This window comes from Chionomys nivalis, chromosome 9 (assembly GCF_950005125.1).
Source record: "Chionomys nivalis chromosome 9, mChiNiv1.1, whole genome shotgun sequence".
NCBI lineage: Eukaryota > Metazoa > Chordata > Mammalia > Rodentia > Cricetidae > Chionomys > Chionomys nivalis.
In genome coordinates, this window is record NC_080094.1 from 26,897,458 (window position 1) to 26,969,546 (window position 72,089).

At 45.3% G+C, this 72,089-nt stretch overlaps 1 protein-coding gene, 1 non-coding gene and 1 pseudogene across 2 annotated transcripts; all 3 read right to left on the minus strand.

Annotated features, from left to right (window-relative positions):
* Positions 1 to 21,241: 21,241 nt before the first annotated feature.
* Positions 21,242 to 21,347, minus strand: LOC130882144 (U6 spliceosomal RNA). The gene has a single exon (XR_009057781.1). It is a non-coding gene; the product is annotated as a U6 spliceosomal RNA (small nuclear RNA).
* Positions 21,348 to 21,722: 375 nt separating this feature from the next.
* On the minus strand, positions 21,723 to 38,598 carry LOC130881525 (sperm motility kinase X-like). Its single transcript, XM_057781136.1, is given in 8 exon segments — positions 21,723 to 21,771; positions 24,148 to 24,213; positions 25,765 to 26,020; positions 26,405 to 26,504; positions 26,794 to 27,285; positions 27,287 to 27,352; positions 27,354 to 27,776; positions 38,311 to 38,598. Coding segments are annotated over 8 exon segments (1,740 nt in total).
* A 424-nt stretch (positions 38,599 to 39,022) lies between these two features.
* Positions 39,023 to 39,837, minus strand: LOC130881528 (sperm motility kinase-like; annotated as a pseudogene).
* Between the last annotated feature and the right edge of the window lie 32,252 nt (positions 39,838 to 72,089).

A 72,089-nucleotide genomic window follows, 5' to 3' on the forward strand; every position in this document is an offset into this window, starting at 1 on the left:
GTCCTTCCTAGGATATTCTCTCCTCACAGTAGAGACAAGCTGGTTTGCAATTGGCTTGTAAGAAGAAATGACCAAACTCATGAGCTCTGGAGGGTCACGGACTCTGGTGCATGAGCGTAATGTAGATCACAGGGAAATTTTTAATGGGATTTTTGGTTCTTCAAAAATTCCATGCATACACACCATGCATCTTCAGCATATGCACCTCGACAGCTTCCCTTCCCCCCGGTGTTCCCAACACATCCCTTCTCCTCCCGTGTCCCCTCCTTTTCTGCTTGACAACGCAGTCTGATTAGTGCTGCCTATTGCTGTGCTGACAGACCTTGTTGACTTAGCTTGTGCAAGTGAGTTCACTAGTTGAGTGGTAGAGTGCCCTAAAGACACAGCATTTCCCAGCACTCTGGGGACAGCCTATGGCTCTTACAATTTCCCTCTCTCCTTTTGTGATCCTCCCGGAGCCTTGCAGCTGGGGGAGGAGTTGATATAAATGTCTCCTTTGGAGCTGAGGACTCAATTGACACTTATTCTCGGCATTTTGACCAGTTAGGAGTTTCTGCACTAACTGCTGAGCACTGCAGAGGAGCTTCTCTGGCTGAGGGAAGGCAGCCCTAACTTTTGGGTGTAAGCATAACTATTTAGACAGCAGTTTGATAATACATTGTTTAGTAAAACAACAGAAGTAGGCTCAGCCATTATCTTATATACTCACAAGCCACGGGCTTTTGACAAAGTTATAGCACTGAGCCTGAATTCCTGCCTGTGGAGCAGACGTCAAATCCAAGCTAAAAGTCTTTGGTTAACCTGTAAAACCTTTATGTCACTATTGAACCAGTGGGCCCATCTTGCCTGGCAGATTGGTATTGTAGCCATTCAGGGATGCCGTTGTTTTTTTCCGCTCTTTGGCCTTCATTGCACTTCTGGCACCGTGAGAACTGGTCTGCCATGAGGAAGTTTTTGGGTCAGTTTCAGCTTTATTTCTGTATGCATGATAAGGACATTTGAGGACGAGATGCTGTATAGACTTCTCTCAGTGGCAAATGATATAAAATTACTTGTGTTCCCTATGACTGGTTCCCAAAAGGTGTCCTTAGTAAAGAGAAGAGGAATTTAATAATTGAGTGAATAGAATGATTTTATTTGTGGCTGCTAGTCAGCTTTCTATCCCTGCCACCCCGTCATTACACAAATGAGTTTGTGAGGTGATGCTGGGCTCTGCATCAAGAATATTTTTTTTTTTAAATATTTATTTATTTATTTATTTATTTATTTATTTATTTATTTATTTATTATGTATACAATATTCTGTCTGTGTGTATGTCTGCAGGCCAGAAGAGGGCACCAGACCTCATTACAGATGGTTGTGACCCACCATGTGGTTGCTGGGAATTGAACTCAGGACCTTTGGAAGAGCAAGCAATGCTCTTAACCTCTGAGCCATCTCTCCAGCCCCGTGCATCAAGAATCTTGCAAGAGGTGTTCAGTACCAGGGTCGTGTACTCTAGTCATTTTCTAATAGAGGGGTTGATGGGGTCATAGGGCCCTCACTTGAGATTCCAGCTACAACATCCCACAGCTCCCAGGCATTTGGATGTAATTCTTCCCTAATGGCCAGTGTTGTTCAGTATGCTGTGTTGTTTTGTTTTGTAGCAGGGTCTTACCCTGTTGCCCAGCTTGGCTCAAACTCCTGGCCAACAGTGATCGCTCTGCTGCAGCCTCCTGACTGGCTGGACTGTAGGCCACACTACTGTGTCTAGCTGTATGTCCCATCTTTCTGTTCAAGGTGCCTGAGACTTCAGACAGCTTCCTGTTAAGGGCATTAAGATTGGGTTTGCATTTTTATTTTGTTTTTCTGCATACAAGGATCCAGCTGATAGAAGTTTTATAAAGGTCAGCATTGGGAATAGGAGTTGTCATGCCTTGGGGATTGTTGCTTTGGGGGTCTTCATTCAAGTTCTGGCATTAATTTCTTGCCCAGTAGCTTACCCATCAAAAATAACAGACCCAGTATCACAGAGATGGCTCTCTATATACTGAGTCTCCTTGGCCACAGCTTCTTTCATAGTCTAGAACCTCCGAAGTAGTAGAAGCTCAAAGAATTTTGGTTCTTACACCCTGCTGGGTAATAGATCCACTAAAGCCCAAGGCTTTCCCCATGGGTTTTGGATACCCACATTCACAAACACCAGACCTGACTTTTAGAATCCCTAGACCCCCACCGGGCAATGGCGGTACACACCTTTAATCCCAGCACTTGGGAGGCAGAGGCAGGCGGATCTCTGTGATTCAAGGCCAGCCTGGTCAGTTCCAGGATAGACCCCTGTCTTGAACCCCCCCCACAAAAAAAAACCCAAAAAAGGGCTGCTTTGGGGATGGCACATGTGTGTGGAGTGGGCCTTAGGCCTTGTCAGACCCTGAATCCGGCTGTCTCATTACCAGACTCAAGCTATGCCCCCTTACCCCAAAACTGCTGCCTGTAATCCTTATCTGAAAACTAATGAAACCAGGCCAGAACTTCCAGGACAATCCTCCCTGGTCCTGAGCCCCTGTGCTTCACCTATGGCCAAGGCCAGAACCTGGACTACACTTGGTTACCTTGAGCCTTACTGGAGTTGGATTCCCTGTAATACTTCCCCCTCCCTAGCTAGCCAGACCCATAGTGGCACCAAAATCTGACTATCATTCTGCCTTATGCTTCAGCCACAAGCCAATAGGACACTTTGTGTCACACACCACTTAGCTATTGCTCCCATGTTGTTCATGCTCATGCTGCCACTCAGAAAGGTTACCAAATAGCCCACCCAGAGCCCCACCTAATATCATGGCTTTACTGGAAGCTATCAGACTTCTAGAGTAGGTGGTGATCATTGCTTGCTAGGCTCCCGCAAAAGAAAATGACCAGTTGTCACTCACAGATCATGACACTGACAAGACAGCAGCCAAGGCAGCAACTGCACGGCCACCTCAGTTATCATCATCCACCTCCTGTCTTATCAGCACAACACCCAGGAGGAGGCTGGCGTCAGTAGCCGCAAGTGTCATTCATCTCCCTGCCCTGAGCATGGAGAAAAGGGACCAAGTTATCAGCTCTTATTGCCCTGTCTTCCCTTTTTGAGAGTCTACCCAACCTCCATAGGAGATACTCCTACTCCACACACACACACACACACACACACACACGCGCGCGCGCGCTCCATTCCCATAACAGCCCTATCTTTGAGGGAAATGTATTGCAAAAGCTACCCAGCAGCCTTATAGAAGCAGCAGCCAGATGTGTGCAGCGCATGCTCTGACCTCATCCCTGTCGTTCTGCCAACTCATAGTATGACCCCAGGTAGAGCCTGACCGCAGCTCTGGCCTGAGGACTGCAATCTATTACAACCCTTTCTCAGCCAGTCTTACAGGTCAAGTGTTCACAGCTGCTGTACTTTAACTGGTGAATGATTTGTAATTTGATTGTGGATATCCTAATCCTAGGACACCCGTCTTCTCATAGGTCTTAACATACTCATTCTTTATATTGTCTGTGTACTGACTGCTAGTCGGTGTGGCAGAATGACACACCACCTCCATAAGACTCACTCCTGTACTGGGGCAGCAGCCATATGTGTTTTTCTTGCAACTGGGAACCTTAAATGCACCAAAGGTTTTCTAGACTGAAAGACTAAGCAAAGCATTGTGTCATGAGGTTACAAGTGCTTATTTTTTCAATAGAGACCACAGGAATGACAACTAGAGAGAACTAAGTACAGAAGGAATGGGCACACCTAACTTGTCAATGGCTACAATTACTGCTTGGCCTGAAAAGACAGAACCCTGCTGTAACTACAAAGAAAGCCATCAGTGGACACCACCTGTTCTTCCAGTTGCTCCCACAATTCTTCGTCTTGCTAGTTTAGTGCCCTTTACTCACATGCGCTCTCCCACTCCTGAGTTCCGCAGTCGGCCATGTCTTTATGTCCAGGAAAATGTCTTTAAGCATAGTTGTCCACCCAGGCCGTGAGACCATTGTTTCTCATTACCTGGGATGAGCTCTGATCAGCCAGGCTGTGGGTAGTGGGCACGTGGAAGTACTCCTTCCTGCTTTGTCATCAGGAAGAAGGACCTCATTTCAGAGTTCTTATTCCCATAGATTTTCAAAGTACCCTGAGCGATTTTCCTGGATTCTCATGAGAAAGGTTTGGGAAGGGAGTGGGTGTCTGGTGAGGGGGTGATAGTACCAGACTTCTCAGACAATTGTCCCCCATGTTCCAGTTATCTACCCATCCGTTCCCAAACCAAAACCCCTCTTCTACTTCCAAATTCTTCAGGCAGTCTCAAGACCCTAGGGAAGTCCCAGATTCTTGGGAAGGAAGGTTCTGGAATGCCTCTCCATCAGATTAGGTTGCTAACTTTCAAACTTATCAGGAGTCAGGAGTCTGGAACCTGGCTAAGGACTGACAGGCAGACAAATGCTGCCTCGAAGGGTTCTGTCCATCGCCAGGCCTGCTGTCAAGGCAGCTCTAGGAGGCTTTGAATGGCTTCCTCACAGAGATACCCAGAGGCCATTCAAGTTCTGTGAACCTGGAGACTAACCCATGGTCAGAGTCTCTGGTTCACACACATCGCCTAATTCCCTCTGTGTGCTGGTGGGCCAGGCCAACAGCACCTCTCTGAAGCATCCAGATTCCTAAGAAAATCACACAGCTCAGCACTAGTTTGACTTCTGCTCTCCCTGATTGCCTTCATAGCAACTCAACTCATAGTATAAGATATCCTTTTTCAAGCCCTACTGATTTCTACCAGGAGTCCGAAAACACTATGAGGCAACAAGACTCATCCACCCAAACCAGGATTCATCTTTCCTATGTTATTCTCTGCAATAGCTTAAAAATAAAAGAAACAGAAAAGTTGGACATGGCTTCCCAGAGAAGAAAGCTTTCAAGGTGCCAGGAGCTATGTGGGCACACGTGGTTCATTTTTTTCAGGCCACAGTGAAATTGTCTTTTGATGAACCTGTCTGCCTATCCTTAGTGCTGTGGGGCTTCCTCAGAGGCATCTGAAGCATGGTGGGGCTTCCAGCATCCTTGCTATTTAAGGTTGCCAGCGTGTGACTTTACTGTAGACTAGAAATCTCCCCCTCTACAATGTGTTCAGCAGGAAAGCTAAATGACTGTCTTCTAAATCTGGCAAATGTGAGCTTGGGTGGCCTGGAGAAGCAGAGTAGGACAGAGTGAGGTCTAAGAACTCCCTGATCAGAGCCCTGGTCAATCAAGCTGACCACACAGCAAGTGCTGCTCTGCCCTGGTCATTGGACAGGGGCCACACCTGTGTGGTTCTTGGCTCATCTCACCTTTCACAATTTGTGACTTTCAAACCTATTCAGGGTCCCTGGTGTCATGGTTTCCTGCCTAAAGACATGATTCTGGGCTGGACATGTAGCCATAGAGGTTCTGCTCTGTCTTCTTAGAGTCATCCGGGACCAGCTATCTTGAGTTTCTGATGTATCATTCCAACCTTGTTCTTTGAGAGACCGGGAAGGACACAGCAGCCTCTCACCAGTCTAAAGGTGGAAAAGGAGGCAGTATCTCTATTGACAGTCTCTCTGTGCCTTCCCTGAGCGGGAACCCAAAGTCCGTTCAAGATTCCCAAGGCTCAGCCAGAAGTGCCACTCATAGGTCACCAGGAGAACTGCTCTTGCCTAGGCTAATTGGCATCATTGGCATTAATTCTGCTAACTCCTTACTGGAAACTTGGCACTTGAAGGAATCTTCTAGCCATAAGAGAGCTAGCTGACTCACGATTATAGGCTTTCTTGAGCAGCTGACTACCTGCTCATGGCAGAACATCTCTGTAGGCACAGGGGAGCCTCAGAGTTTCTGTAACTCCTTCCGTTCAGATTCCTGTTCTCAGGATGCCATTGTGGCCTTTACTGGGGTGCAGTATCCTAGAGGATATGTTTGTGTGGTTTTGAGAAATATTAGAAAAGCGTTTTCCAGGAAGGCAGGGAGATGGGGCACAGGCAGACAAAACAGCATGAGCAAAGGCTGTACATGTGAGTGCCAGGGTGCTGTTGTTAGAGTGCCGGGGCTGCTTTATAATACGGCTGGATCTGGCAGTGGAGCCATTAGGTCCCAGGTTGTTGCCCTGGATCTGTGGGTCAGTGGTCAAGCTGGAAGACTCACTCCAAGGTGGAACAAATGATGGTTTTGGGAAGACCATTCTGCAGTTCCCTTCAGGGTTAGTAGTTGTATCGTATCTACCCCTGTAAGCAGAGGGGCCAGTGTCGCAAAGGAACCTCCAGCAACAAGTGCTGGACCCCATGCAGACACTGGGTGTGGAAGATCAGGAGCAGTGCCTGTGCCTTTGCCAATGGCCTTCCTTATGCCCATACTGGCTCTCTGGGAAAATTCAGGCCCCCAGGTGCCATGATCCCAGGAACAGCAGTTGTGGTGAAGACCTGGGAATTAAGCCTTTGTTCATTGCTTACCTCCCTGTCCTCTGCCGCTGGCAGCTGTGTCTTCCATCTTCTTTTCATCGTGGCTTTCTCATTCTCAGAGACTCTTCATTTATGGAGGTGGCATTTCCACTTCAGTGCCCTTCTGTCTCAGGACCCTAGTGTTAGGAAGGCTAAGATTAGGATGACTTTTAGCCGGGAGCAACTGCAACTCTGGGTGTTGTTGATTTGGCTTCGTGCTGTCACTAATCACAAATGGCTTCCTCCTTCCTTTCCATCATCAGCTTCTGCAGTCTTTGAACGAAGTTTCTAGACTGTAGCTTGATGGCCTCACTGGTCCTTCTATTTTTTCTTACTCGAAACCTGGTCAACAGGTTAATCTGAAGTATACCAAACCCACATCGGTTAAAATCTTAAAAGTGAACCTTACAGATTTTGAGCCTAGGTTAGTTTTTTTAATTAGTGGCACATTCCCGGCATTGAGGAGGTTTCATGCCCTGAACATTTTGTTGAATCGTCTTTTCCTGACACAACGTCTGAGTGAGATGTGTTACCCGCAGCTTGCACTGCTTGTCAGCTTTCACAGGGACAAGATTTCAGAACCATAAATGATGCCCTAAAAATGTGGTTAAGGCATCCCGATCTCCCATGCCCCACAAAGCTGACTCAAATTGGGCCTTCGGTCTTGATGCAAAATAGACTTGACGACTTGTCTGCTCTTGATCACCAGGAAGCTTCTCGTGACCCAGATGCAATCAGGATAGGATGGTAATTGAGATTTGGCTAACTCCTGGACTAAAGCAGCAGCAAGCGTTATTGCAGCCTGCAAAGATGTGTCATCGAATGAAGGGAAATTCATGAGGCTTACCATAGTAGCTAATGGACCAAATGCGGCAATGCAAGAAAATTGAGCTGCATCACTTCTGCTTGCATTTATTAACCCATAGGGCAGAGATTCATTCTATGGCATTGAAGCTGAAGTAAGATCATCTTGAGCGGCTTCACTTTGCCATGCTATCAATAAAAGCAAAGTACAATCAGATAGGTTTTTCTAATTTATGGTCTTCATTACAAAAGTCATTCCTGTCTGGATTCCCAAGTTAGTGTGGGGCAAATGTCTTTAGGCAGGGGAGGGAGAGAGACTGGGCACTTGTTGTCACAGTGCCTGGTCAATAATTGCTGTGTTGTTTGGGAGCAACAAACTGATAGGTGAAGTTGATGTTGAGCCAGGGGCAGGGTTGGCCAAGGCTCTGCGCTTGCCTGGGCTCTTTGTCGATTCTGGTCACGTTGACAATGATCAACACTCATTTCAGTTTACATAACCCAATCTATTGCCCAACCTGGGGGAATTTGAAATATCATTTAATTTTCCTCCCTCACTGGTCCTTCTGTGAAGTTTCTATCCAGACTGCAGCCTGAAGGCCTTACTGGGTCCTTCTGTGAAGTCTCTAGACTGTAGCTTGAGAGCCTCACTGGTCCTTGAACAGCGGTTTCTATGAGGCTCAGGCATGGATTCTACCTTCCCTTGCTGGACCACACCTGAGCCACTTTCTCTGGTTTCAAAATTATCCATTTTAAGCGTTTGCTCAACCACAAGGGCGGGCTGGATGGCTGGGCTCTCAGTTGTCATTCGATATCCCTGGACCCTCCTGTTTCCAGCTGGAAGGAAGCTCCCCTGACTCAGTTCTTCACTGAACTCTTACCATATTTCTTTTTATAGAAAGGGTTAAGCCTTTTTTCAGAGAAGTTGGATATGCTGTTCAGTGATTTTTCACATACCCATGTGTACACCTACAGTTAGCTTCTGCATTTGTTTAGTTATGTTTCCATCCCCTGAACCTTTTCTCTCATTTGCCTTGTCTCAAAAACGAGCTCCTTCAGTTGTTACTAAATTTCCACCACTCACCTCCGCTTCTGACACCTGAGACTCTGTTCCCATTCCTGCGGACACTGGAAGCTCATAGCACGTTCCCCTCCCAGTTGCATCTACTGTTCTTGGTTCCCCTGTGTGCCAGGGATTCAACAAAGGGTTCATTTCTTGAAGCTTTGATTTCAGGAAGTTGTGTGAGAGCCAGTGTTTTTAATGCAACAGGCCCGTCCAGAAGTCTCTTTAACTTCTAAAGGGACCCTCATCTCCAGGGCTCTGAGCCTAGGATTTTTAGTTCCAGTAGATGCCTTTCAGTGATTAGAGGCACTGTTACTAACCGCCCATCTCCACCCTAGTGCACTGTGAACACTGCTGAAATAGGCGGATAGTTTCTTGGGGTTACAATTGTCCCTCAGCTGACTGGATAACTCAAAGTGGTAGCCAGAATCCTGAGTGTCCTTTTGGGTTAGCTCTGACATAGTCTGTTGGCATGAGTATGTACAGTGATGATTCTGTGAGGGGCCATGCCAGCCCTTACGGTTGTTTAGGCACCTCGTGGACAGCTGCAGGCCAGGTGTCTCTCAGGACAAGTCGCTTGTACCCTCTGCTTCCCTCAGATACTGAGGGCTCTTCAGACATTGGCTCAGGACTTGCAGCAGCATCTCTGGATTTCCTCTCCAGTGTGCCAGAGTCTCTACTGACTGTCAGGGAATTGGTTCCTAGTCAAGTTTCTGCAGACAGGCATCGCCACTAGGATGTGCCCAGGTGCTGTTCATACCAGAGATGCGTGGAGAAAGACACCCACTACAAATTATGGCCAAATCAAAGCAAACTTTATTTGGCGTGTGCCTGAGCTAGGTTGGCAGCTCAGGCTCTGCCTAGGATGGGGTTCTAGAGAACAACTCTGAGCCAGTTTCCCACATCTCTTTTATATGGTAAAATCAGAGGGTGGGGGAAAGCATGATTATAGAAGTGAGACCAGGAAGTTAAGGAATTTTTACTGGAACATCTGCTATAGAACATTCTGTGGTCATGGGGTTGGGGCACAGTCTAATTCTGAGAAACAGAAACTTAAGTTGTACAGTAAACAGAAACCTAGCTGAACTAGAACATCATAATCTAATCTTGTCTATCTATCTATCTATCTATCTATCTATCTATCTATCTATCTATCTATCTATCTATCTATCTATCATCTATCTCTATCATCTATCTATCTATCTATCTATCTATCTATCTATCTATCTATCTATCAATCATCTATCTATCTATCTATCTATCTATCTATCTATCTATCATCTATCTCTATCATCTATCTATCTATCTATCTATCTATCTATCATCTATCTATCTATCTATCTATCTATCTATCTATCTATCTATCTATCTATCTATCATCTATCTCTATCATCTATCTATCTATCTATCTATCTATCTATCTATCTATCTATCTATCTATCTATCTATCTATCTATCATCTATCTCTATCATCTATCTATCTATCTATCTATCTATCTATCTATCTATCTATCTATCTATCTCTATCATCTATCTATCTATCTATCTATCTATCTATCTATCTATCTATCTATCTATCTATCATCTATCTCTATCATCTATCTATCTATCTATCTATCTATCTATCTATCTATCTATCTATCTATCTATCTATCTATCTATCTATCTATCTATCTCTATCATCTATCTATCTATCTATCTATCTATCTATCTATCTATCTATCTATCTATCCATCTATCTAGCATCTATCTGCCTGACCCAGCAATGCTTAAGCATGCATGGGCAGCCTGGTGTGGCAGTTCTCCACTTGTCCCTATCCTGGGCAGTGCTAGTTGCTTGTGTTACTATCATACCCAGGCTCCACAGTCTTCCTTTATGCTGTCTTCCAGGGTTTTTGGGCCTTCCTCTTCATCTTGTCCCATGCACTCTTCCAAGCCATGCTATCTTCAGTTATCTGCCATCATTTATTCTCATAACATGGCCAAAGTATCTCAAGTGCCATTGCTGTATCCTGTAGTCTGCTTCCTTCTGTAGGTGGAGATGTTTCTTATGTCATCGCTGCACAGTCTGTCTCTTTGTGTGATGCCTAGAATCCTCCTGAGACATGCCACCTCGAACACATTCAGCTACTGTGTTTCATTGTGCAGGTTTCAGAGGTATGGAGAAGGCAACTCAAGCAAGTGCCTCATAGACTTGTAATTGTGTTGTCGTTATGTCTCCTGATGACCAAACATTTCTTGGTGCCTGGAATGCAGCCCTCGCTATCCCTGTCCACCTCTTGACATCTGAAATAGTTCCCTCCTTTGAACTGAGGAAGTTTCTTCCCGGATAGACAAAGCTGACTGTTTGCTTGAGGTTCTGATTTTTTATTAGTCTTAAACTCCTTGTGCGCCCTTCCCATGTGTTGTATCTTAGTCTTCTCAATGTTTACAGCATACCAAGGTTTTCACTCACCATTCACTATTACTATTTCACTGTTACCATTCACTATTCACTATTACTATTTCACTGTTACCATTCACTATTCACTATTACTATTTCACTGTTACCATTCACTATTACTATTATTGTTCACTATTACTATTACTGTTCACTATTACTAATACTATTACTATCACCACCATTACTATTACCATTTCACTTGCTCTATTTTCCATGGCCTGCAGCTCGTTTGGACTCTCAGCAAGTAGTGCTGTGTCATTGGGGAAACACAGCTATTGATTCCCACACCGCCTGTCTGCACAGCTGTCTCCTCACCTCCAGGGCTGTTGCTGCTGTTAATTTCACTGTACTATGGAGCAGTGGTGAGAGGACACACCCCTGCTGCACAGTTGTCTTCCACTGATCACTTAGTTCTCCACAGACTGTGACTGATGCTAAGGTATCTTTATAAGCATTTTCTAGTATTCTTATGATTTTCTCTGGGTACCTGTAGACCCTCATTGTTTTTCAAAGTCCTTTCCTCCAAATGCTTTAAATACCCTCCTGAAGTCAATGAGATGGACATATAAGTCTCCAAATTCTTCACATTTTTCTGTCAGTTGCCTCAAACTGAAGAACTGATCAATTGTTCTGTTAGCTCTGAATCCACACTGGGCCTCTACTAGGATTGCCTCCGTTCTGCCCTTGATCCTTTGCAGGACAATGGAGGAGAAGATCTTGCTGCTGTGGCACAACGAACTAATGCTCCTGTAATTTGAGCAGTCCAGCTTGTCCTTCTTCTTGTGTTCCGGAATTATGGCTGAGTGCTTCCATTCCGTGGGAATCACTTTGTGTTCCCATAGCTCTGAAGAGCCTGAGACGCCTCCACCCCTGAGCCTATAGTAGCTTCCTCCATCTCCTCCACCGTGATGTCATCCACTCCTGGGGCTTTCCTGGAGATCGCTCTCTTTTTATTTCCCTCTATCTCGCTCCTGTCAGTATTTAATATTTCCCCATCGTCTCTGGTGTTGGGGTGGCTGCCAGGTCTTTCTCATTGCAGTCTACATTGGCAGGATTAGTGTCATTGTACTGGGTGTCACAGTATTGCCTCCATCTTTGCTTTACTTCCCCTGGTTCTGTTAATAAATGACCTTGCCCATCTATAATCACCCAAATCTGACGAACATATCTGGCAGTTGTCCATCTGATAGCTTCATAGACGAGATGTGGTTTGTTATGGAGTCTAGCCTCTTCGACCTCCTTGCATATGGCTTGTACGTACAGCTCTTCATCCATCTTCGCTCTTCTTTCACTGCCCTGCACAGATAGTTGTGGTGTTTTGCTGCCTGCAGATTGCCTCTTCATTTGCTCTTTAGCTTCCTTCTTTCTTCTGCCAGGTTGATCATCTATCTCTGCAGTAAGCATTCTACTGGTGTTGCCCTTATTGCATAACCAAGCATCTCCTTTGAAGCCTCCTGTACAGCTCTTTTGATTTTCTCCCATTTGCTTTCTATATTTGTAAAGGGTTCTTTAATGATTTCACTCATTTTTTTTCCCCCCAGCAGCTCTCTTATACTCTGTCCCTACAGCTGGGCTCATCAGTTGTTAAGGATCGATCTTCTGGTTCATCTTGCCTGGTGTTCCTCTCCTAAGTTTCAGTTGAATGTTGGCCACAACAAAGTTGGTGATCTGACCCTAAGTCAGCACTATGAAATGATTGGCTGTTTTGGATACTAGCTAAGAGTTTCCTGCTGACCCGAATGTAGTCATGCAGTCAGTTTGATCATGTGTGCATTTGTCAGGGGATTCCCACATCAGCATCTTGATGGTTTGTCCTGCTTGAATTTTGCATTGGATCTGTGCAAATCGTTTGCATAGCAGAGGTCAAGCTGTTGTTTCCCACTATCGTTCCTTTGTCCTTTCTCTGGATCACACTCTCGCATAACGATTAGTATGTCATTCTTTTGCTCCCTGCTAACCTTATTCTGTAGATGTATGTAGAAACTGTTGATGGCATCCTCTTCTGCTTCTGCTGTTGGCGTGTATACCTGTATGATAGTTACTGGATGTGTCGTTGTCTGAAATCTGGCTGATATAATTCGGCCATTTGCAGGTCTGTACCAGAGCAGGCCATTTTTGGGTCAAACTGGATAGCACTAAAGCTACACCTGCTGTGTGTTTTGTCTCTCAACCTGAGTTTATATCGTGCATCCATTTACTACAATTTCTTGTTAAGAAGTAGAGTATCGCCGGGTGATAATGGCGCACGTCTTTAATACCAGCAATCAGGAGGCAGAGGCAGGCTGATATTTGTGAGTTCAAGGCCAGCCTGGTCTACAAGAGCTAGTTCCAGGACAGGCTCCAAAGCTACAGAGAAACCCGGTCTCAAAAAACAAAAAACAAACAAACAAACAAACAAAAAAAACAAAAAAAAAAGAAGTAGAGTATCAAATGATTCTTCCTAATCTCCCCGACCAAGTTTGTTTGGATTGTGTGTGTGTGTGTGTGTGTGTGTGTGTTGGCTGTCCTGGAACTCACTCTGTAGACCAGCTGGCCTTGAACTCAGAGATCAGCCTGCCTCTGTGTCCTGAGTGCTGGAATTAAAGACATGCACTACCACTGCCCAGAATTCTTCTCTTCTCTTATGTGTCCTTTTCAAATCCTTGATAGGGGACTTCCATTTCTAGTTGTTGTTAGTATAGGACAGAGGACAAGCATTTTAACAGTTTCTTTCTGGTGGGAAACAAAATTTATATGACACGGAAAGATACATGGGGCGATTGTGAGGACAGCGCCAGGAGGACTCGGGCACCTGCGGTGGCTGAAGCAAGCAGTAACTGGATGGTCAGGAGAACAGTGATTGATAACAGTTGTTTCACTCCTGTTGGTCTAAGTATTTAAATTTTGTTTGTTTGTTTTTCAGGTTTCTCTGTGTAACAGTCCTGGCTGTCCTGGAATTAGCTTTTATAGACCAGGCTGCTCTTGAACTCACAAGAGATCTGCGTGCCTCTGCCTCCCAAGTGCTGGGATTAAAGGCACTGCCAGCTAGTATTTAAGTTTTAATATTGTTTCTTACCATGGCCAAGGTGGCCCTGCTTATTATTCCTGACTGGTTGGTATCAAACAGCTGGTTTCTCCTAAGGCTACACATAGTCCTCCCTGTTTCATAGAGAGCAAGTTGAGACCTCTCCAATTCTGCAAGACTACTTCTATCAAGGGGTCTACTTGGTTTTCCAGCCTGGATATCGAGTCTTCTAAGAACTCTAAATCTTCCTTAGCCTGGGCATTCAAGATTCTGAACCCTTGTTTGATCTTACAGTATCAGGGCTGACGTTCCTAGTGCAGCAGATCCTCCAATCCCTGAACTCACTAAGAAAGGAATTAGTATGGGGATTGCTTGTTTTGGTTGAGAGTGGTCTGGAATCTTGGCTATATATAACTGTGTCCTCATCATAGTTATAAAGTTGTGGAAGGATGTAAGGACACAAAAGAGAGGATGTGTCCCATGAACATTGTGGGACACCAATAGGCATTGCCTGATACTTTTGATACAAGCCCATCAGGTGTCAGAGAGGGCAAGAAGGAACAGCTGTTGACTGTTGGTACTTGTGGCAGTTAGGTTCCAGGTAATAGTTGCACAATTATCCAAATAGGGAGAAGCCAAGTAACCTGATACCTTTAACATGACACATAGTCCTTGTCCTTATAAGTCACATAGGGTTATTTGGGGCTGGGACCAGGAATCAGGGATCAGCAGTGCTTGTGGCAGTTGCGCAAGTGACAGGTAGACCATTCCTAAATAATAAGGGGGTTTGGGTCAAGTCAGAGCCAACAGTCCTGTGTCAGGTTAGGTGTAGAGTGGTTGAGGAAAGAAAAGGTTGCTGTTAGCCTAGTTGGGAGAGGGACTTCCATTGGAGAAGTGGGTGGAGGGGGCTCTAACAGAGGTTAGAAGAGGTGAGATAGTTAGTTAGTGGACTCTTAGGATGTGGGTATACTGGGAAAACCTGAGGCACCAGGGGGAGGTCTCTGTTGGGGCCTATGGCTTCCACAGTATCAAATGAACAAGGCTACTAATAAAATATTAAACCTTGAGGGGACTTTGTTCAGTCACTTTCCATCTCTGGTGGCCCGTTTCTCTGTCTAAGGGATCCTCAGGTACTTTCTTGAGATGAAAGTGATGGATGCAGGCAGGAATACCAGAGACCTTAACAGTGCTGGGCATCCTTCCTTGGCTTGAGGCATAAGTTTTACAGTGATGTTGGGGTTATACTTATGGAAGTGGAGTGGGGTGTCAGGGACACCTGACAGCTCCAAGATGGTTTGGGGACAAAGGTCCCCAAGAGCTGCCTCTTTTGCTGCTTTACTGTAAAATTGTTTCCCTGGGTCTGAAGGCTATACTATCCATCTGATGTCCCAGCCAGTGTATAATAAGCCAGTTTAGGGGGCAATGAGATGGCCCCCAACAGTTAGATGATTTCCTGTTTGTTTTTAATGGTTTTTCTTTCTGAGTTTAGCAGTCCCCTTTGTTTATTTGTCCATGAACACGAGCCATGGAAAAAGGTATTGGCTATCTGTGTAAGTGTTTACTTCCTATCTCTTGGCCCATTTCAGTGCCTAAGTTAAGGCTATTATTTCTGCGTTTTGGGACGATGTGTCTCTGGGTAGGGCTTGTGCCCAAATTATTTCTTTTTAGCTTGTAAATATCACTGCTCCCATGGACCTTATTCCTTCACAGATAAAGCTGCTTTAAGTGAAGGGGTCAGGGTCTCTGATGGAGAAGGGAGTTTCCATCAGGTCCGGTCAGGTCTCTTGGATGACATCCAGCATCTTCAGGCATCTCTAGTTATGGATGTGTTTCTTGGGGTAGTTGTCCAGGAACAGGGTGGCGGGATTGATGGTCATGCATTCGTCAAAAGTCAATCTGTCTTTATCCAAGTGAAGGGCCTGGTATTGGGTTAGGTGGGCATTAGACATCCAACAGTTGGTGGCATCTCTTAATAGGGTCTTTGTAGGATGCGGGACCATTGCGGTTAGAGTCTGTTCCAGGATGTGTGTCTGCCTCTTTCAGCAGGATTATAGTTGTTGCTATGGCTTGTAAACAAGGAGGCCATGCTGAGGTCACAGGATCTGTCTTTTTGAGATAGATCTACTGGTCCTTTTCAGGGACCCAAGGTTTGGGTCAGGACTCCCTTAGCAATGCCTTTTCTTCCATGTACGTAAAGATGGAGGGGCTTTGTGATGTCAGGGAGGATAAGGCAGAGGTTCTCTACAAGAGCCTCTTTCAAGTTCTTAAAAGGCCTGTTCGTGTTCCTCAGTCCATTTCAAGTGGGTGTTGCCTTTGTACTCAGGTGTAGACTTGGCGATTTCAGCAAAACTGGGGATCTAGAAGTGACAATATCCAGCAGCCCCCAGGAATTCCTTTCTTAGTGGTTGGGATTGAGATTTTCATTATGGCTTCTAGGCATGTTTTAGACTAAAGCCTTTTTCCTTCTCTAAGATTATAGGCCAAATAGAGAATCTGGAATGAACAAATCTGAGCTTTGTTTGTGGACGCTCTGTAATTGAGCCAGAGTTTCTAAGAGACCCTGAGTAGCTCTTAAATTGTCTTCCTTGTCCTTGGCTACTAACAGGAAATCATCCACACATTGAAGTAGGGTAACTTCTGGGAACTTAGGTACTTACTGTGAAAATGGATGAATTCCTTGTTGAGAGCTTTATCCAAGATGGTAGAGGAATTCTTGAACCTCTGAGATAATCAGATCTAGGTTAGTTGCCTCGATATCCCCATTTCAGGATCAACCCATTCAAATACAAAGATGGGCCGACTTAATTTTGATAAAAAGGAGGGAGAAAACGTGTCCTTCAAGTCCAGTACTATGTAAACCTTACATCCTGGTGGTAAAGACTGAGTATGATATAGGGAGTTGGGAAATGGGGGGGGGGGATGCTTTCTACCCATTTATTCACCTCCCTTAAAGCTTGGACCACTCTATGATCTTGAGTCCCAGGTTTCTGGACTGGTAATAAGGGAGTATTCCAGGCAGAGTGACATATGTTTCTTTCCACAGGGATTGTTTGACATGAGAGAGGATAGAGCTAGGACTCTCTAGAACATCAGGAGATCAAGACCACTTAACCTCAGACCCCACTGTGTCCTTGAAGGAAGGTGTGATGGTTGTTTTTAGTTGTCAACTCGACAACATCTGGAATTAGCTAAAAACTCAAATCACTGGGCATATCTGTGAGGGATTTTTAGTTAATTTGATCATTTGAGGTATGAAGACTCACCTTAAATTCAGATCACTAGAGGTGGGAAGACCCACTATAAATCTGGTTCATTTGAAGTCAGAAGACCCACCTTGTATTTGAATCATATGTCCTGGTGGCAGCCCGTGTTTAAATAAAATGAAGAAGGGTTTGTGCTCCCTGCCTACTTGCCCTCATTCTCATTTCACTGATATTTAAAACCTACTTCTTTGGGATCTGGATGTACAGAAGACCAGCTGAGTCATCCAGCCTCATGGACTGATCAACTGCTTGGATTCTTAAACGTTCAGCCTTTGTTGAATCAGTTGACCTACAGTCAGTAAGCCACTCTAATAGATTGAGTCTTTGTATTCAGTCTATTCATTCTGCCCCCCTACAGAGAGCCCCAACTAATACAGAAGGGCCAGAAGGGCCAGAAGGGCTGCTTCCACAGGATTGCATGACTACCCAGGCCTCCTCTTCGAGAGGGAGACCTGCCAACCAGGGGAAAGCAAGGTTATATTTCAGGGACAGTGCCCTGGGGACAGAAGCCTAGGCCCTTGTGAGAATCTTCAAAAGATGAACACTGAAGCAGTTAAAGATAATGAGTCTGGAGAAAAACAGAAATGCTCTCACCAAGTCAAAGCCCACTCAAGCAGGATTTGAATCTTTAGAATATTTGCCTATGGCATCCACATGTTTAGCAAATAGGGTCATTATTGAGACAAAAGGAGGGGAAGTCCCCCTGTAAGCTCAGCACTCTGGAGGTAGAGGCAGAAAGAGCTCTCATTCCCGGCCAGCCTGAACCACACTGCAGGAACATGTGTTAGAAAACCCAAGGGAGGGTTCTGCCATTTATCGCAAAATCAGTAAACCTTGAACGCATTTTGCTAAGTAAAATAAGCGTATAAGATATTACAATTTTACAAACCTTCTTAATATTAGATACACATGTAAAAATGAACATAGGATGGGGAGATGTAGATAAGCAAGTAGGAGAAAGAAGTCTGAGATCAAATATTCATAATGAAGACTAGTAAATTATAGTGAGTTACCAATGCTTTTGTCCCCTAGGGCAAATGGCACATTGAGATTATGGGCATATTCTGGCATCAAACATTTTGCCATGTATTTTATCACACATCAGCACACCATCGTGTGAGTGTGTAGTTAAATACATACAAGAAAATTAAAGAAAAAAATAATCTTTTTAAAATTTATTTTTAAAACAATCTTTTCTCATTTTACATACCAATCCCAGTTCCCCCCCTTCCCTCTTCCTGCTCCCCACTTTCCACCCATCCCACCTCTTGTTCCCCACCTTCCACCCACCCCACCTCCCCATCCATCCCTCAGAGAAGATAAGGCTTCCCGTGGGGGGTCAACAAAATCTGGCACATCACTTTGATGCAGGACCAAGGCCCTCCCCGCTATATCTAGGCTGAGCAAGGGATCCCTCCAAAGAGAATGGCTCCGCAAAGTCAGCTCAAGCACTAGGTTAAATCCTGGCCCCACAGACTGCCCCAGCCATACAACTGTCACCCACATTCAGCGGGCCTAGTTTAGGCCTTTGCTTGTTCCCTTGCTGTCAGTCCGGAATCAGTGAGTTCCCGCTAGTTCAGGTCAGCTTTCTATGGGTGACCCCATCATGGTCTTGACCCCTTTGCTCATATTATCACTCCTGTCTCTCTTCAACTGGACTCTGGGAGCTCAGTGCAGTGCTAGCTGTAGATCTCTGCACCTGCTTCCATCAGCTGTTGAATGAAGTTTCTATGATGACAATTAAGGTAGTCATCAATCTGATTACAGGGGAAGGCCAGTTCAGGCGTCCTCTCCATTATTGCTTAGAGTCTTAGTTGGGGTCATTCTTGTGGATTCCTGGGAATTTCCCTTGCAGAAAAAATGGTTTCTTTGTCACAGAGGCATGTATAGTTTAGAATGTTCTCGTCAGGCCCTATGTGTGATTCCATGATGGTAACAATTCTTCAGACCGTGTTGTTGTACATAAAGGGCCAATGCAAGGCGATGAGGGTCTCAGGATCGATGGTCATTTTTCTTCCATCTCCCTGCCTGTCCACCTTCTCTCTCCCTAGTTCCAATCCTCTTTCTCTTTTAGTAAAGTGACGCTTTACTGCTCATGAGAATCTGAAGATGGAGATTTGCACAAAGAGATGAAATCTGTGCAATTGTCTATCACTCTGTAACCAACAACTACAAGCTCCATGGCCCAAGCCAACCAGCTTCACCTGTAGCCTCTCTTGTCCATGGTGGGATAGTCTGACTGGGAAGGATAATTTCATGCAGAAACTAGCTCCCTTTATCCAGAAACATAAAGAATGGACAGAGGAGCATTGGGTGGACATGTTTCAGCACGAGTGTGTTCTATTCTCTGTTCAGGAATTCACAGGGGCTCTTCTGACCAGATGTCTGTGGACATCCCTTTGACTTAACCTCTACTCTCAAGAGGACACATTTGAGGTCCAGCATTGAGGCAATGATTTTGTGAGTGGGATTCTGTGCGGACAAGCATATGGTAGTTTGTATCCCTTTCGTGCTAGATGGGATCCTCTTGACCAGGGTGCAGGCACACAGCTGCCTGGACATAAGCTGGGTTCTCTGCTGTGGCTATTGGTATCCATACCAGATGTCAGCCACCAGGGGGCCCAGCCAATCCATCAACACTTAAAAGCAAAGAGAGATGGGAAAAGGACTTTGGGTGACATTGAAATACATGGACTTTCTCTTTGACTGTGCAGGCCCTGCAGTAGGATGGTTTCCTTGGCTGACTCTTGCTGGGTGACCTTTTCTTTTCTCTCACCAGCCCTTCTCTGCCATTCTTGCTTAGCCTCCAATCACCATTTTCTGTTGTCTAGTCTACTTCGCGGTCCTCAGAAGGGAGATGCTGTAAGAAATGCCTTCTTAGGTGACAGGTATGTTAAGTGAACCATTCCCAAAATATGCATATTTGAAAAGGATATTAAAAGTGTCCAGAGAAAATGCAGACATTCATGTGGCCACTTTACCTATTTGTTCCCACCTCCGCCTCTGTTTTTCTGACTCACTGACAGGTGTCTCTTCCTGGTCAGCGCTGCCTCTTTGGGGTCAGAGGGCAGTGACATAATCTGTGCAAGCAATTTGCAGTTTGATTCTTTAGGCCTTCTGCCTTTTTAGAGAGACTCTGTCACTCCTTGGGGTTTTGCCTGAGGTGATATCTGCAGAGGGTTGTGAGGAGAACTGCTGTCTGTGTCTTGTGTGCTCATGTTCTATTCTGGGCTTCCTTCCTGGAGATGGGAGGTGTTGTATCCTAGGAGTTTGTGTTACTCTTTGGGTGTTAAGCCCCAGCTCTGGTCACTTTCTGGGGTGGCTTGATGAAGGAGGTTTCTGATAATGAACTCTCTGAAGATGGGCAGGTCCATAGTACATCCTTAAGCATGATGGTGCTGTCCATCTTTCTCCAGCTGCTGCTCACACCGCGAGGCCTCCTGGCTAGCCTAGGGTATGTTCTGCTAGAGTATGATGCCGGCTGGCTCCTCTCTGGCAGCACAGAGTTGCAGATATGCTGTGCACTGTTTCACCCTTCCCGTCATGATGGAAGCTTACTTGCCTTTAGTGGGCAAGGTGGGAGTGAGGTGGCAGGGAAACTGGGTCCCCTCAGCAGAGAAGGAAGGTGGGAGGATGTGCAGGGGTGATGGTGCTACCCTGCTTCCAAGTCTTAAAATGCTTGTCAGTTTGTCCTCTCCATGGAGACAACTGCTGCACAGTTAAGTGCTATCTCCTCCTGCTTTTCTGTCTTAAAGAGGTTGGGTCTTTTGAAGGCTGCACCACAAACCTATTTGTAAATTCATGTAGGGTTCTAGTTGGTTGGGAATTTGTTAAAGAACCCAGGGAAAGTTGATCACCATGGTTCATACACAGGTGTCTTATTATGTGGCCTAGTTGGGACTCTGCCCAGGGTCAGTGGCCAGCCATGGACTGATCATGTCATAAAGTTCTAGAGAAAGTTAAGAAGGGATAATATAATGTTTTATAATATTTTCTACCTACACATGCATTTCCTTTATTTTTAAGTAAGAAAGACAAGACATAGTAACCACAAAGCAGAATATTTCTCTCATATCCCAGGTGTCTACAGCAAGCCTATCATACACCGTTCCTAAAGAATTCAGGTGCACAACATGCAATGGTACCTCAGAAGGTCATCAACTTCTCCCCAGTGCTCAGTTTGTTATTCAGATCAAAATCACTTACTTTTAAAAAAAATATGGAACACTTGGCGAATTTGAGCATCATCCTTCCATGGGGCCATGCTAAGCTTCTCTGTATCGTTCCAGATTTGGTATATATGCTGCTGAAGCGAGCACCAAAATTACTTATTTCATGCCCCCTGGTTGTCCACCATGATGTTTTCTGTTGTTAATTACCCGTGTCTTATTTCCTTTTTTCGTGACAATACTGGAGAACGCATACTACCTGCTTGAATAGTTTATGAGCATCCTTCTGCAGAATCCAAACGATGACATAGTTCATCCGCTGTGGCACTCTGCACTGACGCCATGATTCTCTGTAACCTGGCTCACCTACGTGGCATGCGCCATGACGATACAGGTGTTGTGTAAGGTCAGTGGTGTGGTAGAGTGTGATAACATTGGGATGGTCTAAAGCTTTCGTTATCTCAACCTCAGACATGGGAAAGCAGGCTTTCTTCTTTCCCACTTCAGGGTTTTACTGCTGTCAACTTATGTTGGCCTGCGCAGATCTTGTCTGCTGAACCTGGGGCCTGAGGACCTGAAAGAATAGGGCAGACCTTACTTCATTTCCAGTGTACTTTTATACACAAATATAGCAAAGAATGCAATGATCCAGGGAAGGTCGTTTGATTTAAAAGACATGCAAAGATGCCAGGAAGCACATACTAAATATTAATAGAGCAGCCCTTTCCCAGAACTTTCCCAGGACAGACCAATTTAAACACAATTTGCCTGGCGTGTACTATAGATTATATCTGGGACAGCATAAAAGAAAGACTGAAGGTTGTATCCAGATTCAGGGTATCCTGAGGACGACACCCAGCATATCCTTTCACCAGATTGGGTTCCATAGCTATGTTCCGACATCCAACAAGAATAAACTTGTCTTGTAAATTGGATGTAAATGTTTAACACAGGAGGAACAAAATCAGATCCAAGAACAAAATGTATCTGAGGTAATAATGCCCTCTGCCTTTTCCTGGAACCTCTCTAGCAGTTCCCAAAGTCATTGTTCACTATGGGTCATTCCTTTGGCCATGTTTCAACACACTACTACCCATGTATCTATGAGGAGGATCAGGCCAACTTCACCCCATCAAAGGCACCTGGGCCAAGCAAATTTTGTAATAACAGTGTTGGTTTTTTTTTTTTTTTTTTTTTTTTTTTTTTAAGACAGGGTTTCTCTGTAGCTTTGGAGCCTGTCCTGGAACTCCCTTTGTAGACAAGTTGGCCTCAAACTCACAGAGGTCTGCCTGCCTCTTCTTCCCAAGTGCTGGGATTAAAGGTGTATACCTCCACTGCCCAGAAAGTAATCTGCACATATCAAACTAGCCAGGAATCAAACCTAGAATCTTCTGATCCATAGTCAGACGAGTTATCCATTGCTCCCAGGCACAGTGAAGATGATATTTTTCAAGGGTGTGGTCATTAGAGACGTTGGCCTTAAGGTCCTCCTCCATCACCACCCCTCCCCTTGGCAGAAATATTTAGTAGCAGCAACAGCTAAAAAAGGCAGATGAAGAAAATTAAACTCAGATCTAGGAGAGTCTATATCTGTAAATCCTTACATTAAAAATCAGAGATATCTCAAACAGCATAACAATGTACTTGATGCTCATATAAAAACAAGGACAAGTCAAACCCAGAGACTGTAGAGAGAAGTAATAAGGATCAGAATTGAAAGTAATGAAATGCCATCCACAAGAGCACAATGATCAATAGAAAAAGGAGTTTGCTAACTAAAGGATAAGAAGTACTGACATATTTGTGACAAAAAATAATTTTGAAAACAAGAGAAGACATAAGTTTACTAGCCTCAGACACAGAAGACGGTGATAGGACAGGGGTGTCAGTGAAGTCCAGACATGAGTAGGGAATAGTTTGAAAATTTATACTCCACTATCTGGAAGGTTTTAAACAACAGATGGCTCTAAACATAAGAGCCAGTCCAAAGTTAAACCTTAGGATATGGAATACCGAAGCAGATAAGTGACAACAAACAAGATTGAAATAACAAAATAAAGAACAGAAACCACACAAAAAAGAAAAGCCTAGTTCAGACAGGGTCACTGATGGGCTTTGGCACTGCCTGGAAGAGTTCACATGAGTGCATCTAAAACATAGAAATGACAGGGACTTCCAGACTCATCATGTGAGGCCAGGGTTGCCCCAGAGTAGAAATGAATGAAGACACAAAAATGGCAACAACACCAAAAAGCTGGTCTCCTTGAGGAACATATGTGGGAAATTAGAAGGAGCCTCATCCATCTAGGAGACCTGAAAACAAGGCATTTTGGTAAGATTACCAAATGTTCAGTTGTCCATCACCCTGGGACCAATGATGGCTTCCCCATGGAAGGGAACATCACCTGTGTGTCCCTCTTCCATCCAATGTGTTAGGGCTTGAGTGGCATCTCCTGCCCCAAGGACCATGCAGGCGAAGCTGGACTCAGGCTTTGTCCTTTGCTGAGTGTAGTCCCAAGCGTCTCTTTGGTACCCAGCATAGGGTCCTATAGGCAGCAAAGGCAGCAGACTTGGCCAGCCTGCTGCCTGAGGGCATAAAGCATCACCAGCATCAATGTCCTAACAGAGTGTCAGAAGGAAAACACCTTGGATCTTTGTGTGAGATACTGTTGAAAATAGTATCTTGGGATGTACTAGAGTATGGGTCTAAGGAGGGGTATGAATCTGACCCCTTAAGTGTCTCTGACTTTTTCCAGAAGGTAAGAATGTGACGGGAGACTGTGGATCACCCAAATGAACACCCTTGCTGTCGGAAAGGGGGTCTCCATTGTTTTCCCATCAACAGATTCTTATCCATGACCATTCTTGGAACCACCTCCATCTGAGTTCAACCGTCACATATTCCAGTCTTCACCTTGCTTCCACTCAACACACAGCTGCTGGGCCTCACCTTGCACAGGACCGGATGCCCTGGGGCAACGTGCACACCATGGCATATGCTGGCTGCACATGGCTCCTGTGAAGCAGTAAAACAGGGTGGTGAGTCTTTGGGGTTGTGATGGAGACAGGCACAAGGTGAGTTAGAGGAATTTTGAGGTGTTTCCATTAGTATGAAAACTACCTTGTTTGGAATGGAAGTCATCTCTAGTTCAAGCAAACTTCACTAGTGTCAACTGTGCACGAGGTACATTGGAGAAGTGTGTGTGTGTGTGTGTGTGTATGTGTGTGTCCCTGTCTGTCCAGATACATAGTACGGAAGAATGCATCCATATGACTAAGGCTGCAAAGCAACAGCCCCAATAATAGTGCCGGGTGAGTTGTGGAGGTTTCTGATCTTGGTGGGTGTAGGAAGCAAGCTGTCTAATGAGTCAGGGTGGGGCTGAGAGCTGCGCCATAACCAATGGACCCACCTGTTCCCGTGCACTCTACCTTCAGGTAGATGGACACTTCCTGTAATCTCATTCTTCTGTTTCTGCCTCCAAGCTGGTCAGCATTATTCATCTTGAACACATACAAACTGGTCATGACCTCTGGGGTCCTCTGCTTCCATGCCACTGCCTCTTCTAATGACTGACAGGTTCCCTGGAGACAGGAAACTGGGCTGACCATGTATGCATGGAAGGTCTTCTGAGGCTTGTCTTCCTGATGGTCACCAGCACTCCGTGGATCCCTGTTTACAGGATTTCTGAGTTCCACGGAGCACTTGACTTTGTTGGCACAACTGTGGCACCACTGGTCATCATGAATCTACTTAGACGGGACAGTCAGGATGGTCATGAGCTCAGACCTGCCTCCCAGAACCCTTTCTCAGTCCTCAGCATCCCAGGGGATCTGAGAAGGACATGACATGCCCTGTCCTCCCCCGACTGCATCTGCAGACACAGGAATGCTTTGCCCCTAGTTTCAGCCTTGCTATGGACCCAGCTTCCCCCTGGCACACACCATCTGAACTTCCTAGCTGGCTCTCTCCTGCGCCTGCAAGCATCCTCAGCACGCTGCTCTCCACTCCCCGGTATCAGCTTCCAGGGAGCACAGTGCCTCCAACAGCACTTGAAAAAGACACAAGAAAGTGGCCTCTTAGGAGAAACATGCAGGACTTCCCTTTGACTGTGTTGGCTCTGGGCTGTGTTGGGCCCTGAGTCTGATTCTTCCTGAGAGCCTGCCCCCATTGTTCCCTCCACCAACCCTTCTCCCACATCCTTGCCCAGCCTTGGGCCACTATCCTCTGCTGTCTGTCTACATCTAGGGTAAGCTTTTTAGGAAGGATACCATGGGATTTGTGTGATAATATATTATCGACAACCCCCTAAAATGGGTATGTTTATAACCTGCTTATTTAAAAGCATATTTAGTCCAGGAAACAGCTTAGTGAGTAAAGGCACTTGACACCAAGCCTGGGGACATCAATCCATTCCCCAGGACCCACATGGTATAAAGACAGAACTGACTCCTGCAAGTTAACTTCCATACATATACAGTAAATATTTTTTCTTTAAAGAAAAAGACATCATTTTAAAAAAAGGCAGGGGGGCTAGATGCAGAAGTGCATTGTAGCCTCTCCACCTACCTGTTACCATGGCCGCCTCCACAGCGCTTATAGCTCACAGGCAGGATTTTATTGTTGCCTAGGTGCTCCCTCTTTTCAGTTGGCAGGCAACAACATAAACTTCTCAGTCCTTTAATAATCCTACTCTGTGTGCTCTTCCAAACCCGCCTTTTAAAGGGGACTCTGGGTGCAATTTGTCGCTGACTATTGATGTGTCCCTGGGGTGTTTCTGGGGAGGGTGGGCTGAGGCCTTTTTCTTGTTCAGTAGGACCCTCACCTGTAGAGGGAGCTGTGGGCCGCTTCCTGCCACCCAGCTCCCAGCTGCCTGGCTAGCTTATACCCCGAAATAACAACACACAAATTGTATTCATTTAAACACTGCTTGACCCATTAGCTCTAGCCTCTTACTGGCTAACTCTCATATCTTGCTTTAACCCATTTCTAATAATCTGTGTAGCACCATGAGGTACACTTACTGGGAAGATTCTAACCTATGTCCATCCTGGGTTGGAGCTTCATCGTGTCTGCCCTGGAGAGGAGAGGCATGGTGATTGCCTCACTTCCTCTTCCTCCCAGCATTCTGTTCTGTCTACTCTGCCTATCTAAATTCTGCCCTATCAGGCCAAGCAGTTTCTTTATTAGACCCACCTACATCACTCACCCTGGGCCTCCTTGCTGGAGAATGGAGGTGGTCTGTCCCATGAGGTCATGTTCTTTGAACCAGCTGCAGCCATACTGTGGGGCTGTCCCCTGAGCTCCTCCTGAGGTGAGATTTGTGGGAGAGATGGGCTCGCCTTTTCACTTGCCATGTTGGTGTTCTCACACTGGACTTTCTCCGGAAAGGCGTGATGAGATAAAACATCCCGTTAGGACACCTTGATCTCTGGATTGTTGGTGTCAGCTTTGGACTCATCCAGGGATGACTGACTGCAGTGAGTTCCTGGTGGTGTGTACACTGAAGACATTCGGGTACATATTCCATCTGAGGTGCTGCTGCTCTCTGTATCCCCTCAGGGCTGCTCATGAAGTGAGCCTCAAGGACATGGTAGCCATCACCTGATCAAACTTCTTCTCCTGTAAAGCTTCCTTTATCTCCCGTTGCTTATATCCCGTTACACCCGTGATGACCATTACAGTGGGGTCTGGGTGGCTGTCGGGGCTCTCTCTGAAGGAATTGGGAGAACCTTCACTGCCATGCTTTAGCCTTGGAAAGCTCACAACGTCATCTATTCTTGGTCTTTGTCCTGGGTTTACAGTTAATAACTTGGCAATCATGTCCCAAAGCTCTGGTGACAGCTTGAATTGAAGAGAATGCTTCCCTGTCGTGATCTTCTGCTTCAGTCTGGTATAAGTATTTCCCTGGAAAGGCAGGCACCCTGTGGACATATAGTAGAGCACAACACCTAGACTCCTGATGTCAATTGCAAGGCCATTGTAGCCTTGACCTTCAAATAGTTCTGGGGCACAATAAGGGAGGGTCCCACAGAAAACTGCCAACCTCTGTCCCATGAGAAGTTTGGGGCCTAAACCAAAATCACTTAAGTTTTATATTTCCTTTGTGGTCCACCAGAATATTTTGTGGTTTTAAATCCCTGTGGGCGATCCCTTTTTTGGTGACAGTACTTGAGGGCAGATACCCTCTGTTTAAATAGCCTCCAGAACTCCTCTTCTGGTAGGTAGCCGAATTCCACAATCCTGTGCATTAGCTCTCCACCCGTGGCATGTTCCATAACTATGTAAATGTTATTTGTGGTGTTGATTATGTGCAAAAGTTTAATAATGTTCGGGTGGTCAAGGTTTTTCATAATTTTAATTTCTGATTTGATGAAGGTGTTCCTTATGCCTTTTGGAAGAATTTTTACTGCTACCCTTGTCTGGGTGAGTAGATGGCTAGCCAGTTTTACTTCCCCGAGTCCTCCACGGCCAAGTGTGGTCAGTATTTCATAGTGTTCTGTTAAAGCCTTTTCACCAAACGGGTGGGACTTTAGCTTTTGAGTTCTTTGCCACCTTGTTGATGGTAGTATCAACGCCAACTAGTGATGCAAGATAAAACTTAATTAAAAGTGGGTCAACCCTGTCTCGAAAAAACAAAAAAACAAAAAAAAACAAAAAAAAAACAAAACAAAAAAAAAAAGTGGGTCTAGGAGAAACATTTATAGCTATAAATTCCTGCAGTAAAAAATTGTTTATTAGCAATTTTAGTAAGAGGATTGGAAACCAGGCATATAAGGCATATCAACAGAGTCCATCAGTGGCTTCATCTCAGAACTGTATAAGCTTATCCAACTGGATAAGCAAGCTTATCCAGTTAAGAATTGTAGTGAAGGCCTTTTGACAAAGCCTCTTTCCATGGTGGCACAGAATCAAACCCTACAATGGTAGTTTGCTTATTTACAATAATGTGGTGTCTGGAAGCCCTGTCACTCTGTAGGTTGCCCCGGCAGTAGTATCCATCCAAGCCACTGAGACACTCCAATCAGCTGAATCAGCAACTATGGCAGCTAATGCATTAGAAGGGGCACCCCCCTTGCTGTGAATACCTGGCTCTGTATGGTATGGGTAGAAGCATCAGTAGAAACAGGTAGCGGTGGCACAGAAATGAATATAAACCTCGTGTGGCTGGAGAAAGAAGGAAAGTGTAGCCCGTGGGTCTATTAAGAACAGTATGTTTAGTAGTCACTCATGAGACATGGCCTGTGTCAGTCTGTCCTGACAGATGAGCTGTATTTAGAGGCCCCAAGTGCTGGGTTAGCCACAGCGAGGACAAGAGATGTGGGAGGAGAAGAATATAACAGAGCTCAAGAGGAATCTGAACTTCTAGTAGTTTTCCATGGGTCAGCTCACAGCCTAAGGAGACATCCTGAGAATCAGGAAGCAGATGACCTTACCCAAGTACAGGCCGTCTGCTCTCAGGTGCCACTAGAGGCTGCTCATTGGGTTTGTGTAAAGTCTGGTCACAGAGGGAGTCAACATGGAATCAAAAATAGCTAAAGCTACTGGCATTTTTATAAAATAGCATAATGATACTGTGCACCATCCTGTCATGTGAATCCTGTTCCCAGCTGTGGGCTCAGCACATGTATGCTATGGTGGGGCACATGTTTATGTAAATTTGCCCAGTCAGGAAGTGGCAAATAGCCTCTACAGGGCCTAAGCTTGCCAGTGAGGGATGCAAATCTACCCTCACCTGTATGGATATAATCACAGGTTTATTTCATGCATTTTTATGCAAGCAAGCAACAGGTGAAGTCACCATCAGTGTCTCTCCAACTCAGCATGGCTTGCATACCCACAGAGAATTGACAGTGACAGAAATAGTTATTTCTTAAAATCTGATACATGGAACTGGGATGAAGACAACCAGGTTATAATGATACCCCCACCAACTTTGATTCTCCTGGGGTTGGGGTAACTGAATGAAAGAATGGGTTATTAAAACAGCAGCTAAATGGTTTAAGTACAGGAAGTACCTTTCATGGGTCAAAAATGGCACTCCCAGCTGTTACAGGATTTTGAATGAATTCTAGTGCCAGGAGTAGACTACCTCTTTCTGGGTTGTTGACCTGGAGGTTGCTGTGGCACACAAATTACAAAGGATTCTGGCACTGTTATTGAGTACATGCCAGAACTATTTGATAAGGCCCCGTTCTTGAAGACACCATATGTTTTGGTTCATAGAGAAAGAAAGCTGAGACTGACCTGGAAGTTCCCTCCTCACTGGCTGGCCTTCATAGTGTTGAGAGGTGCTTGGGGGAGAAGTGTCTGTTCGTTTATGGACCCTGTATGCTACAATACCAGTATCTACCTTCTGGCACAATTTGGCATGACTATTTATGGATACAACCACAGCTTTCTGATTAAATTTAAGACTTGCTTGACCAGAAGGAATTAATGTCTGGTACTGTAAGCCAAAGCAGAACCCTGTGGCTGCAAAGTAAAAGCCCCAATAGGGAAGTGACCCTTATTGTTTGGTTAAGTGGACGATCATGATAAGTCTGTCTCCTAAACTACCTTCTAAATACTTGTGCTTCCTTACCCCATAGACCACTGTTGCTGTCAGCTGCAATCAATCACAGAAGGAAACTTCCATTTTGGAAATGATGGTGTATGGCAGAGACTCATAACCACTGGTGAAGATCCTGAGAAAGAGTGACTATTACTGTGTCATAGGGACTGAATACGTAATCAAAGGCACGCATGTGCATCACCCTCTCCAATGCTCAGGGAACATTGCGGAAGAGGGGACGGGAAGATTGTAAGAGCCAGAGGAGGGGGTAGAATATTGTGTACCATTTGTTTGTTTTTCCCAGAATGGAAGTGTTACCTCTATGAGGGAGCTGGGAGGCTCACCAAACTCAAGAAATAAAATTCACAAATCCGAGGAAGTCCCTGAAGCTAAAAGGATTCACAAGACCCCTCCCCAAGATTACAAATATAAGACACAACTGCTGGGGGAGAGATCCTCCTACCTATGGAGCTGTTTGCAAACCCTGTAGAAAGCTCCAGGTTTGTGGCTCTTGTGAGTTATCACCTTTGAAGCATGGGCATTTCAGTGTTGTAGTTTCTTATGAGTCACTCATGCGCTTGCAATTAGCTTCGGATTCTTGTAAATAAACCCAATAAACACATTGGTTTATCATGATGGACTTTGGTAGAATTGTTACTTTGATCTGTTATTGGTTCTGTATCTGAATAGACATTTGCTTGTGATTCCCCAGGAAAAGTCACATAACACCACTTATGCCCTCATTGACCCTGTTTGTATATCTGGGCCACACTTCCTGAGGGTCCCACAACTCCTGAAAAGAGCAACTCCTGGTGGGAACCTAGTAGCCAAACACATGAACTTGTCCTTGACGTTCCACATCCAACCCATAACAAGGACTTAAGATAATAATGACAGTAATGAGGATGATGATTACACTTCATTGTGTTATATTCTAGTTAGGTAGTAGACATGTATGATGCTGTAGTGAACTTTTCAAACTTTCTACTATTCTCTAGTAATTTTTTGGTTTTTACAATTCTTATCATATCACTAAGCTATGCAGTTACCTTTTCTAAACTTTTATTGATTGATAGTTAAGAAAAAGTATGGTATCAGAGTGTTTTATTAACATTAACGGGGCTGAGATGGACAAGCTTCACCATAGATTCCAAAGAAGAGCCTCTGTAACTTTCTTTTAATTTATGTGTGTGTGTGTGTGTGTGTCTATGCATGAGAATGTGCAAATGTATATGGGTGCCCAGGAAGGACAGATGAGAACGTTAGATTCCTTGGAACTAGAGTTATAGGCTATTGGGACACTAGACATAGGTGCTGTGGAATCAAACTCTGGTTCTCTGCAAGACCAAACAAGTGCTCTTAACTGCTGAGCCCCCTTTCTAGCTTTCTCCATTATGTTTCTCACCAGAACTCCAGGGTTCCAGCAGGCTGCCACATTTTAAATGATGAAGAAAGAACTGAGTCCAGAATCCCACAGAGAGCAAAAGTATCCTTCCCATGGATGTTGGTGATGGGCCCATGTTTTAGTTATGGTTTCTAGTGCTGCAATAAAACACCTTGACTAAAAAGAAAGTGAGGTAGAAAAGGATTTGTTTGGTTCACACTTCTTTCTATATCACTGTTACTGTTCTTCATTAAAGGAAGTCAGGAAAGAAACTCAACCAAGGGCAAGAATCTAGAGGCAAGACCTGATGAAGAGGCCATTTAGGGAGGCTGTTTACTTACTTGCTCTCCATGGCTTACTCAGCCTGATTTCTTGTAGAACCTAGAACCACCAGGCCAGAGATAGCAGCACCCAAAGCACCAACCTAATGGCCTTGGCCCTCCCCCCTAAATCACTAATTTAGAGAACGCCTTGTAGCCAGACCTTTTTGTTGGTCTTTTTGTCACTCCAAAGTAATTTGGTTTTGACATCTCTGACTATGGAGGCCCAGGTAGCCTTCAGATACTTTGTTTACAGCTCAAGACCATCTGCCTAGGAGAGACGCTGCCCAGAGTAAGCTGGTCCTTCCCACTACATACATGAATCGAGACTGTGCCCCACAGATGTTCCCATGGACCAGACTGATGGATGCAACTCTTTAATAGATGTTCCCTCTCTATTACTACGTAATGCCAGTCTGTGTCAACTGACAAAAACTAACCCACACAGTCAGTATATGAGGAGACCACCACTCCCTGACTTCTGGGCAGGCCCATAGCCCAGACAGTCACTACTAGGGTGTAACCAGGCCGAGACTAAGACTCAGAAGGTTGTGTAGATGCTGACCTCCTCGAAGTCTGTTGACCCTGAGGTGTGTCTAATTCTAGGGGGAATGCCCATAGGTTTCTGTGAAAGCCTATGCATACCCATGCCCTCTTGCTTCTATGCAGTTCAAACCCAGTACCCACTTCCTTGCTTCTTCCAGTTTAAACTCTGTACCCAGAGGAATGCCCACACTACTTCACAATGTAGGGATGGTACCCAGGAAATCATTTAAACATTGCTCACAAGGCAAGACTGCTTGCCCAGGAGTTTGTCCCTTTGTTGACTTCAAACAAGGCATAGAACAAGTGTTTCAACTCAGTTCATACATAGTAACCAGGGACCCAACTATACTTTACTCCTATGCCAAATATCAAGTGGGCATTTGTACTGCATCTCCATATCAGGTCTGTAGCACCCAAGGGGCCATCATGCACACAGGCCCAAGGGTAAGCCAAGTGGCCATGGGCTGATCATGTGCTGATTTTGACAAGGCCCAGATCTGAGAGCCCCATCAGGCACCGGGGCAGTCACAGTACCCAGGAGATTTTCTGCACACTGCTACCAGGACAAGCCTAGTATCTAGGAGGTCGCTGAAAGCAGACCACAGGACTGACCCTACATCCTGGGGCTGAGTAAAGGACACACACACAACTGCTTAGTATCCTAAAGGTTGAATGCATACTGGATCTCAGGGCAGGTCAAGGTCCTAGAGGTCTGCTCACATACCACCCTCCTGTGTGGACCCACTACACATGGGGCAGAAGCCATACACTGTCCCCAGGGCAGACTACTGACCACTTAGTAAGCTCAATAGCCAAGAAGCCACACAAACAGAGACCTCTAAGAGGGCCCAGAACATTTCATTACAAGGCTGGGCTGTTACTCAGCCAGCAACACTTATTCCCAAGGTATGAACAATGAATGCCCAGGGTTGGAGCTGTAGGTTCATGCCATGATGGGCCAGTACCCAGGTAGGCCACAGAAATGGCAGTTTCCAGGAAAGAATAGCCAGGAACCAATTGCATTGTACCACTCTGTTGGGAAAAGTATTCAGGGCCTTTCCCTGACTGACCTTAGGAAAGGCACAATGCCAGGGTCTGGACCTTGGGCTTGTGCCCAAGACAGATCAGTGCTTATTGGGTACTATCACATTTATGGCTGTTTAGGCTCAGTAACCACAGGCCCTGCAAAATTGGTCTAGTATCCTGGGCACCAACTACATGAAGACCTTAGGTCAGGCCTTGTGTCAAGAGGGCCCCACCAATGATGGCACATGGCAGTGTAGTACAGGGAACCCTTTAGGGAAGGTTCAGTCCCCAGGGGCCATTGTCATCTTTGGCATGAACAGAGGCCCTCTAAGATTTGATGGCAGAGGGATGGGACTCCCACTTCTGTCCAAGGCCCCTCCCATGACTCCAATTGAGAGGATTGTTTTTCTGTTCAAATGAAGTTTGAGATTATTATTGTATCGTATATTCCTCACAGCAGGGGCCTATCTCTGCCTGCCTGCCACTTTTCTGCCTGGACCTTCTGTTAGGATGAACAATTATTTGTCCATCCATGGAATGAACTCCATAGTTTGCCTAGGTGAACACCCAAGACCCCCATGACAATTGTCCTCTCGGGAATGCACATACTATTTTATGACCCCCTCACTGCACCCATGTAACCAGAGTGCAGAGAGTGGCCCCTGAATAAAAAAGAGCTCTCCTTTGCTCAGATCACTCTGGAGGATGTGCAAGACAGGGCCTCTGTCTCCTGTTCCAGAGGGAGACTCATAAACTGAGTGTGAGCCAGACACTGGAAGAAAGGGCCTTGGCATCCAAGTCTGGGCTCTTATGAGCATCTTTAAACCATCAACTCTTTAAGGTGGTGAAGGCAACAGGTGTGTAAAGCAAACAAGAAACACAGAGAACATTCCAGTTACAGTGAATATTTGTCAAGGAGTCAACACCTCCTGTGTGGTGGTAAGGGTTGGAATCCATGATGTGCCTGCCCAAGACACCCACATGTCTAGGAAGAGGAATGGGGTTAGGCCTAAAATTGCAGGATGAGAAAACCTGTCACCATGGCACCCAGGATTCTGAGAGGGATGGTGAGTTACCGGCCAGCCTGCTCTTCACAGCAGCAGTCTGCTTCAGAGAAAGAAAGATCCTGCATTTATGTCAATATGGGTGAAACAGGAGGGTAACATGCTGAACAAACGCAGAAGAGGAGGAAAATACTGCATAGAGGAAGCTAAAGCAAGATGCTAAAATGATAGGAAGACATTGGTCTAGGATGGAAACGAGCCAGTTTGTAGCGGGAACAAGCCAGAGATCTACTGTACAAAGTGACTGTGGTGGATTATTGTGGATCACAGTGGTTCTCATCACTGTGATCCACAATAATGGAAATTGTATGATGAGAAAATATATCATGAAATGGTGGCACCTGGTGGCTTAAATATACAATACGATTTATTTTGAAAAGAAAATAATAATCTTAGTATTGCAATACAGCTATTTTGTCCCAGTCCCTGTGTGCGACACTCTTGGGCACACTTCTGCAGGCACCGTGTGGTGCCCAGCTCTCTGCACACATCCTGCCTGGCTGATCTTCATCCAGAAGCACAAGGCACCAAGTCAGCAGTCACGTGGCTTTCACTCTCTGGGTGCTTTGGCAATGGTTCAGTTCTGCAGTTATTGGCCGATGTCACTGCTGTAGTCATGCAAACAGAGAGAGCCCCTAAAGTGACGGTCAGTGTTCTGTATGCCTGACCCTCACAGCTGGCAGTCTTTCTGAGTCCTCTTAATGGAGAAGTGGTGTCTGTGCCTAGGTGACCACAGGGACAGTAAGACCAGCTGACTCTCCATGCCCCACGCATACAGCAATAGAGCTGGTAGATGGAGGGGATTTGGGAAGCACCTTCCCCTCCCTTGGCTCCTGCCAAGACAGAGAGGAATTGCCCTCATTGAGGAAGTTCTCCAAGCTGCCTCAGACACAAGCGGTCAGGGTGAGGTGCTGGGTGCTCCCGAGATTGGAACACATTGTTTTTGTTCTCCTCAGCCCATCCACTTGTGAGTCTGGCTCTGGCCTTACTTCTCTGTCAGTCAGCAGGACCTTCGTCCATCAAGGAGACAGGAATAAGGAGGAGTTTGGTAAGAATCACAGAGTTCATTTGTGACTATCAGTCACTCCCTGATGGCCTGAGCCAGGGAATGTCACCTGTGAGCCTCTCTTCCATTCAGGGTATCTTGCTCCGAAAGCAGGCTCTTTCCCAGGTCCCTGTAGATGAGGCTTGTTCCACGTTGAGTGATGTTCCTAGTGGTCGTCTGCAGTTTCCACAGCATGGGGCTTTGGACGTTCACATATTGGCACCCGAAGCGCCTGGCCTTTCCCAGCCTGCAATGGAGATAACGATGCAGCAGCAGCAGCAGCAGCAGCAGCAGCAGCAGCAGCAGCAGCAGCAGCAGCAGAGGCAGAGGTGGCAAGGACCTGTGCATGCCAGGTGCCCACTGTGTGGTAAAATGGATGAGAATGACCCAAACAGTTTGCACTAGAGAGTGGGGTCAGGAGCTGGAGGAATCCAGTTCCTCCTTAACCACATTTGAGGGTCTCTGGGTCTTTCTACTTGGTGGGAGTATGGCAAGACACTAAGGGCCTCCCAGAGGAGAGTCCACACCGTCAGAGCAGGGGATCTCATGGGTTTTCCCATCAACATTCCCCTGGCCTCTGCAATACTTGTTACTGGCTCCTTCTCTGGACTCAAGTGGCAAACCCTTCAGACCTCACCTTGGGTCTTCTCAAAGGACAGTCAGTAGGTCAGCCTCTCCTTGCACGTGGCTGGATGCCTGGGGCAAAGTGGGGAACAAGGAGCATACTGGCTTCACGTGGCTCCCATGAAGCCCGCAGGCAGGATGATTAATGCTGCAGGTGGGGGTGGAGAGAAGAGCAAGCTGATTTGAAGGGACATCTAGGTGTTTACAGAAGGGGAAGTCACACGGAATATAAAATTATCTCCATTTCAAGCAAACTTCTCTAGTATCAGCTGTGCACAAGGCAGGTTAGGAGGAGTGTGCGCGCATGCGTGTGTGTTTCTGACCAGTTATAAAGAGTAGAGATCAGATGACTCGTTTCAGAGCACCATGCACAATCAGACATTAGAGCTGGGGTGATGTGGGAAGGTTCCTGTGCAGTAGCCAGGATGCTGTTAAAGCCTGCACCCGATTATTATATGGCGAGGGGACGTTTTTTTTTTGATCCAGTCTGTTTGGTGTTTTGTATGCTTCTTGAAGAGATGCCCTAACATACAACAAAAGTATATGCTCAACTATGTTCATAGCAGCATTGTTTGTAATAGCCAGAACCTGGAAACAACCTAGATGCCCTTCAATGGAAGAATGGATGAAGAAAGTATGGAATATATACATATTAGAGTACTACTCAGCAGTAAAAAACAATGACTTCTTGAATTTTGCATACAAATGGACGGAAATAGAAAACACTATCCTGAGTGAGTTAAGCCAGACCCAAAAAGAGGAACATGGGATGTACTCACTCATATTTGGTTTCTAGCCATAAATAAAGGACATTGAGACTATAATTCGTGATTCTAGAGAAGCTAAATAAGAAGGTGAACCCAAAGAAAAACATATAAGCATCCTCCTCAATATTAACCTTCATCAGGCGATGAAAGAAGACAGAGACAGAGACCAACATTGGAGCACTGGACTGAAGTCTCACGATCCAAAGGAGGAGCAGAAGGAGAGAGAGCACGAGCAAGGAACTCAGGACCGCCAGGGGTGCACCCACACACTGAGACAATGGGGATGTTCTATCGGGAACTCACCAAGGCCAGCTGGCCGGGGTCTGAAAAAGCATGGGACAAAACCGGTTTCGCTGAACATAATGGACAATGAGGACTACTGAGAACTGAAGAACAATGGCAATGGGTTCTTGATCCTATTGCACGTAATGGCTTTGTGGGAGCCCAGGTAATTTGGATGCTCACCTTAATAGATCTGGATGGAGGTGGGTGGTCCTTGGACCTCCCACAGGGCAGGGAAACCTGCTTGCTCTTTGGGCTGAGGAGGGAGGAAGACTTGATTGGGGGAGGGGGGGAATGGGAGGTGGTGGAGGGGAAGAGGCAGAAATCTTCAATAATTAAATTAATTAATTAAAAAAAAAAAGCCTGCACCCGAGCCATGGGGCTGAGCTGTCCCTGCCACTGTGTCTACATTTCTGAACTCCTCTCTGTTGCTTCTCTGTCTTCTGTTGCTTGCTCTGACCTGATCAACAGCTTATCTCCTAGACACACTCACCAGGTCAGGACCTCTGGGTCCTCTGCTTCCAGAGCCACTGTCACCTCAGCTCATAGGTACACCCACACCTGGAGACAGGTAGCTTGGGTAACATTCCCACTATGCATGGAAGGTTCTCTGAAGTCTGGTGCTTCTTCTCCGTTTCTACAAGAATTGCCAGCACTCCATGGATCTCCTTTCTCAGGGTTTCTGGGTCCTGCTCAGAACAATGCACTGGGCCATGACTCTTCTGGGATTGTTGCCCAGCATGGAGCTCCCTACAGAGGAGAGGCAGAAGGACCATTAGTACAGATGATCTTCCTAGAATCTTTCCTCAGTCCTGATAGAAAAACAATGCTTTGCCCCTAGTTTCAGCCTGTGCTATGGACCCAGCTTCCCCCTGGCACACACCATCTGAACTTCTTACCTGGCTCTCTCCTGCGCCTGCTAGCATCCTCAGCACGCTGCTCTCCACTCCCTGGTATCAGCTTCCAGGGAGCACAGTGCTTCCAACAGCACTTGAAACAGACACAAGAAAGGGAGGGGTCTCTTTGGGAAAACATGCAGGACTTCCCTTTGACTGTGCTGACTCTGGGCTGGGCCCTCACTCTGATTCCTCCTGCCAGCCTGCCCCATTGCTCTCTTCATCAACCCTTCTCCCACATCCTCCAGCCACTGTCCTTTGCTGTCTGTCGACATCCAGGTCAGGTTTTGGAGGACTCCTAGTAGGAGGGAGGGCAGGATAGGATTTTCTTTCTGGGGTGATAGACACAGTGTCACCAACCTGCTAAACATGTATGCGAAGACTATGTTAAGGAAAGAGGAATGAACTGGAGAAGTGTGCCATTTCGATCTCACCTACTTTTAGCCTGTACCTCTGTCTCCGTGACCCTCCTCATTGGCTGCCATGATTTTCATCTTGCCAAGGTGTTTTCTGTCATTTTGGGGCAACAACACAGGCTGTATAAGGCTTGGGAAATCCTCTTCTTCAGGCCCCTCCTACCCTGCTGTCTCTGTGGGACTCTCGGTACACCCTGGCATTGGTCTCCAAGGTGCTCCTGAGGTTCTGTTTCCCTGGAGCATGGGCTGCTGTCTTGTAAGGATTTGCTGTCTGTGCTGTCTCCCTGGACTTGCTCACTGGATATGTACTCCTGGAAGGAGATGCTTGTATCTGTGCCTATCATCTTAGAGGTCTCAATGCTTGCATCTCGAGTGTTTTCATAGCTTGAGACTTCTGAGGATACAAACACTGAGGATGTTGTTGTTGTTGATGAAGATGTGGACTCCGTGGTCCACTGAATCTCTCTGAATGTTGCCATCTTAAGGTGAGGTATAGGTTCATGCTGGGGGGAGTTTTTTTCTGGGAGAGCCCTCTTCGGGGAGGAAAGGGTAGGAGGCTCACTATGTGCCTGGCATCCTTTCTTTTTGTCTCCAGACAGCCCAGGGAGAATGGGCAAAGTGAAGGTGGGAAGGGTAGGGACACTGGACCCCCTCCTTAGAGGCAGAGGGAAGTTGGGAGATTTTTCAGGTGCCATTGTACCATCCTGCTCTCCATTTTGGTCATTTTTGTGCTGCCTCTGCTTCTTTTGAAGAATTAAATATGTTGCCATGGCACGAGTATATTCTTTTTGGTTCAAGGCATCTTTGATGTCTTGAATTTTGTACCCCATTGAAAACATTTGGAAAGCAATGTCCGGGTCTGGTTCTTTTGGGATTTCTGTCAAGGAAATCAACGAGTCTTTCTCATGGCACAGCCACGGGTGTGCCATGACTTCCCCGATGAGGGGCCTCTGTGTGGGGTCCACTGTCATTAATTGGTTTAGTAGGTCTTGAAGCTCTGGGGAGAGGTGATGTGGGATCCAACAGTTTCGGGATAGAATCTGTGCCTTTATCTTGGAGAGCTCCGTGTCTCGGAATGGGAGGTATCCGGTCACTAGGAGGTAGAGGACCACTCCAAGGCTCCAGATGTCAGTGGGAAGCCCTTCATATTCTGTGAGACCAAACACTTCGGGGGCACAATATTCAGTCGTGCCCCAGAAGCCCTTGACCTTTTCCCTAGAGGCGAATCTTTTTCCCAGACCAAAGTCACTGAGTTTGATGTGCCCCTCCCAATCCAGTAGGATGTTCTCAGACTTGATGTCTCTGTGGGCAATATTGTGACTGTGGATATATTCGATGGCCAGAGTCAGCTCCCTAAATAGAGTCCGTGCCTCATCCTCCTCCAGATGTCCGCATTCAGTGACACGTTTCAGCAGGGATCCCCGGGCGGCATATTCCATCACCAGGTAGGTTTTCTGCTTGGTCTCGATGACCTGCAGCAGCTGGATGATGTGAGGGTGCTGTAAGGTTTTCAGGAGCTCAATCTCACAGCTGATCAGGGGTTCGGTACTTGTGCCCTTTTTCAATATTTTGATGGCGACCAGGGTCTGGGTACCAAGGTGGAGAGCCACTTTGACTTTTCCCAAGGATCCTTCACCGAGGGTGCCCATGACATAATAATCCTTGGCCAGGGTGTGCCCTTCGAAGGAACTGGTGGGGAACTTTCTTGTCATCGTCATTGTGCCTCGCTTCTCTTGGTGGAAGGGACGAGTAACAACAGCAAGGAAAGGCGGCAGAGAAATTTAATCCCTTCTCACGACTCTCATCATCACTATAAATTCTAAGATTAGCCATCAAAGACACCCCAAGAAACAGCAAGGATATGCTTCCTGGGAACAGGAAAACAAGATCACAAGGACAAACACCATGGATCGGAAGAATGAAGGATCAGGGCAGATAGGAAAGGAAATGGAAAGACAAGAGAGTCAGGAAAATGATCCCCATTTCAAGGGGCAAAACGTTGAAACTCTTGGCTAAGGAACCCACCAGGAGGGGAAGGCATTGAGTTAAAGGCCACAGTTGAGTGTCAAGATAGGTTTCCCCAGGAATGCATGGGATGCGACATGCCCCAGCTGAAAGACTGACAGTATATAAACAATATTAGGGGCCAGAATCACACAGTGCCTCTGGAGAAGAATGAAAATTTGCCATTTTCTGAAAATGGAGGTAGTTTGAGGCTACTGTATTACATGTAATAACCTAGCCCAACAAAGACAAATATCCCAAGTTATTCTCGTTATATTATGCAGGATCTGGGTAGTTTGGGGCTGGACTGAAAGGAAAGGGAACTGGTAGGGACCTCGATGATAAAAATTGGAATGGGTAGAGAGTAGCAGAAAGGAGCAGGCTCACACAGTCAAAGTGCATGTGTGCAAAATGTCAGTGAAGTGAATTGCAATTAATGCATACTAAGGTCAAGTTGGAAAGAAAAAGCGAGTTACAGTTTTAGCATGACAAAGGAAAGTAGGAAGTTAGGTAAAGAGAAACAGATGTTTGCCAAGCGGTGGTGGCACAGGTCACTCAGCACTCAGGACAGAGGCAGGCCAGTCTCCAAGTTGGAGGCTAGCCTGGTCTACAGAGCGAGTTACAGGATGGCCAGGGCTACAGAGAGAAACCCAGTCTCTAAAAGCCAAAAAAATCAAGAAAACAAACAAACAGCAAACAAAAATGAATGCATATGACGGTTCACTCATGAAGTAAAATAAACAAGTCAAAGGCTGAAATCAAAGCACCCAAATGAAAAAGGTCACATACACAAAAGCCCCAAACTTCTGAGCTTGTGTGAGCAAAACAGCAGGAAAGAATGTCAGTTCAACCAGCCACCAACCTCCAAGTCCTACGGTCACCACCAAACAGCTCTCTGCACAGGAGGACACAAATCAGTCCTAGGTGTTACAGGGACAGCTGTCTGTCATTGCTCACAATGGCTCCTGTGAGGTCAGAGCATTCGTGAACCAATCCCAGCTGGCACAGCCCTCAGTGGCTCTTCTCACATTTTGGTCCCATGGGGCTAGCTCTGCCTGCCGCTTTTCACAAGAAACACCATAAGGGAGGAAGGGCTTTCAACTTGCTCTGTAGAGCACGCTGGGCTGGCCTTGATTCACCTGCCCTCTGTCTACACTACGACACTGCTGCTTCTGCTTTCTCCCAAGAGAGGTCAAGGCAAGACTCGAGGCAGAACCTGAAGCAGAGACCACAGGCTAATGCTCACTTGTTTGCTACTCTTGGATTACCCAGCTGCTTTGTTAGACAACCCAAGACCATCTCATCTACCTAGGGGCAACACTGCCCACCGTTGGCTGGGCCTTCCCACATCATTCATTAGTCAGGAAAATGCCCACAAATGTGCCCACAGGCCAATCTGATGGAGGCAATTCTTTGGTAGATGTTTCCTCTAGGTTATCAGGTTACCAGTTTGCATCAGGTTGACAAAAACTAACTGGCACACTAAGTATATGAGGAGACCACCACTCCCTGACTTCTGGGCAAGCACATAGCTCAGGCAGCCACTACTAGGGTGCAGCCAGGGCAAGACCAAGACTCAGAAGGTTCCTTGGATGCTGACCTTCCGGAAGGCCAGGAGCCAGGGTTGACCCTGAGGCATGTTTAGGACTAAGGGAATGCCCACAGGGTTCTGTGAGGGCAGATGTGTATCCATGTTCCTATCCAGTTCAGACCCAGTACCCAGAGAAATGCCCACACTGCTTCAAAAGGTGCCCAGGAAAACACCTTGCACGTTGCTCACAAGGCAGGACTGCTGCCCAGGAGAGTGAGCCATTGTGGGCCTCAGACCAGGCGCACCAAGTATTTCAGTCCAATTCATGCCCAGCAACTAGGGACCTCTAGGTCAAATATCAAGTGGAGAGATTTTTAAAAATTTTTATTATTTTATTTTACTACTTAAAAAATACCAATCCAAATTCCCACTTCCTCCCCTCCTCCCACTCCCCTCCCACTCCCTCCACACCCCCTCTCCTTCACCCCCTCCAATCTTAAGAGAGGGCCAGGGACCCTGCCCTGTGGAAAGTCCAAGGCCCTCCCTGCTACATCTAGGTTGAGCAAGGTATACATCCAGAGAGAATAGGATCCCAAAAAGCCAGTTCATGCAGTAGAGACAAATCCTAGTGCCATTGTCATTGATCCCTCAGTCTGCCCTAACTGTCAGCCACATTCAGAGGGACTAGTTTGATCCCATGCTCGTTCACTCCCAGTCCAGTTGGAATTGGTGAGTTCCCATTAGCTCAGACAAATTATCTCAATAGGTGAACCTCCCATGGTCTTGACTTCCTTGCTCATATTCTCACTCCTTCCACTCTTCAACTGGACCTTGGGAGCTCAGTCCAGTGCTCCAATGTGGGTCACTGCCTCTGTTTCCATCTGTTGTTAGATGAAGGTTCTATGGTGATATTTAAGATAATCATCAGTCTGACTACAGAGCAAGGCCAGTTCAGACACCCTCTCCTCTATTGCTTAGGGCCTTATCTGGGCTCATCCTGTGGATTTCTGGGAATTTTTCTAGAGACAGGTTTCTTGCTAACCCCAAAATGGCTCCCTTAATCAAGATTATCTCTTTCCTTGCTCTCATATCTGTCCTTCCTCCATCTCGACTATCACATTCTCTCAAGTTCTCCCCAACCCTCACCTTCTCCCCTCCTCTTCCCCTTCTCCCTTTTCTTCTACCCCCCACCCCCATGCTCCCAAATTTTGTCAGGCAATCTTGTCTGCTAAGTGGAGAGATTTATACTGTGGCCCCATATGAGGTCTCCAACACCCAAGAAGCCACCTTTCACACAGGTCCAAGGGCAAGTCCAGTGGTCAGGGGCTGATTACCAGTGGAGAGCATTAATAGCATGCTGGCCTCAGGGCAGTCTCTGGAGCCAGGAGTTTTTCTGAACATTGATTGACTGATTGATCAATAATCCAACTCAGCCAGGGATGGGAATCTTGGATCAGCATCCCAGACCTTGTGAGAAGATGAAGGAGGTTTGTGTGTTTGAAGCAAGCCTGGGCTACTTGCTGAGAACCTGTTCAAACAACAACAATGAAGAAACAAATGGAAAGCTCATCTTGAAGGGGGTTTGCCTGCCTAGAGCCCGACGGGAGAAGAGACTCCTAGGCTTGTTTTAAGCACCCCAAATGCTTCTCCATTTTTCCCTTTCTTGATAAGTAATAAAACTTATTTTCTCCTATTAATCAGTATGTTTCCAATCTATTTATAGAATACAGTTGGCAAAACCTTACTATTAAGTAAAGCTTATGCAGTGTTTGAGGAAGCCACGAGCTCCTGCCTATCCTAAAGCTCTGTTTGCTGCGAGACAGCAGGTGAAGCCTACATCCGAGTCTATCCATATTTCCTGGCAAAGAAAGTTTCTCACTCTGTGGAGAAAGAGCTGTTTCACTTCAGCAACATTGTCCGCTAGGTGTCAGAGCTGGCCTGAAAAATGGCTGTATTGCAGCTTTTAAATGAAGCTTACAGCAGGCAGAGAAGCGGAAAGCCAGACATCCATGAGTGAACACCCTATGTTCTGTCTGTTTGTGAAAGAGAAAAAGCCACTAGGTGTGTGCTGTGTGACACCGCTCCTGGGGAGACCTGAGCAAAGGCTGACTCCTTGCAGAGAGGGAACAGGCAGCAGATCATAGCAAGGAAACCACCAAAGTCCAACGTGTTCAACCCATGACTTCAACTGGGAGGACAGGGAGGTCAGAACCCTCCCATGGAGCACAAGGGAAAAACCTCACTTGATCTTGAATTTCTGTAGGAACAGAAACAGGGAATGTGGGAACCAGCTCTCCTTTGGTGCGGGACTTGCACCTTCAATGGAAGTAAACACAAATGAATGGGGTACACCAAGCACCCTCATCCATATGGGAGTGTTCATTTTCCAGCAATGAGGGATGGACATGTGACACCTGACCAGGCAGAGATACCACAGGGGACTTTCTGATGGCCGCCACCCTAGGGAGCTTATCTGCATAGTGAGATCTTCACTGTCGTGTCTTCTTTCCTTGTCACCGCCTCTTGCCGGCAGCATCAGGTGTCTTTCTGTATGTTTATAACAACACATTTCTCTTTTGAGTTTCATGTCGTAAGTATGTGGCTCTGAGCATCTGCATATCAGCATCGTCAAAAACATTGGAGCTGTAATTAGGGTTTTAACCAGGGAGACAGAGATCCAGGCAGCTCTGAATCGGGTTCTGAAGCTCATAGAACATTTGAGATAGTCCTTGTAATTCTTTTCTTCTTTCGAGAGCTCTCTATTCCCGGTCCATTTTTGAGTGGTTCCTTTATCCTTTTCACTTTGTGTTTTGAGTTCTGTGTATATCCTGTTTATTGAACCTCTGCAATATGTAGTGCTAGCCAAGATTCTCTTACATTCTGCGGGTTTCCTGCTCATCCGGTCGATTGTTTCTTTCTCTGTGCAGAATGGCCTGGCAACTATGGTTTCTGAGACTGGATGGAGTACTCTGGAAGTGTGTGGGTACAGAGGGCGTAGCTCACACTGGTGTGGCATGAAAGTCGAATCTGAAATGAGATTGGAGTTCTACCACAGATGGAGCTGCGGAATGAGTGAGAAGGGAGGCTGAGCGTCAGGCCCAGCTCTCAAGAAACAATGCTGCTGGAGCTATTTCTAGCCCCGAGTTGGCTGGCGAGAACTGCATCCACTCCCAGGACGCCCTTCCTCCACATCCACAGGTCCAAGGCCTGCCCCTGTTTCAGGCCTTCCGTGTCCAGACCTTCCACGTATCCACCCCTGTCCTCTGTACAATCCTTTCCCTGCTTCATCTTATCTTGAAATTTCCATCTGTTATCTTCTTTTGTAGATGTGTAAGGGTTTTTATGCCTGCACATATGTCTCTCTTACCACATGCCTTCCTGATGCCTATAGAGGTCAGACTAGGACATCACATTCCCTGTAACTGGAGTTACAGGCAGTTGTGGGTCACCGTGCAGGGACTGTGAATCAAGCCCGGGTTCTTTGGAAGAGCAGCCAGTGCTTGTAACCATTTAGTTATCTTTGCAGGCTCCTGCCATCTGTTATTCTATTTTTTAAATAGATCATCTGACTTGTGCTTTTGTTTAATTTTAGTTACTTCAATCATATAGGTATGTGGAGCGCAATGTGGCATTTCTGCCCCTGTGCACAACATGGACTGGCTAATGGAGACTGGTCACACTTTCATGTCCTCATCGTTACTGTGTGTGCAGCCTTCAGCCTCCACCCTCTGGTTCTTATGCACTATAAGGCACACATGACACTGTTGAACACTGGTTTATCACTCCCATCTAACTGTGTCTGATACCAGTTACCCTGGCCCCCAGCCTCTGCAGTCACTAGTCTATACTAGTTTAGCCTTTAAAAGAATCTGCATGTGAGATATTTGTCTTTCTGGATCTGAAATTTCCCTCAGTTCAGAGTCCTGCAGTCTTGTTTATTCTGCTATAGGTGGCAGGGAGTCATCTTAATACGTCTGAGAAATTCTCCACCATACACATCCCACATTTTTTGATCATTCATCTGTTAATGGACATATAAATTGATTCTATATCTTCGTTATTGTGAACAGCAAACAATGAACAGAGGTGTGCATCTTCTCTGTTGTTACAGAAGACCGTTGTGTCAGTATTTGAGGAGCAACTGGCTAGGGGACTCTCTCAGTCTCCAGTCCAGTGGCAGTAATGTTATGTTTCTTGGTGGAACGTTTTACACTTGGGAGCTAAGAACACCCAAACAGCTGAGTTCAGAGTCAGGGTTGTAACTTGAGAAACAAAGTTAGCTGTGGGCTGTAACCACTGTGCTGTTCTATGGGCTCGTGCCCAGGTGGGCAGACAAGCACGGTGTTTGTCAGAGCAGTAAGGACACAGAAGTCCACATGGGTGCTTCAACACACTCTGAAGTGAGGCAACAGTTAGGCCCATGCTGGTGACTCAAAAAGCTCAGGTTGTGTGGGCCCTTTGTGGGGACCCAACACTCTTAGTCATCTGGCTGAGGAACAACCCAAGGATCAGAGGTCATTCTTTGATGGTCTCTCTCTCCCTCCCTCCCTCCCTCCCTCCCTCCCTCCCTCCCTCCCTCCCTCCCTCCCTCTCTCTCTCTCTCTCTCTCTCTCTCTCTCTCTCTCACACACACACACACACACACACACACGTATTTTGGTTAGTTTAGCCCTTGTTGCCCTAGTCTAGTTTTAGTAGCTGCTATTATTAGGCTTTAACTCGGGGGACAATTTTGTGTTCCTGCAATTTTGTCAAAAACCTCGGAGAGTAGGCAAGACTGTTTCCATCTAAGGAGGAAGAGGGAAGGAGAGGTAGGTGGTGCCCTCCAGGGGGTTTAGTAAAATCAGTGCCTGGTGGATACACGTGATGGCAGCTCATGGTCCTGCCTGTGCTTGCTAACAGCTGTGTGATCCTATTTCCTGAGCACAGACGTTGCCTTTGCCTAGCCTCTGAGAACTGCACCCTGTGGATTTGACAGAATGTCAGTCTGGTGACAATGTGGCGTTAGTAAGACTGTCTTGCTGGTATGCACTGTTTATCTGTCTCCATCTTTCATTCTGTCTCTGTGTGTCTGTCTCCCTCTCTCTGATCAGTCTGGGGAGAGAATGCTTCTGCTGAGAGCTGCATGGTGAAGAACAGCTGGGGGCAGGGTGAGTTCTGCCAGTCATTTGGGAGGACTCCCAAGTGGACACCTCTTCAGTTGAACCTCTGATATGCCTGGTAATCTGGCAAGCACATGGTGAGACCTTGAGCACGGGGCTGAGCTGAGCTCAGGCCAGGACCCTGAGCCCCAGTGCAATACACAATACCGCCGTTGTTTCTGTGGTTCATAAGTTGGCAGCAGACACAGATGTGAGAGCCACCAATGGCAATGCACAGGGTTAGGCAGGAAATGCAGTGTGGCAAAGCCAAAAGGGCCAGAACAGAAGAGGTTTGGTTTTTTTAAAATTTAGTGAGAGGAATAAAGGAATTTTATTAAGAGGAGGCTTCTGAGGGTGGCACCGAGACAGGGAGTGGGAAAGCTTAGAAGCACAATGGTGCTGGGCCAAAAGAGTCTTAGAGTCTGTCACCAGGTACTTTCTAAGAAATAGTTTACTTGAGTCATGTTCTAGGTATATAAACTTGTAATGAGGGCCTTTGATCTGCAGCTCCTAATATCAAAAGATGCAAGTACACAAGAGAAGTGTGGGGCCCACTGTCACCCTTTCACCAGGAACCTGCTCCCCTGTTCATCCAACGGACTCAGCGGCAACAGTAGTAAGCCATTCCCCGTGGACCGCTCAACTTCTAAATGTTCCACCCACTGATCCTATCACCGCGGCTATTCCATTGCAACTTGACCACAGATAGGTCTACCTAGTAGAGATTTATTTTTGAAGTGAAATGTAGTGTGAATTCTAATTGATCTTAATAATAAAAACCTGGAGTCAGATATTGGGGTAAATGCTGGAAGATTAGAGAAGCAGAACAACCAACCGCCAGTTCTTACCTCTACCTTAGACCGAAAGGGCGTCCTATCTCAATGAATCCAAACTGAACGCCCCAAGATCCTGTCTCCAATTGCTTTATATTCCTGCCTCCACCTCCCTAGTGCTGGGATTAAAGGTGTGAGCCTCCACCATCTGGCTGTTTCTCTTTTAGACTAATTCAATCTCTTGTAGCCCAGGGTGGTCTTGAACTCCTGATCTTTCTGCTTTGTCCTCCCAAGTGCTGGGATTAAAGGTGTGTGCCATCACTGCCTGGTCTCTATTGTTAACTAGTGACTAGCTCCACCCTCTGATCTCTTGGCAAGCTTTATTTGTCAGAAACAAAAAAAAAATATTAGCACAGTGAAATAGATACTAAGTATGGATATAGTATTTTGTGAAGGCTGAGGGGACCATGAGACCAGCTGTTCAGTTATTCTTACTCTCTTGTTGGCTATAGGGTCAGGCAGGAAGGTTGACTCAGACTCCAGCAGCAGGAGAAGCTTGGGTTCCCACATTTCCTGCATATCTAAGATAGCAGGGTACCCTCTCCTGACTAGAAGTTCAAACCCTTACTTTTTGGGCTCAGCCTGGTCATTCATTGTCACCCAGTAAAGGCATCTGCTTTCCTGTAATATGTCCCGTTCTGAACCTCCACTGTGGATCATTTCAGTTGATTGCAGTGGAACTGATATGCAGTTACGGCAAAAGATGGTATCCCCAGGGGCCCAGCGGTGTCAGGATGAGCAGCCAGGCCCTGAGGCCAGCTCAGGAGTTGGAGCTGTCCTTGGCAGAGCTTTCTTCTGGCTTTTCCTCCTTGGAGTGTGATTCTGTGGAACAAAGCAGCTTGTACTGGTTTGCTTCTATTCTTGTAATAAAGACAATGTCCAAAAGCAATTTAGGGATGAAAGGGTTTATTCAGATTACACATTTCAATCATAGTCCATCATGAATGTATGTTGGGGCAGGAACTCAGGGCAGGAACTTTAGCAGAAGGCCACAGAAAAACACTGCTTATTGACTTCTCCCTGGCTTACTTGGCTTGCTTTCTTCTACCACCCAAGACTACCTTGCCAGGAGAGGTACCACCCCCTGTGAGCTGGGCCCTCCTACAGCAAACATTAATCAAGAAAATGCCCTACAGACTTACCTACAGGCCAATTAGATGGAGGTATTTTCTCTGTTGAGGTTCCCCTTCTCAGATTACTCTAGTTTGCGTTTAATTGACAAGAAACTAACCAGACAAGGCTGGCAAGTGATCCTAAGCCCCTTCTCACGAGTCCCACAGCGTAGTCAATCCTTGAATCATTTCATCCATTCACTGAGGATTCATGAACGGTGAGGTTGTGAGTTAGGTGAGAAGAGAGAGAAGAAAGCACGTAAGCAATCTGCGTGAGGCTCACTGGATATTCAGTAAGGTCTTCCTGGTTTTTTGAGCCACTGAGTAATAAGTAAACGGACTGCTGAGATGATGGTGGCGTGACCTTGAAGATGAGGCATGGAAAGATGGACTTAGGAGACTCAAAAGGTGACTCAGTCTCAACTCTTGCCCTCTAGGGACAGCACTGGTTGAGAGGAAGCTGGGAGCTGGCGGGCTCAACAGGTGAGAGGGCTGGAGGGGAGGCACAGGTACAGCTCATCTCTATTCTGAGGCTCCTTTCTGAGGACTGTTGGTCATCTTCTCTGTTAGCGGCAAATCCCTGTGATGTAATTTGTTAAAAGTGGTCAACAATGATAGGTTGGTGATGTGCAGGATATAAGTGCATTTACCAAAGAAATACAAGATGGCAGAAATAGAAAGATTATCAAATATGTTTTGGTAAGGTGGGCGAGTGAGGGAGGAAGAATCCCAGAGGGAGGCTGAAACACTGTGGATGCCTTTTACAGCACTTGAGGTTTGGTTGTTTATCCCATGGGCAGTTTGTTTCAGAGTTTTGAGACTGGCCATTTGGAGTATCTCTAAATATGTGTATGAGCCATCACAATTCACTGGGCGAGACTTGGAGTAGTCAGGATCTGATATACGTGAATTTTTGTTTTGAATTTTGGCCTTTTTGTCTCCACATTAAAGTGCAGAGGCATTAGTGAGACCAGCCACCCCGTGTGGTAGGTGGATCTGCTCTGCCAGGGAGCAACAGGGAACAAGAACATGGAACAAGCTCTTACAGATGGATGTAATGATGCTGCCTCTAACAAGGCATTACTGTGCTGTATCCCAGGAAACCTGGACAGTTAACTTTCCAGGAGTGTACAGGCCGATCTTACATTGGTGTCTATCCGGAAGAGAACTGGCTAAGGTCTGTGGAGAACTCGTTCCCATACATGTCCATCAGTAGAGCCATGGCCAAGACATCACTTTGCTTCTGGAAAAAAAAAAAAGGTGGGAGAGCAGAAAAACATCAACAGAACCTACGGATGCTAGACACACTTCTTATTCCTCACACTTCTTTCAAGGGCTCCTGTCCCAGCCTAGCTTATAAACAGAAGAACCCAGGAGCTGAGGAAGGACAAAAAATCAAATCTAAGTGCTATCTTTTGTTGTTTACTTTTGTAATGATGGTTAAGCACGGACTTCCATTTCCCTTCCTTGGGAAGAGACTGTAGAATTCTTTATTTCTTTCTGCCTCCAGCTCCCCTTTGTGCTGTCCATAGGACCCTTCCTACTTTGGGACAGCTTGTATCACATGCTGTTGTTCTATGTGTACTTTTTTGTAACTTATTTATTGATTCTTTGTGGATTTCATATCATGTATCTCATCCCATTAATCTCCCTGGCCCTTCACATCCACACTCTTCCCTTGAAATCTCCTCCCAAAGATAAAATGATAAAATTTAAAAGAAAAGGGAAAAAGAGAAAAAAAGGAAAACTCTCTTGAAAGCTGCAGTGTGACACAGTGTGATGTACCCTTTGTCCGTACATCTTTACTTGCAAATGTTCATTGCAATGAGCCCTTGGTCCGGTTTGAGGCCCCTGGTTTGTTATACGACTAACCCTGGATCCTCACTGAGCCTCCTCTTGAATATCCTGTTGTTGTTCCGTGTCATGGAGATCCTGCAACTTTGGGACAGCAGGATTGGCTCCTTTAAGTGCTCCAGCAGATCCTCGATGAGGAAGACATTAGGATGGACCAACTCATAGTCCTATAGTCCTAGTTCTGGGACTGGGTGATTGCTGGTTTGATCAGCCTTCAGACTCTCCCTCATCCTCAACACCAGAGTGGGCTCTCAAGCTAGCTCACCCTATACAGTGAGCAGCAAGGAGCGCAGCTCTCCTGCTCTCATGAAGTTATATTGTCTGAAGCGAAGATGTGGGTGAATAATTCAGACAAATGTCTCATCAGCTGGACTGAATGATTACTGCAGAGCTGGCTATTGACTCTAAATATCCACTAGTTCCATGCAACCCCCTTCAAACACTGATACTGTTTGTGGGGAATGGACAGGGACCTCCACAGGAAGGCTAATAAAGAGAAAATAGTTCTATTAAGTATAAGATGTGCTATTCAAGTCCAATAGCTGGGTTTTATTGGTGCTGAGGGTTTTCATGGCGTAGACAGGGCTCTAAAACACATAACAATCACAGTTTGTCTACGTGACGGATAGTATTTTAGATCAGAAGGTCAAAGAAGGATTATTGTTTAGAGACATTACCTGTTCAGAGACGTGCTGAACCCCACCCCGCTGACTCAGCACCCCAGAAGATTCTAAGTGCAGCTGAGACAGGGACAAACAAAAGGGAAACCCGGCATTCTGAGGTGGAAAGGTGAGTTCACTGACCATTGCGCATTCCCATGGCTTTTTTTAAAATTAGGATATGCATTTAGAAACTTGAAGCAAAAGGGTAAGATTCTGTTATTTGTCTGAAAATAAAAAAAAATCAATGAGGGAAAAATATTGCCAAAAAGAGCAAAGTATGAGCTGAAGAAAATGTTTGAAGTCTAAGCGACAAGGAGCTTATGTGCCCCACCGAGCCATAGATTTTAAGAACAGATCTCGTTGTCAAAAAGACAATGTTTGTGAACCTGTATGAAAAGGGAAATGCCCATGGAACTATAATAAAATGGACCAATTCGTTCACTAAAAGGAAGCTTGCCCAGTGTCTCTTGGAATTAAAAATATACAATTTAAAACAAGAAGACAAAAATCCTCCTAGTAGCAAAAGTACCCATCAGGCTGTTCCCACGGCCTAAATTGGCCTCAGATGGAGAGGGAGGGGGAGGAACGGAAGGGAGCTGGAAAGAGAGGGAGAGAGATATTTGTTAGTACTGAGCACCCTCCCAACAGGCCTGAGTGCCCCTGCCTACCAATTCGCCTCATACAAGGCTTGCCCATTGGTGGTCCCATCCCCAGCAGTCTATTGAATGTCCCGAAAAGGGGGCATGGTTTTATGGCTCCCACTAAGGCTGATACGTGCCTGTCAGCCAATATGAGCAGATTCCTGCACAGGGGCAGAGCAGGTTCTGAAGCCTGTGTAAAAGACAGCTTCCTCTCTCTGTTTCTGGTAGAAGGATTTGCTTCTGCCCCATAGGGATCACTCCCCACCCATACATGTTCTTCATCCTCTACCTCTACTGGGAGCTTCCTTCTACTTCGGCCAGGTATCACGTGTGCTGCAGAATAGCAAAGCTCTATTTGCCAAGAACTGGACAGTGGCTGGGAGACAAGAAGGCCGACAGGTCTGGACATGGTACGGTGTCAGGGAGGTGGTCTACAAGAGGTGCAGGGACTGGGAGTGAGGGGCTCAACTAAGGGTTTGAGTCACTGGGGCTCAGTAACAAACACAGTCAATCTACCAGTTCATGAAATAGGCTCTTAGCTGAGAACTCAGAGATTGAACCATTTACCCTCCACTTCCAGTCAACAGTCAGCAAGGGTGTTCTGGCTCTAAGACAGGAGGATAGATATAGGAAGGGTCACCACTCCACAGGAAGTAGGCTGAGGACTGTCAGAGGCTGTGATCTTTGTAGGGTATGAACAGTACCCACAGGGTCAGTTCTGGGAGGGACCCATTGTTATTGACTGATTTGTTGGCTGATCTCTTGGAATTATAGAACAGAATCTATTGAAATAAATAATTAAAGTGTTTTTTTTTTCCTATCTTCTAGCTAGCTGGACTGCTCTGGAACTGTAGAACTGGAATGAAGCCACTGCAACCTGGGTCTCTGTTTAATAAAACAAGCACAAGCACAGCATTATCTAGCCATCGATATTTGTCTTCCAAGTCAGTTGGCAGCACTGGTATCTCTAATTGCTGAATACATGTAGTTAGCAGGAAAATCTAAAATAATACAACACATACTCTCTATTTATTGCAGTCAAAGAATGTATGCTATTTCGAGACCGTGGGAAATTAGACATCTTCGAGCGCCGTGGTAAACCAAGCCTGAGTTGTACTTTCTAATGCAGAGACGGTATGGAGTTCTGCATTCATTGCAGGGATCATCCCACACGCAGCGCTGGCTTATTTCTGCAGACAACCTTACAGGCACGGTGTGGCATCGCTTCTCAGAGAAGGCATGCCATAGTCCTTCCACTAGGGGGCAGTGCTGGGTGGAGAGTTTGGGTCTAGATGTCCCCTGAAGACCTTCTGCTGGGCTGGTGAGATGGCAAGACTAGGTGGGTTGGAAGGACTTACCTGCTGTGGAGTAATCCTTTTGTACAGTGTGAACATGTGTTGCTTCCATTGTTAATAAATAGCTGATTGGCCGAGAGCTAGGCAGGATTTTTGGGGTGGAGAGAATGCTGGGAAGAAGAAGGGCGGAGTATGGGGAGTCTTGAGCCAGGTGCAGAAGAAGCAACTTGGGAAGTTCACAGATGAGGTAAATTAGCCTTGAGGCAGCACATAGATGAATAGAAATGGGTTAATTTAAGTTGTAAGAGCTGCCTGGATACAAGCCTAAGCTCTTGGCTGAGCATTTATAATTAATATTAAGTCTCTGAGTGGTTATTTGAAAAGCGGCGGGTGGAACAAAGCTGGTCTCAGCCTTGACAAAAGCCTCTGCCTACGCTTGCCGCAGATCCTGACAGCTTGAGTCTGACCTCAAACCCACAAGGCAGAAGGAAAGAACCAACTCTTGCAAGTTGTCCTCTGATCACCATCAGCACGTCATGAGATGCCCCCTGTCCCTACAAACAGTCAACAAACAAAACAAAAGTTTGCTGCCAATCTGGGGAGCAATTAGAAGGTAGGGCCAAGTGTAAGCAAGTTAGTCCACTGGGGTAAGTTCTTGAAAGGCATATGGAGTCCCTGGTACCTTCTCTCTATTTCCAGTCCACTATGAGGTGAGCAGCTTTAGCATGAGATTTCCTACCATGAACGTCTGCTTCTGAACAGATCCAAGGTAGTGTGTTCACTGACCGTGAACTGAAACCTCTAAAACTGGGAGCCAGAATAAACTTTCTTCCTAAGAAGTTGATTATCTCAAGTATTTCGTCACAGTATGTGAAAGATGGCTTTCAGAACACCTCGCCTGGTGTAAGAAGTTGGTGTAGTCAGAGAAGCAGAAAATAAAACATGGAAACAGAACTGTCACCATTGCCCTGCTCTGCACATTTGCAACCCATAGGCAGCACCTACATTCCATTCTGCCTGCACCCCGATTTCCTGATAGGGATTAGGTGTTCTCCTCTGGGTTGCTTTGGTGAGACCAGGCCCTCCCTAGCTCAGGGGCATGAATGAGTCACCCCAGACCACTTAGGCCATTCTTTTCCAAGTATATCTAATTATCAATTCATTCAGCAAATGCATCAGCAGAAGCTGTGACGTCCTAAGCATTTTAATGGGGGGGGGGATTGGTGAGAGAAACAAAAGTACTCATTCATAAAGACTCTCGTTCCAGTGAAGGGGAAAACACACAGACAAGATAAAGAGGGGAAAGTGTAAGGCACTAGATGTTGACAGATTCTGTCATGAGAGTGTGTGAGAGATGGGTTTCAAATAGAGGTGTCTCAGGCGTCTCACTGAGAAGGGGTCTTTGAACAAAAAGCCCAAGGAGGTGGTGACAGAAAAGACAACAGAAAGAGGTGTTGAGTTGGGAGGGATGGAGTGGGGAAAGACTGAGGAGGAAGGGCTAGAGGGATAGAGGGACAGAGGAAAGAGACATGGGAGGGGGAGGAATGGAAGAGGGCTGATGGAACAGGGAGAGAGACAGGGGAGGAAGAGATGGAGAGGCAAGGGACTGAGATAGAGGGGTAGAGAAAGGAAAGATGGAGGAGGGAGGGTGAAAATATAAATAACCTGTGCCTGACCCTTGGTGCTGGTTAATTTGGAGGCAGGAGTTCTGTTCAGGCTTCTCACAGGTTCTCCATACCTGCTCACACAGCCCGTGTAGCCATCCGACCTGCCCACACAGCCCGCGTAGCCATCCGACCTGCCCACACAGCCCGCGGAGCCATCCGACCTGCCCACACAGCCCGAGGAGCCATCCGACCTGCCCACACAGCCCGAGGAGCCATCCGACCTGCCCACACAGCCTGTGGAGCCTGCCTCTACCCCATCTCATCTCTATTCCCCCAGTGGCCTATGCTGGTACCCTCCCCAAATCAGCCTGTTGCCCTCAGATCATGGCCTCAACATCTGTTTTTTAAATGTCTGTTTCCTATAATCCCAGTCTAGCATGATTATATTCTGCACGTGTTAAAGGCCAATCCTTCAAAGCCAAAAAACCCATGATGCCCTTGCTCTGTCTGAACACATCAACGACTGCGTCTTGAGGGACATATGTGGGTACTGGCAGTTGTCCTCAGGGTGTAGACTTACTCATTCAGCTTCACAGTATGATACTAAAGAAGGCAGGGCAGACACGCATCGTGGGCCCATCCTGGAGATTAGGGCCTATCCCACCACACCATGTCTATCAAGGGGGCAGGGAATGTATTTAGTTGCCATGAAAAGAGTAATATGCTTTTGTACTTCCGTCACACTTGAACCATAAGTACAGTGATGTAGAAATGAGCCTTCTCCCACCTCCATCTCTCTCTAGGTGTGGCTGACTCTGCCTGGCATCTGAACTTCTACTGCCTTTCCTGGGTGTGTGTGGTGCTGGTGTTGGTTGAGCTTTGTCTATCCAACACTACGTGGTGGCACTGTACATCATGGACTCTAGGGAAATTTCTTGGGCAGTTTGGCTCTAGGATATGGAGCTGACATAGTTGGAGACAGAGCTATTAGAAATAGAACTTTAGTCAAGATCTCCGGGCCTTGTCATATGTATCCTGGTCCCTTGTTCATGACATTCCGCTTCATTAAATTAACATTATTTTCCTTCTTATGCCTGTTTCCTCCTGTTTCCTCAGGAAAAAGGATGAGTTATTTAGACTGGGGAGTGTTGGGAGAAGGATCTGAACATGCAGGGTTTACCCTCTTATGCCCCTAGGAAACCTCTGGTGAGCAGAGGAGACCCTACCTTAGGGTGAGGACTATGGTCCAATATCCTGTCCCTAGTGGAGAAGTCACCTCATCTTGTATATATCAGGAAACCTGGGCCTCATGCACTGGTCATATCTGTAGCAAAGCAAACCTCTGACCCAGGACTATTTCAGTGAGCTTGAAATTGCTTGTGTCTTGGTCCATTTGTTGTTATAACTTAACATTACAGAATGAATGGATCATGAAGAAGACAGGGGTATTTGGCTTGTGATTCTGGAGGCTGGGAAGTCCAAGAGCATTGTGTTGCCTTTTGCTTAGCCTCTGGTGGGTCATAGCATGGTCAAAGGCATCAAATGATGAGCAGAGGTAGGCTATCAGAACCAGAGTACCCCCAGAGCCAAGTCTTCTATAAACAGATTAACCCCACAATCTTCCTCCCAAACACCATTAAAAACAGTCTCAAACACATGAATACTGTGGAATTGATCACACTGTAAAACTCCGAGACTGTTAATAAAATTAACCTTGGATCAGGGGGCGGAGCAAGCAACTAGCTGACAGGAACTAGCCATAGAGAGGACAGAGGAGCCAGGAATGCTGATAGACACACAGGAAGGAGTAGGGAGGGACTTAGAGATTCACAAACTTTTTTGGTTTGGAGGGCTGGAAAGATGCTTCTCTGCTGGGTCTCTGGCCAGGAAGGAAGGTGAGCTGGTTGCTTCTCTGGTTCCCTGATCTAGCAAATTTTCACTTTCGCCCGAGTCTTTATTGGTAAATAGAACAATAGAGACTTAGTTAAAACCTACATTTGGCAGCTGTGGAACTGGTGCTGGCTGGACTGGAAATCCCACCAGGCCGTGGTCTGAGCTACGAGGTGCTGACTGCAGGGTCCTAGGCAGTTAAATTCTGAATAGATTCAGGTGTGGCCACTAAGACGGCTGAATAACACACGTGAACTTAGGGAGAACTGCTTCAAACTATAGCAATGAGTATGTCTTGGTTCTGAAGTTAAATTTGGAATAGGGGCATGGCCTCTAGGCCCTTCATACACACAGGAGATTTCTGATTTGCTCTCTAACTTTTCTTGTGGATACCTATGGTGGTTTCAGTTTGTGATTGAGTATGGCGCAGGACTGGCAGGTAGCAGGCATCAAGGTAAAGCTATGTCAGCCTCTCTATCTGCCTTGCCCAGAGATGCTGGAGGCATCTCCTGTTGCTAGGACTCTAGGACCTCCGTGGGCTCCATCAGTGACTTGGGGTATCTATCCTCTGCCCACGGGCATGCTACAAGAACTCCTGCTTAACGGTGCCTTCCATTCTATCCCTGAGATGTCAGCATCAGGAGTTGTTTGACAGTTGTTCCAGAAGCTTCTTCAGGGAGAGAATTCTTCCTATTCAAGGTGGGTGGAGTCGCTCTGGGAAAGCTGGTGGATGGCACCTACTGTGAACCTGACTCTGGAGCAAGCTGTCAAGGCTGAGACTGCATCAGCCAATGCTGAGATTAGGCTGTGATAGTGGAGAGAGTCTCATCAAAGGCAATCACGATTCTGATGTAAATGCCATTTTGGAAGACTGATTAATATGCCAAAATATTCAGCTCCCAAGGTATGATAAAAATAAGCAGAGTCCTCTGTAATTTCATGGCTTAGCATTCAAGTGACTGATTTAAATTCCATTTCATAAAATCCTATTTAGTATGCCCTCTTTTCCTGGGGATCTGGGAAGCCTGCTTCACTGGGACCTGAATTTGCATGGGCCGGAAATAACCTCAGAAACCATAGGCTATTGTGAGACAGTCTCCAGACTAGGGTGACAATAATGCTCTGATCCTCAGTGGCTTTCATACCAGTGGCCAGGCACATGAATCCCAGTCAAGAAAATAGGACTCTGGGGACAGGTTGATGGACATTGCCCATGTGGTAAACTTTAGGGCACACACCTACGCCACACCCAACCTGGAGAGACGATTTCTATTGATTTTTTTTTTAAGAGTCAAGGTCTCCCTGAATGACCCAAACTCCAAACTGCTGGGTTTCTCTCTCTGCTGGCCTCCTGTCTCAGCTTCCTGGGTGCTGAAATATAGGCTGTGCCACCAGGTCCAGGTGGAGAAGCTTATTTAAGCACGCTCCCCAGGGGCACATGGCTCTAGTGATGTTCTAGTTAAGACAAGCCCACTTTCTTTCGCTGTTGTAAGTGCTCTCACGATTTTGTCAAGGTCTAAGTGTGCACAAACCTTCCATGTGCTTAACATGCTCACTCAGATGACTTTGTGACACCATCAACACGGCTAAGGCATACACACATCCTTCAAACCTAGGTGTCCCGACTCTCTCTCTCCTCCCTTTCCCTCTCCCTCTCTCCCCTTTCCTCTTACTCTTTCAGCAGGGTCTAAATAGAGAAGTTCCCCAGGCTGAGCTTAGACCAGCTCTATTTCCTGGGGTGTCCTTGAACTCACGGTCCTTCTGCTTCAGCCTCCCATGTGCTTGGAACCACCCCTGGTTCAAATTTTAATTTTTAATTTCACATTGTTAGTGGTAAGAACAGTCCATATGACAACTGTACTTATAAGAATTTTTCAAGTTTTGAGACGAATGACAAATGGAAATTGGATGTAAAGTAGTATTAGATGAACATATAGAAATGATGATGAGCTAAAGTGTGAATGATTGTGGGGTGGGGTAAAGGATATATGGGGGATAATTGCCTCAATCTGCACCTTTTCTGGAGCTTTAAATGATGTCAAAAATGGGTTGTAATACACACACATTATATATTATATAATGTATATATTATGTATGTTATAATAAATCATTATAATGGTGTTGATCACAAAATGTGCAGTTTATCTTCTAGCTTGTGCATGTGTAGATGCATTTGTTTATGAGTGTGCAATCATGTAAGTGTGTATGCATATGGAGGCCAGAAGTTGATGTTAGATAGATGTCTTTTTCAATTGCTCTGCTCTTGATTGTGGAAGGAATTCTCACTGAACTTAGAGCTCATAAACTAGCTGACCTACCCTGCCAGATTTCCCTGGTTATGACTTGCCTCTGTCTTTGGAATCCTAGGATTGCAAGTGTGTGCTTGCCACCATGCCTCCCTAGCTTTGATTATGAGCAGAGGCGATCTGAACGCTGGTCCTACCATTTAACCAAACAAGTGATTTAGCTACTGAACCATCTCCCCAGCCCTGCCATAGACATTTTAACCTAGTATTTTGAAATCCAGACAGCATCATTAAGGTAGGCCCTTGCACTTGGAAACAACATAGAGATCCTTGTGGAACACATGCAACAATGCCAGTGCCAGAAAGGCGACAGAAGAGCCATTCCTTAGGGTAGCCATCTCATGTAGATGTGAGTGTTGTGGCAGCTGATGCTGGCAGGAGTTGTGCTATAATGAGCTGAGAAAGGCCTCCCCAGAATCAAAGAGGTGATGAAAGGCTCCCAGCACAAATGTTTGAAAGTGGCAGCCTGGAATCCAAAGTCTTTGAAGCTTCGGAGCCAGCCAGTGAAAGTAACGAGGGGCAGAACATTTACATTCTCCAGCGAAGCGACACAGCAGCAATACAGTGCACAGTAGCTGAGTCCCACACATTGCTGCCAGCTGTTCTGTTGTCCCTCTAGACCTGCCCACACCAACCCATCACCCCTCATATCTCTCAAATGTAGGGACAACAAGGTTGCCCTTTTTTCTACAGCTCTTCTTCTAGAGAGACAAACTCCTTCCTTCAAGATAGCAGCATACTAACCTGTCTAGGAAAGCTTGGCAGCTATCAGAGCCTGTTAAGGAGGAGCCAGGGAGTTCCAGCCAGCTGTGCTGTGTGGGCTATGCACCTGCATGTAGGATAGAAGGATCTATCACTGTGGTGTGTACATAGACTTTCCTGCCTCTCACTGGGCGCAGAAGCAAGCTTTCTTCATTCTTACACACTAAAGATTACAGGCTCACACGGGGGAAACAAACTACTCTATCCTCCAGAGACCAGCCTTGTGCAGTCACTACCAAAGGTAGCAGCATCTCTGAGAGGCACAGAAGAGGGCCAACAGGATATTTGGCCACCATTGCAAGACAGCATGTTAGCATGTGGCATGGTTCCCTTTTCCTCCTGAGAGTTGGATGCTTTGTCACATCTTGATTTCTGCTCTTCCCTTGGTTCCTTCAACTCTCGAGTGTACAGTTTTGTAATTATTTTAATAATTTAGTTTGGGGTCTGCAGAGATGGTTCAGCGGGTAAGTGACTGCTGTGCAAGCATGAGTCCCTGCGTGTGGCTTCCTGGCATTCCCATAAGAGGCAAGGATAGATATGCACGTCTGCAACTCAGCCCTGAAGGGCAGAGACAAGCAGATCTCAGGAGCTCTCCGAGGACACAGGTTCATTTCCCATTTGCATATCTGGTGGCTCACAGCAATCAGTTCCAAGGAACATAATGCATGTGTACCACTCCCATGTACATGTAATTATTATTATTATTATGGTTTTTTGAGGTAGGGTTTCTCTGTTTAACAGTCGTAGCTATCCTGGAACTAGCTCTTTTTCTTTTCTTTTTTTTTCTTTTTTTTTTTTATTCACAAAGAATTTTTCGCCTCCTCCCGCCTCCCATTTTCCTCCCCCTCCTCCCTCCCCTTTCCCCCCTCCTCTTCTCCTCCCTCTCCAGTCCCAGGAGCAGTCAGGGTTCCCTGCCCTGTGGAAAGTCCAAGGTCCTCCCCCCTCCATCCAGATCTAGGAAGGCGAACATCCAAACTGTCTAGGCTCCCACAAAGCCAGAACCTGAAGTAGGATCAAAACCCCGTGCCATTGTCCTTGGCCTCTCGTCAGCTCTCATTGTCCGCCATGTTCAGAGAGTCTGGTTTTATCCCATGCTTTTTCAGTCACAGTCCAGCTGGCCTTGGTGAGCTCCCAATAGATCGGCCCCACTGTCTCAGTGGGTGGGTGTACCCCTCGTGGTCCTGACTTCGTTGTACATGTGGAACTAGCTCTTATAGACCAGACTAGCCTTGCACTCACAGAGATCCACCTGCCTCTGCCTCCCAAGTGCTGAGATTAAAGGCACGCACCACCACCACTGGGTTACAAGTAATTAATTTTTATAACATTAAAAATGATCCTATAGTGTCACCTTGTTGGACTGGACACAGTATTCAAAACACAGAAAATGAGATGAGAGATTGCCTTTTCATTTGAAGTCCAGTACCCAGCAAAAGCATGATAAAATGGCCATATGACGGAAACAAATAAGATTACTCAGATGCACAGCCCTCCAGTCCCACCTGCTGGCAAGGTTACTAGTGGCATTGTCGAGCAGAAGAGAACACTGGAATAAAGTTAAATGTCAGGAAATTGAGATAGGTGCTCCGAGGAAGGGAGACCACCTGCCATCCCGCCTTGTCCTGAGCACTCTGGTGAAGTTAGTGTGGGTATAAAGTACATGGCCACCTTGGAATTCTAGTGGCTACATGTCAGCCTCTCCTTTCTACATGAAACCTGCCATCAATGTGAAACAAGCAACACAACTTCATAGCATTTCAAATAACTCAGTGCTTTTCCTGACCCCATAGCCATGAACCATATATAACCTTTCCTTCTGCTCTTGAGCTCATTCCTGCAGATTTATTAAGGAAGGGTTTGCAGTGCAAATGGAGTATTGCATCCCAGAGGGACCATTTCCTAAGGTCTCTGAGAGTGCAGTTGCATCTGCCCTGGGTATGCTTTTGCTTGCTCCATCCTGTTCCATTCAGAACCAGAGAAAGATCTTCACACCACACCTCATACTTATTGACTGTCACTCTTGGGTGTACTTGAAGGGATCTAAGTCATAACACAGAGATATATGCATTTCTGTGTTTACTATAGAACAAGTCACAATAGTCAAGATATGGAACTAGCCTAGGTGTCCATCAACAGATGAATGGATACAGAAGATGTGAGGCTGGAAGGAGATTAGGGAGGTGAAACCATGTTCAGTATATATTGTATAAATATATTTTCAATAAAATATTTTTATGAAAGAAAATCTGGTTATATACATGCAATAGAGTTTTATTTAGTCATGAAGAAGAATGAAATTATATCATTTGTATTTGCCTGGAGATCACTATATTAAGTGAAATAATATAAACTCAGAAAAGACAAATGTTTCTTCATATGCAGAATCAATCAGCCAATCAATCAGTCATCTACCTGTCAATAAAGTATAATGGGGTCAGTGGTAGCAGGGAGCCCTGTTTCCCCTCTCTCTCCAGTCATTTCCAACCCTAGCTCCATCTTGTTACCAGTCTGTAGCCATGTTTCCACCACCTGCTCAGCATAGTGAACTGTAACATTGCTGTCTTCCTGCTCCCTAGACAGAGTGAGCATCTCTTGCCTTTTCCAGGAAGGGCATGCAGCTGGTCTGAATGAGTAAGCTGCAGGGAGACAGTGAAGAACTCTGTACTTTCCCTCAGTCCTTAGTTGGCTAATGGCCACCATTTATTTGCAGTTTAGGACTAATATCAAATGTGAATGTACAAGTCACTTTACAGTTTGCTGTGTTGTCAACTTGACAGAGGCAACTTAAGAAGGAAGGGTTTCTTTTGTCTATCAGTTCTAAGGTGCAGTCCTGCAAGTCCGGCATGCAAAAAAGTCACAGTGGCAAGAGCTTGAGGCAAATGGTCACAGCTTCTACAGGAAGGAAGGAAAGGGAGATAAATGCTCGTGTCCTGTTCCTTTTCTCCTTTGTATTCAGTGTGGGAACCTCGGCCCACGGGATGTGGTGTCCACAGAGAAACTGGATCATCCCACTTCATTTGATATAATCTAGATAATATCACACAGGTATTACTGTAGGTTTATCTTCTACATAATTCTGGGTCTTATCAATATTGGCACTATTAATTGTTTATTAATTAACCATCACAATGGGTAGCTGCTCATCTTTTTTCAGAGAACCCAGAAGAAACCTGTAAAAATGTTTCCATTGACTTTCTCAATCTTGGAAGAAAAGAATCAAATAATATATCAAAATGTAAGTGATAATGTGGGAACGCTGTCCACTGTTACTGTGTGGATTGCTCACAGGTGACTACTGAGGGGTTTTCTGGATATTGGGGATAGCATTGCTATGTGAGCTATACTCCCAGATGGTGCACTCTGCCGTGAGGACCCATACTCAACCACCTCCAAACCTTGGAGGAGGCCCCTCTGTGTCCCTAGCTGTGGAAAGCAGAGTATCTATTTATTCTTTGGGGAGCTGGAAAAACCCTAGGGGGTTCGATACAACTTTGTGGAAATCATGCAATCATCTTGAACAAAGGCCAAGGTTATCCCTTCTCTCATGGTTATGAGAAGAACATTTATTGGTTTACCTCTAAATGAGTCTTTGCTTCCCATGTGACCTTATGGTGTCTCACTCAGGACAGTTACCGCCTGTGAATGCGCAGCAATTCTTAGCCTTCCCAGAATCCTCCCTGGCATTCTACTCTGCTCTTCTTAAACAATCAGGTGAAGCTGCTACACATTCTACTGATGGGCCAGACATCAGGGTCTCGGGGGCTATATGGCAGGAGCTTACTGGCCTAAGCTCTCCTCTGATACACAACAAATTTGCTCACTGGAAAGAGAGGAGGGAGGGTGAGTAAATGAATGAGAATGAACACTGTGGCTTAGAGACATTCTGGAAACAGAGTGCATTTCTTCTGCTGCTGGTCCCTCACTTCCAATCAAGACTCCCAACGCCATTGTTGTAAGCCGGCTTCACTCCTCAGTTCATCCTCACTGCTTTAGCCTGTCATTTATCCCCTCCAACATCATCTCAGTCTGAAATCATCATCCATTTTTGACAGAATTTCTCCTCATGACCTAAAAAACCATTATAGGAAAAGCCTTAGCAAGGTGCAAATGAAAAATATCACACTTAGTGGTATATTAAAGGTCCACCTTTGTCAAAAAAGTACACAGTTTCCGATTTCAGATCATGATGGTGGCCACTGCCACTCATCTCTTCCTCTGGGAACAACTGTGCATGGCCTATCTTACTTCCATCCACAGGTGTAAAGAGGAGTCATACCTGAGATACTTTTACGTTCCTGAGTGACCAGCATGACCTTGATGTGAGATGGATCTTCAGGAAATGTTGCTGTTCCTATACCAGCACAGTGTTCTTGAATTGCTCTGAAATCACCAAATCCCCAGAAACAAGTGGGTTTCTTATCTGCTTTTCCAGGCCTTAGAAACACAGCTTCTGATACAGTCCATGCGCTCCCAGATGGCGGAAGAACGAGATAGTTAACTTAGGCATCTGAAGCAGAGCCCTAAACATTAACCTCTAATTAAATCATATCCTCCTGACACCTATAATGTTGAGATTATGGTAATGCATGAGGTTATTAATTATATCTAATTATTCAATTAACGGAAAGAAAATACCAGTGGAGATGAAAGTTGGTGAGTGATTTATGAGAAAAGCCAAGTTTGACAGGCTTAGAGCCTGCTGCTTCTTGACAGAGAGAATTTCCTAGGGATTGGGACAGAAAAAAACCTATTATGGTTTCACTATGCCTCATTGCCCAAAAGTCGTGGTGGAATTTGATACATGCTATGAGATGTTAGGAGATGGGACCATGGGGGTATTAGAGGCTCTGAGGGCTCTGTCTCTATGAATGGATGGATCTACTTATTCAGTTAATGGACCAATGGGTTATTGAAATGTTTCCAGATCGGGTCTGCTATGAAGGCTATGTTGGCTAGTTGTCTCACATACTTCCTGCCCCTTACCATGTGATGTTTCTGGTAGTGTTGGAATTCCACCAGCAGCAAGACCATTATTAGATGTATACCCATGATCTTGAACCAGAACATGAGCCCAAGTAAACCTCTTTTCTTCATAAGTTACCCAGTCTCTGGTACTGTGCCAAACTGTGCTGGGGAAAAACCAGGGTAGGCAAGAAAGGGATGTGTTAGGCAAGAGCTTTTTACCTTTTTCTCCAGAATTAAGGTAACTTCATGTCGCAAATTCATACCTCCATCTGTGTCTGGATAAGGCATACCTGGCCCTTTAGCAAGTGTTAACTTGTTTCTTGAATATTGGGTGTTGTCTGGGTAAGGTAGTAAGAGAGTTGAATCCTGGAGGGAAACAGGGAGTCCATGTTGATTGGAGGAGCAGGAAGGATGCAGCATTTCCCCTGGGTACCCTTGACTCCTGAGGTTTCTTAGCAACAGGCAAGATTCATATCTTTAGCTTTTACACAGTGGCCTTCCTAAATCTGAACTTCTTGGTGAAGATCACACTTAACTCCCTTGCTGTTCCTTGCCAATGGGACCAGCCCACCCCCTCAGCAGTTTGTGTCGATGGCAGGGGTACATGAAGGCTGAAGGCTGACACAGAGGCTCTGGTCCAGCCTGGCTTTCTCTGACCTTGGCCTCTTCTGTTACAGATAAAACAGTAGAATGTTCCCAGTCTTTAGCCATCCTAGAGTAGAGTGGTTTTGATGGGCTGCCTCCTCCATGCTTAGATGATTGCTAACAACTGCAGAGGCCCCAGGGCTGAAGTTGAGGGAACCTGGTGAGAAACAGTGGCAAATTCTCTCCCCCACGGTTTTAAAAGTAGCTCCTTTCCAGTTCTTGTCCATTCCTGCCATTTGGGTGCTTCATTGGCCAGAAAGAGAGACTTTGATTTATAGCTTGATGTGTATTATGATTTGATTAGATTAAACATAGTTGGAATCGTAAGGAAAGAGATCACTAATGTTTCTCAAGATACACGTGCTGAAATTTTCTGATAAAATCTTTGTGGCATTCCAAGGAGCATTGAACTTAATTTTATCAAATCAGTGTGATATGCTTATCCCGATTGTTAGCTGGTTTCACATTTATCACACACCACATTCGTTTCATCCTTCTTCTTAATAAAAATAAATAAATTTATGCATAGGCATCATACCTGCCTGTATTTTAGCAGTTTTACCTTTACTGTTATTTTTATAAATAATCAGAAAATTTTGGATTATTATGATCAAAAGTATTTATGATCTTAGTAGATGATTTTGATTATTTTCAACATTAGACCAGACAACCTAAGTGTCTAGAAAAGCTTCAAGGGCTTTCTGATGAGGCTACCATGCAGGTATTTCATAATGGTATTTTAGGATGATAAATAGCAAAACAGAATATGCATATCTCATCTTGTAAAATAAATATGACAGATTGAATTAGGTTTTTATTATTTTAATCATTGTACTCATATTTTAATTAAAAATTTTAGCATAAAATGATGGGTTTCATTGTGACACTTTATTGCCCACCTTCTTTCTATGACTCCTCATTCCCTTCTCTTGTCTTCTCCCTTCCTTCCCTCAGATGTTCCCACTCTTACTTCCCTGTTGTGGACACGCACACACGCTCCACATAGGAAAGACATGTGTGATTTATCTTTTTCTCACAGTCCCCTCTCTTTTTTTCTTTTCTTGTTTCATTTAGATTACACTTCCTACTTCTTCCACAGTGTGCCATTTATTCTCATCAATGCTTTTCTTTCTGGGTTTCAAATAACAAAATGAACATAAAGGTTTGCAGTTTGCAGTCAGGTTTATTTCTCTTAACTTGACAGCTCCCATCCAGCTCTTTTCCCAGAAAATGTGCAATTCCATCCTTTTGACTGGAAATCATATAGTGTTTACTTTTACCTTATCATGCTCATCTATTGATTCGATGGCAGACACTTCGGCTGGCTTTGTATCTTGTGTATTATTGTGAATATTGCTACAACAGCATGTGCGTGTGTGTGTCTCTGTGAAATTCCATTGAATATGCACCCAGGGGCAGTAATCGCTATAGCAGATGGTGATGTTTAGGTTTTTAAGGTCATAGTGACCAGGCCAACTTATATCCTCACTAGCTGTGTGTGTAAGTTTCTTTCTCTACAACCTTGCCACTGATTTTTTTTCTTGCTTTTTTTTTTATTTATTGTGATAGCTATTCTGATAGAAGTGAGATGTAATTCCAATGCAGTTTTACTTTCTCTTACCTGGATCCCTAAGGATTTTAAAATATTTCCCTATATTTACTGGTTATTTGCTTTTATTCTCTTGAGAACTTGAACTGATCTCAATTATCTTTATAATAAGTTCACAATTTATTTCTCAACATTTTATTCTATTTCTTGAAACACAATTTGCACATTTAATTGAGTTGAAAAACAATGTATTAGTTTGATGGCCATTTGAGACTCCTTATCCCCCATTGTTAGGGGACCTTAGTGGGGTTGCCTTCATATATTTTGGGAAGTTTATGTAGGTGTGGCTGGGAACTGGAGGAGCAGTTAGGGAGTAGAAGTGGAAAATAGGGTTGAGGTAGAAAATATGAAGAGAGACATCTGGAATTGAGCAGCATTTGGGGGTGATATGAAAACCTAGTGGGTCAGCTTCTCAGTGTTTATAAGTTTAAAACAAGCCCACTACAAGCAAAATACCATCTATTTTAGATGATTCCAGATATAAACTCTATTCACCCATGCAAGACCCTAGAAAAAAGGTCAATTTATACAGAAAAACAAAGGTGGATTCATATCAATATGAGCCACAGATTTGGGGATGGGGCCCCTGAGCCCATTCTGGGTCCCATCTCCTTAGGGGAATAGACACAGAGTTCACTTTGGCTTGGTCTTACTCTTTACCCAAAACAATTTAGCAGAAGTTTAAATTATAGTATCTATCTTGAGTTACTCCATTATGTAGCAACACAATTTTTAAAATGTTAGCTCAATATATAAAATATTTAACCAGTTTGAGCTTTTTGGCCACAGGAAATAAAATAATTTCAATTTGTATACATGTGTTGTAAACATAAATTTTATGAGTTGATAGTAATAAGGTACTTTCAATTTATTAAATTCAATGACATTAAGATAAACTCCACAAGGGAAGTAGAAACTATGAGCTCAAACAGAACAACTGAAGAAGTAGTGAAATTTCTTCCTGCTAGATTGGAGGTTGTTCACATGACTAAAAAATAGATAATAGTGGGTTTTATATAACTGGGATGTTTTCTTTTCTTACATAAATTCTAAGGAGATATATTGACAATTTTATTTTTAAATGTCTGTGTATATAATATCTGAAAAATTAAATACTTATGTAGAAAAGTTAAATACTGCTTTATAATAAGGGTGAGGAGTTCCCTACTTTTGTTCAAAATCTTCAAAAGTGTGTACTCAGTCATTGGATGGTGGCCCAAGGAGTAAGCTTCAGTTAGGAAGAGCCCCATGGAGACATGGAGGCAGATAGAACCAGATGGAGCCAGGTGGAGCCAGACAAGAGTTGTTTCTAGAACACTTAACGTGATTTGAGTTCTTTTAGATGCTCTGGAAGACTATGGTTTGGGAGAAGACCAAATCTAAAGCAAGTAGGAAGATGGCTAATCACAAAGGCCATAAACAAGATGCTGTGGAGTGTTCTCCAGAATTGAAAGACTAATTGTACCACAACATTGAATCATTGGCATGTGGTGAGGGCAGAGGGACAGGCAGTAGGATGGGAGAAATTAGGAGTTGAAAAATGAGAAGACAGAAGAGGCAAGAGAGGCAGAATAGAGGAAGGGAGGTGGTGTGGAAAATCTTTGGGAGGTAGAACTAACAGGCGGCAGTGAGACACTGTGATAAGGCATGAATGCAGTGAGGGGGTCCAGCGTCAAGTGTCTGACTCATTGTCTGGGCACATATATTGAGGAGATACTAGAGACAAGCTGGTCTTTAGATGATACCTCTACGTCTTAGCAAACAAAACAAAACGAAACAAAACAAAACAAAAAAACCCCAAAAAACCCCAAATAAACAAAAAACCTGATCTGTTGTTATTGCTTATGTTTTTACAACTGAAAATGCATATAACTTTGTCTCTTAATTTCAGCCATGGAACACAAGGAAGAACTCTAGAACAAGGCCATTCCTTGACGGGTGTCAAAAGAGTATTAGAAGTTTGCATTGATTTCTTATTTGAGAGTTGAAGGAGTTGATACCCAGAGAGAGAGAGTCAATTGTCATGGCTATGTAATTAATGGGTTGGATGTCTTGGTTGGGACTAGATCGAGTAATAGTTTATATTTTGTGCAGAGAAAATGAAGTAAGTGTTCTACTCTTGTTACCTCCAAGGGAGAAAGCTGGTTTAGAAAGATCTTAAAGTCTTCTATTAAAAGACTGGGAAAGGGAGCTGCTAGGATGGGTTGGTCAGCAAAGTGCTTACCTTGCAAATACAAAGACCTGACATTGAACACAACACCCACATAAAATGTCCATGCATAGTGGCTTACATTTGACATCCTACTACTGGGAGGCTGAGACAGGAGGACTCCTGGGGCCCACTGGCCAGGCAGATAGCATAATTGACAAATTCCTGATCAATGAGAGATACTGTCTCAAAAAGAGACGTACAGCATTACTGAGGATGGCGCCCAAGGCTATTCTCTGACTTCTGTTTTTGTACACAAACATTCATATGAACATACATCCACAAAATGCAAAGAATGGGATAATGGGTAACATTCGCTTCCAAAATGTGATAACAAAAGGAATGACTTTAATTTCAAGAACCAAAGTAGATAGAAATAAATGTATGTAAAAAAGGGTTGCATGCAAAATAACCCAAAAGGAGCTAGGTAGGCTACGTATGCTAATCTAGGCTAAACAGACAGACTTTAAGACCAAAACTGTTAGGGTAGACAAAGGAAGACATAACAATAAAATGGAAAACACTTAAAAAAACCTGTCAGAATTAGAGAAATCGTGATTCAGTCATAATAGTTCAACACCCTTCTTTAAAGAGTGAGCAGAGCAACTAAGCAATCAGAAAAATATGGGTGACTTAAAAACACTCATGATGGACTTTTAATCCCCTGGAGTCAAGAGCCCAAATAAACCCTTTCTTCTATGTTTGCTTTGTTGGTGGTGTTTTATCTCAGCAACAGAACAGTAACTAATCCGTCAGGAGAGGAAGTGGGCAGGTGATAGAGGTTGAAATGAGATCCCCACCTTGCAGTAGGTCACAGCTGAAGAAGGTGAGTGATTAGGGAGCCGAGATGCTGCACGGCAAGGCTGAGGTGAAAACACAGCATGGTGGACAGAGAAACTAAGCACTGTTGGATTTGAGAATGTCTAGCTTAAAGTGACATTTGAGGCACTTTAAAAGGTGAGGGTTCCTGAGCTCAATACTCAGTGAGTCTTTCAAATTTAAAGGCTTTGTTTACATGGAGATGGAGCTTCATGTTCAGCTGAGGAAATGAGAAGGGACAAGGGTAGTGCCCTTTTCTAAACCAGGAAAAGGACCGGGAATGTGGAAAGATGCACATCTCTGTGTACCATCCTTTGAGGAAGAAACCATCACCACCTTCACTCTACAGGGGATGACTAGGACACTCAGGGTGACTAACGAACCTTTACAAATGCACTTAGCTATGGGTTGGTGACTGCCCCCACAGCAAATGTCACCGGCTGTCATGGTGCCAAGCTCAACAGCAACAAGACCAAAGTTTTCAGATCATTTTCCCTTCACCTGGCTGTCCTTCCCAGGAATGACTGAAACACCATCAGTGAGTACCCTGACATCAGTGGTAGGTGGATCTCTTGTAGAAGAGGCGATGTCCCAGTTATTCAAAGACATGACATTCACAATATCACTCGTCCTGGCTGTGACAGTGCACTCTTGCAATCCCACAGAGGATCTCAATCTTCTCCAACTCATGGCAGAAAGCAGTAGGGCAAGAATAAACAAACATACATGTGCCAGACAATTAAAGTGTGGTCATGATCTGAAGCAACCACTCTGGGTGACCTGGGCTCTCCAGACTAAGAGCTCTTTCCATGAAAAAAAGGCATTAATCCCCTTCAGGTCAAGCCCTTCCAATTGATAATGCCTGACAATGTAACCCAGAGGAAAGGAACACACAGAATGGAGATGAAGACTCCACATGTGGTTAAACTAGAAAGCCCTCTATTACCTCAAAAAGAAGCTGGAAAATAAAGTGCAGTTTTGGGCCAAACAGAAATAAGTGCAGAGGCAAAAGAACACCGTGCACTCAGGACAGAATCCTCACCAAGAGGTGAGGCAGCCGGACAACCACAGAGTACTCACTGCTGCTGCAGTCACAGGACCAAAGAAGAACACGATTTACCTGCAAGAGAGCCCCCTGCCTTTGATGGAATGGAGAGTAAGCAAAATAAGAAAGAACACGTAACAAACTGCAAATACAGGTGGAATAGCAGGCAAAGTGCACTTTAAGGGACAGAGCATGTTTCAGAGGCCCATTTAATAATAATCAGAAGGAGTTAATTCTTAATGATGTGTAATAATCCTAAATTTACATCTACCTGTTAATATAATTTTACTATTTAGAGCCCAAATTGGTAGAAGTAAATGGTGAAATATCCAAGGCCACAGACTGTGGGCAACTTCAGCATGCTTCAGTCAACTATTGATTAAACAAGATGAAGAACCTTGAGACAACTGATACCAGAGACCTTGAGCTGACTTCTGTAGGAAGAACGGAACCTGAGGTGCATGAAGGCACAAGTATGCCTTTCCAAGGGTCAAAGAACCGAGAGTACCATGGGTGCACTGTGTGACTTCATCTGAGGCAGAGAAGAACAAGCTACTAGGAAGTCCCCGCACACCTGCAGATAAATCAGCATACTTCGGAAACAACTCATGGAAGTGTGGGGGAGCAACAAGAGCGATCAGTAAACATCTGGAAATTAAAAATTTATAACATATTAAATCTTGGTTTGTAGCCAAGACTGTGTCTAGAGGGAAATTTTATTTTTCCTTGCATATATTAAGGAAAGCAGAAATACTAAAATCCATGATATGACTATTCATTTCAAGAAGTTATAACAATAACAGCAAACTGAACCCAAAATACATGGCAAGGTCAAAATAGTTAAGGGAGTAATAACTAAATGAAAATGAAATATGGACTTAACTGTATTATGGGTTTTTTAACGTACACACACATACATATATAATTTAGGTGAAAATTTCTCATCTGAACTGACAATGCTCTCCCCAAATGGCAAAGACTGTCTAAAACAAAACAAAAAACAAAAGCAACACCAGCCATGAGAGGCCTCCTCTGATTTG